Source organism: Cnephaeus nilssonii (genome assembly GCF_951640355.1).
Source record: "Cnephaeus nilssonii genome assembly, chromosome: 21".
NCBI classification, from domain to species: Eukaryota; Metazoa; Chordata; class Mammalia; order Chiroptera; family Vespertilionidae; genus Cnephaeus; species Cnephaeus nilssonii.
In genome coordinates this window covers 5,184,838-5,255,955 of record NC_137092.1, presented here as the reverse complement: position 1 = coordinate 5,255,955, position 71,118 = coordinate 5,184,838, and the positions used below count along the sequence as shown (strand labels likewise).

General features: G+C 45.5%; 2 protein-coding genes and 1 pseudogene across 4 annotated transcripts; 2 read left to right on the top strand and 1 right to left on the bottom strand.

Annotated features, from left to right (window-relative positions):
• Window positions 1-235: 235 nt before the first annotated feature.
• On the top strand, window positions 236-26,697 carry LOC307093728 (mitochondrial adenyl nucleotide antiporter SLC25A24-like; the record flags this gene model as incomplete). The annotated part of the gene is made up of 10 exons (XM_079762021.1): window positions 236-454; window positions 8,073-8,199; window positions 11,547-11,634; window positions 13,205-13,316; window positions 16,708-16,866; window positions 18,348-18,500; window positions 20,879-20,986; window positions 24,412-24,579; window positions 24,930-25,086; window positions 26,525-26,697. The coding sequence occupies 10 exons, from the start codon at window positions 236-238 to the stop codon at window positions 26,695-26,697; spliced, it is 1,464 nt and encodes a 487-aa protein (XP_079618147.1).
• LOC307093379 (large ribosomal subunit protein uL16-like) lies at window positions 14,129-14,762 on the bottom strand (annotated as a pseudogene). Its single transcript has one exon. The product of its transcript is annotated as a large ribosomal subunit protein uL16-like (transcript).
• A 4,090-nt stretch (window positions 26,698-30,787) lies between the features above and the next one.
• Window positions 30,788-51,886, top strand: SLC25A24 (solute carrier family 25 member 24). Of its 2 annotated transcripts, XM_079761404.1 has the most exons (11): window positions 31,106-31,215; window positions 39,413-39,682; window positions 41,006-41,132; window positions 42,122-42,209; window positions 43,104-43,215; window positions 44,498-44,656; window positions 45,375-45,527; window positions 46,564-46,671; window positions 47,301-47,468; window positions 48,287-48,437; window positions 49,788-51,886. In XM_079761404.1, exons 2-11 carry the CDS (start codon window positions 39,557-39,559, stop codon window positions 49,970-49,972), a joined length of 1,377 nt encoding a protein of 458 aa, XP_079617530.1. In that variant the 5' UTR covers window positions 31,106-31,215; window positions 39,413-39,556; the 3' UTR covers window positions 49,973-51,886. The 2 variants fall into 2 exon arrangements, with proteins under 2 accessions (XP_079617529.1, XP_079617530.1); XM_079761403.1 differs by lacking the exon at window positions 39,413-39,682 and having other exon boundaries at window positions 30,788-31,215.
• Window positions 51,887-71,118: the final 19,232 nt, after the last annotated feature.

The window sequence follows — 71,118 nt, the reverse complement described above, 5'->3', positions numbered from 1 at the left end:
CCCTGGCCCCGGGGGGCTCGGAACCCGGAACCCGGAACCACAGTGGCTCTGCCAGGCGGTTGCCATGGCCGCGCTGACGGCCTGGATCAGCCTCCTGGCGGCAGCAGCGTCGTCGTCGTCGTCGTGGTGGAGGCGGCGGCAGGTGGCACAGCCGGAGGGCGGGCCAGCCTCGCTGGGGCCCCGAGGCCAGGCGGCTCTGAGGGCCCTGCCACCGCCGGCCAGCCCCCGGGGGGCCATGCTGCGCCGGCTGCGGGGCTTCGTGCTGCCCACGGCCGCCTGCCAGGAGGAGGAGGAGGAGGACACCTTCCCCTACGAGATCCTCTTCCAAGACCTGGACCGCAACGGGGACGGGGTGGTGGACATCGCGGAGCTCCGCGAAGGGCTGAAAAACTGGAGCTCCACGTTTGGCATGGAGTCGGAGAAGGTGCTGGACCCCGAGGACGTGGCTCCGGCAGTCTGGGGGGACGCGGAGGAGAGGGGGAGGCCAAACCCGCCCTTTCTGCAGCTTCTTTCCGAGGCCCGGGCTGTGTGTGAGGGGTGGGCTTCTCGTCCGTGAGCCCCTCCCGCACAGTCATGCAGCCCAGCCAGACACAGTCTCACCCTTCCTGGGACAGTCGCTGCCCTCAGTGACCAAAGCCTTCTCCTGGGCATTTTGGGACATGCCGGGTGGGTTCCTGGAGACGCAGTCCCCAGGTGCTGATCCCGCACAGAATCCAGGAGCTGTGTTAGCCTTTGTGAATGCAGGAGTACAAGACCTCTTTGATCAGTACATGCCCACCTCCAGGCCGGCACCGATGGGGCCCCAGCGCTGCTGTGTCTTTCTGACACCCACAGGGTTTGGGGCGAGTCAGACCCTGATCCAGGGGTTGACAGCACAGTAGCTGATTGTTTAGGACATTGCCCTCATTCCTAGTAGGGGTGCCTGCCTTCTCTAGACGGGTCTTTGACTTGATTATTTAAAAATGGTTTAGATCAGCGGTTCTCAACCTGTGGGTTGCGACCCCTTTGGGGGTCGAACGACCCTTTCACAGGGGTCGCCTAAGACCATCGAAAACACAGATATTTACATTATGATTCATTAACAGTAGCAAAATCACAGTGATGACGTAGCAACGAAAATAATTTCATGGTTGGGGGTCCCCACAACATGAGGAGCTGTATTAAAGGGTTGCAGCATTAGGAAGGTTGAGACCCACTGGTTTAGATGGAAGGGACAGCGTATCCAGAGAAAACAATTGTTCTGTTTCCCCTCTCTCAATGCTGGACACTCTTCAGGTAGCACCCCACTTGTTGCACCAGTGAGAGGTGTGTGCGTGTGTGCATGAAGTCCAAACGTCCCTGTGGCTCAGGAAATTTCCTTCAGAGTTCTGTGCGCCCAAAACTCCTCCTCTGAATTAACTTTTACCTCATTGTCTCATACTTCTATCCTCCCACTCAGCGTAGTCCCTTCAGATTAATGACTTAATCATTAATATGTTATCTCTAGAATTTTTAAAAAAATGTTTTTATTGATTTTATTTTATTTTATTTTATTTTTTTTCCCAATTTTTTTATTAAGGTATTATATGTGTACATATCTTACCATTGCCCTCCCCACACCCCACTCCCATATATGCCCCCACCCCCCAGAGTTTTGCATCCATTGGTTATGCTTATATGCATGCATACAAGTCCTTTGATTGATCTCTTATCTCCCCCACCTCTCCCTAACCTTCCCCTTGTAATTTGACAGTCTGTTTGATGCTTTACTGTCTCTGTATCTATCTTTTTGTTCAAGTTTATAATGTTCTTTATTATCCATAAATGAGTGAGATCATGTGGTATTTTTCTTTCATTGACTGACTTATTTCACTTAACATAATGTTCTCCAATTCCTCCCAGGTTGCTGCAAATGATGAGAATTCCTTCTTTTTTATGGCAGCATAGTATTCCATTGTGTAGATGTACCACAGTTTTCTGATCCAGTCATCTGCTGACGGGCACCTAGGCTGTTTCCAAATCTTAGCTATGGTGAATTGCGCTGCTATGAACATAGGGGTGCATATATCCTTTCTAATTGGTGTTTCTAGTTTCTTCGGATATATTCCCAGGAGTGGGATTACTGGGTCAAATGGGAGTTCCATTTTCAGTTTTTTGAGGAAACTCCATACTGTTCTCCACAGTGGCTGCACCAGTCTGCAATCCCACCAGCAGTGCACGAGGGTTCCTTTTTCTCCGCATCCTCGCCAACACTTGTCGTTTGTTGATTTGTTGATGATAGCCATTCTGACAGGTGTGAGATGGTACCGCATTGTTGTTTTGATTTGCATCTCTCGGATAATTAGTGACGTTGAGCATGTTTTCATGTGTCTCTTGGCCTTCCTTCTGTCTTCTTTTGAAAAGATTCTATTTAGGTCTGTTGCCCATTTTTTTATTGGATCATTTATCTTCCTTTTATTAAGTTGTATAAGCTGCCTGTAGATGTTGGAGATTAAACCTTTATCAGTGATGCCATTTGCAAATATGTTCTCCCATGCAGTGGGCCTTCTTGTTGTTTTGTTGATGGTTTCTTTTGCTGTGAAAAAGCTTTTTATTTTGATGTAGTCCCATTTGTTAATTTTCTCTTTAGCTTCCATTGCCCTAGGGGCAGTGTCAGTGAAGAATTTCTTTTGGCATATGTCTGACATTTTGCTGCCTGTGGATTGCTCTAGTATTTTTATGGTTTCCCGTCTTATGTTTAAGTCCTGTATCCATTTTGAGTTTATTTTTGTGTATGGCGTAAGTTGGTGATCAAGCTTCATTTTTTTGCATGTATCTGTCCAATTTTCCCAACACCATTTATTGAAGAGACTGTCTTTATTCCATTGTATGTTCATGCCTCCTTTGTCAAATATTAATTGAGCATAGTGGTTTGGGTCAATATCTGGATTCTCTATTCTGTTCCATTGATCTATATGTCTGTTCTTGTGCCAGTACCAGGCTGTTTTGAGAACAGTGGCTTTGTAATACAGCTTGAAATCTGGTATTGAGATCCCTCCTACTTTATTCTTCTTTCTCAGGATTGCTGTGGCTATTCGGGGTCTTTTTTTATTCCAGATGAATTTTTGGAGAGTTCTTTCAAGGTCTGTGAAATATGCCGTTGGTATTTTAATGGGGAGTGCATTGAATCTATAGATTGCTTTGGGTAGTATGGACATTTTAATGATGTTGATTCTACCAATCCATGAACATGGTATGTTCTTCCATCTGTTTACGTCTTCCTCTATCTCTTTTTTCAGTGTCCTGTAGTTTTCCGTGTATAGGTCTTTTACCTCCTTAGTTAAGTTTATTCCTAGGTATCTTAATTTTTTTGGTGCGATGGTAAATGGGATTGCCTTTTTAGTCTCTCTGTCTGTAAGTTCACTATTGGTGTATAGAAAGGCCATAGATTTCTTGGCGTTAATTTTGTATCCTGCTACATTGCCGAATTCATTTATTAAGTCTATGAGTTTTTTGACGGAGTCTTTCGGATTTTTTATGTACAATATCATGTCGTCTGCAAATAAAGACAGCTTTACTTGTTCTTTTCCAATCTGGATGCCTTTTATTTCTTCTTCTTGTCTAATTGCAATGGCTAATACTTCCAGTACTATGTCAAACAGGAGTGGTGAGAGTGGGCATCCCTGTCTTGTTCCTGTTCTTAGGGGAAATGTCTTTAGTTTTTGTCCATTGAGTATGATGTTTGCTGTGGGTTTATCATATATAGCTTTTATTATGTTGAGGTATGAGCCATCTATTCCCACCTTGTTGAGAGCTTTTATCAAGAAAGGGTGTTGGATTTTGTCAAATGCTTTTTCTGCATCAATTGATATGACTATGTGATTTTTATCTTTCAATTTGTTTATGTGATGTATCACGTTTATTGATTTGCGGATATTGTACCATCCTTGCATTCCTGGGATAAATCCTACTTGGTCATGGTGTATGATCTTTCTGATGTACTGCTGGAGCCGATTTGCTAGAATTTTGTTGAGGATTTTGGCATCTATGTTCATGAGGGATATTGGTCTGTAATTCTCTTTCATTGTGTTGTCTTTATCTGGTTTTGGTATTAGGGTGATGCTGGCTTCATAGAAGGAGCTTGGAAGTGTTCCTTCCACTTGAATTTTTTGGAATAGTCTGAGGAGGATAGGTTTTAGTTCTTCCTTGAATGTTTGGTAAAACTCTCCTGTGAAGCCATCTGGCCCCGGGCTTTTGTTTGCTGGAAGCTTTTTGATGACTGCTTCAATTTCGTCCATAGTTATTGGCCTATTGAGCTGTTTAGATTCTTCTTGATTGATTTTTGGAAGGTTATATTTTTCTAGGAATATGTCCATTTCCTCCAGATTGTCCAGTTTGTTGGAATAGAGTTGTTCGTAGTATTTTGTAACAATCCTTTGTATCTCAGCGGGGTCTGTTGTTATTTCACCTCTTTCATTTCTGATTTTGTTTATTTGGGTCCTCTCTCTTTGCTTCTTGGTGAGCCTGGCTAGAGGTCCATCAATCTTGTTTATCCTTTCAAAGAACCAGCTCTTGGTTTTGTTGATCTTATGTATTGTTTCTTTGGTCTCTATGTCATTTATCTCCGCTCTGATCTTTGTTATTTCCTTCCTTCTGGTTACACTGGGCTTTTCTTGCTGCTCTTTTTCTAGCTCTTTGAGTTGTAGGTTTAAGTAATTTATTACCATTGTTTCTTGTTTTTTGCAATAGGCCTGTAGAGCTATGAACTTCCCTCTCAAGACTGCTTTCGCTGTGTCCCATAGATTTTGGATTGTTGTGTTTTCATTGTCATTTGTTGCCATGATGTTTTTTATTTCTTCCTTGATCTCTCTGGTGACCCAGTCCTTGTTTAATAGCATGCTGTTTAGTCTCCATGTGTTTGATTTCTTTGGATTGTATTTATTGTAGTTGATTTCCAGTTTTATGCCACTGTGATCTGAGAAGATGCTTGATATAATTTCTATCTTCTTGAATTTGAAGAGACTTTGCCTGTGACCCAGAATATGGTCTATCTTTGAAAATGACCCATGTGCACTTGAGAAGAATGTATATTCTGTGGCTTTGGGGTGAAATGTTCTGAAGATGTCAATTAATTCCATCTGGTCTAGTGAGTCATTTAGGATTGCTGTTTCTTTGCTGATTTTTTGTTTAGAGGATTTGTCCAGTGGTGATAGTGGGGTATTAAAGTCTCCTACTATGATTGTGTTGCTATTAATCTCTCCCTTGATATCCTCCAGGAGTTTTTTTATGTAATTGGGTGCTCCTATATTGGGAGCGTATATGTTTACCAGAATTATTTCTTCTTGTTGGATTTCTCCCTTTAGTATTATGAAGTGGCCTTCCTTATCTCTTGTTATGGCATTTACTTTGAGGTCTATTTTGTCAGATATAAGTATTGCTACCCCAGCTTTTTTTTCATTTCCATTTGCCTGAAAGATATTTTTCCATCCCTTCACTTTCAATCTGTGTGAGTCTCTTGTTCTGAGGTGGGTCTCTTGTAGACAGCATATATATGGGTCGTGTTTTTTTATCCATTCAGCTACTCGATGTCTTTTGATTGGAGCATTTAGTCCGTTTACATTTAAAGTTATTACTGAAAGGTATTTGTTTGCAGTCATATCTATTTTTGTGTCTGTATTCCTTCTTACCTGTTTATTTCTTCTTTTTACAGTATTCCCTTTAGCAATTCTTGCATTGCTGGTTTGGTGGTGATAAACTCCCTGAGGCTTTTTTTGTCTGCAAAGCTCCTGATTTCCCCTTCAATTTTGATTGATAGTCTTGCTGGATATAGTATTCTTGGATTCAGACCTTTGCTTTGCAACACTTTGTATACCTCCTTCCATTCACTTCTAGCTTGTTGTGTTTCTGATGAGTAATCATTTGACAATCTGATGGGTGTTCCTTTGTAGGTAACTCTCTGTCTCTCTCTTGCCGCCTTTAGGATTCTCTCTTTATCATTTATATTTGCCATTGAAATTATGACATGTCTTGGTGTGGGTCTTTTGGGGTTGATCCTGCTTGGGACTCTCTTTACTTGCGTAACTTTTATCTTTCCCATATCCGGGAAGTTTTCTGTCATTATTTCTTCAAATAGATTTTCTAATCCCTGCTGCTCTTCTTGTCCTTCTGGCAGCCCTATTATACGCATGTTACTTCGTTTCATGTTGTCCCGAAGCTCCCTTAGGCTTTCCTCCTGCTTTTTAATTTTTTTCTCCAATTGCTGTTCAGCTTGAGCTTGTTTCTGTACCTGATCTTCTAACTCACTAATTCGGTCCTCTGCTTCTTGTAATCTACTGTTGAAACTTTCCATGGTGTTTTTGATTGTAGCTATATCACTTTTCATTTCTTCCTGATTCTTGCATAAGTTGTTGATTTTCTCATCCATCCGATGTATAAATTCCATGACCATTACTCTGAACTCCTTTTCGGTCATGTTGCAAGCTTCATTTTCACTAATTTCCTTTCTTGGCGACTCCACATTTTCTTTCCTCTGTGAGTTATTTCGTTTCCCCATTCTGGCTATTACCAGAAAGCTCAAGCTTCTGTTTGCGTGGACCTGGGTCGTGTGCTGTGGGGACTTCGCTCCACCCTAGTTTCACTGAAGTGCTCTGACACTAGGACGTGTGACTGTCTTTGGTTGGTGGGAACCAAACTTGCCCAGGATCAGTGTCCCCAGTGTTCCGTGTGGTCTCGTGTGCACATTTAGAATCAGGGGCCCTGTCTGCACCACACTGTTGGTATGTGCCGAGAATGAGGTCCTTAGCATGTGCCAGGAGTCAGAGTTTCCCTGTGTCTGCACCAAGACTCGAGTGTCAAAGTCTCTGTTGCCTTGTGCGGTTTCTCGTTGAGAATCAGGGTCCCTGTGTGTGCACGCACCAACAATTGGGGTCGCTGGCTCTTAGTGTGAATGCGCTGTGAGTCAGGGATCCCAGGCAGCTGTGTCCGGCGTGCCAAATTCCCTGAAGTGGGGCTGCGTCCTGTGTGTGCTCTCTCTACTGAGCCAAACCGGCTAGAGCGCACATTCTTAAAAACCTGAAGGTGAGCCGGCTCAGTGCACTCTCCCAAAGTCCCAGAAGGGGGGCGGAGTCCGTCCTGCGCGCCAAATTCCCCAAAGGGAAGCCCCTCTGTGCACGCTTTTAAGAATCTCCGAAGGGGGAGCTGTGCCCCGCGAGCCAAATTCCCCCAAATTCCCCGAAGGGGAGCCCTCTGTGCGCACTGACAGATTTCCCCGACGGGGAGCTGCTTCTGTCCCGTGCGCGAGCGCGCGCCAAATTCTGTTTTTATTGATTTTAGAGAGAGGGGAAGGGAGAGGGAGAAACATCGATGAGAGAAAAACATCAATTGGCTGCCTCCTGTACACCCGCTAGTGGGGATTGAGCCAGCAACCCGGCGTGTACCCTGACCAGGAATTGAATCTGGTGACCTCTTGGTTGATGGGTCAGTGCTCAACCACTGAGCAACACCGGCCCGGCTAGAATTTCACATATTTTATCTCATTTAATTAATAGAGTATGAGTCTCTGATGGCAAGACCTATGTATCTTGGTATCTTTATGCTTTCAGAGTATTTGGCATTCATTAATAACCGCAGGTCAATTCTTCTAAGATTCATAATTATTTGGAATGACATGTGGCTATTGACTCTAGCATTGCACAGTTGTTGTTGTTTTTTTTTAAAAAAAGATAACTTACTTAGCTTTGTAGCTGTGACTGAAAAACTAGGCCAATGGCTGTGGATGGAAATCATAATTAGCATGATGAAATTCACCAGTGTTGTATGATGAAACTCACCAATGTTGTATGATGAAACTCACCAATGTTGTATGATGAAATTCACCAATGTTGTATGATGAAATTCACCAATGTTGTATGATGAAACTCACCAATGTTGTATGATGAAATTCACCAGTGTTGTATGATGAAATTCACCAATGTTGTATGATGAAACTCACCAATGTTGTATGATGAAATTCACCAGTGTTGTATGATGAAATTCACCAATGTTGTATGATGAAACTCACCAATGTTGGAATGGTACAGGGGCTTCACTTGCCAATGGTTTCTTCTTTCCTGCAGGAAATTTTTAAAGCTGGAGATACCAATGCTGATTCCAGATTGGACTTCCAAGAGTTTATGCAATACCTTAAAGACCATGAGAAAAAAATGAGGCTGGCATTTAATAGTCTGGACTTAAATAAGGATGGTGCGTATGTGTGTGTTTTATTCACAATTAGCTTAACATGAATAGCAGTACCAAAGGATATGTCTACTAGCCTTTAACTAACTCCTGCTATCAAAGATTCAATTCTGTTACTTGGTTAGCAGCAATTTTTTAATTTCTAAAAATAACATATAAACTGTATTTGTTGTTACAATTTCTGTGTGGTTACCATCTTTTAAAAAAATTAATTAGTTAATTTTGGTTACCATCTTTTAATGAAATAGTTTTTGCCCTCTGTTATGCTACTTGGCTGAGTGGGTAGGTCTTTCCAGTTGTTTGCAGTATATGTCATTGTAGTTTAAAAAATGATATTTGTTGTTTTCTTGTTTATTTTGAAAATATTTCAGTTACAGGTAAGTTAGGTAACACAGAAAACCTCCGGAAAGAAAGTAAAAGTTACTTGTAATGCTGCTGTCTAGAGATCAGATTTAGCATTTTTATTTATTTTTATATTTCCTTTTAGACTTTTTGTCTGTTCTTTTTCCTTTCGCTCTCTTTAGATGCAATTGCAGTCACACTGTGTGTGTAGTTAGGTATCCTGCTTTTTTAAAAAATATTCTTATATTTATTGATTTCAGAGCAGAAGGGAGAGGAAGAGAGAGATAGGAACATCAATGATGAGAGAGAATCACTGATCGGCTGCCTCCTGCATGCCCCACACTGGGGATTGAGCCCGCAACCTGGGCATGTGCCCTGACTGGGAATCGAACCGTGACCTCCTGGTTCATAGGTCAACGCTCAACCACTGAGCCACACTGGCTGGGCTTGCTTTTTTCTTTTAATGTTATCATGTAAGCATTTCTGCTTCATTTAATATTCTTCACAAACATATATTTTTTAAACATATTTTTATTGATTTTAGAGAGGGAGTGGGAGAGATGGAAACATCAGTGATGAGATAGAATCATTGATGGGCTGCCTCCTGCATGATTGGGGATCAAGCCTGCAACCTGTGCATGTGCCCCAACTGGGAATCGAATCTTGACCTCCTGATTCATAGGTCAACGCTGAACCACTGAGCCACCAGGGTTGGGCGACAAACATATTTTTTAATGATCCTAAAGTACTCCATTTGTGAGTAAACTTATCTAATCATTCCCATATTGTTAGATATTTAGGATGTTTCCAGCTTTTTGTTCTTATACATAATGGTGTGACCAATACCCATGCTGACTTGTCCTTTGTTACAAACCCTTAAATCAGAGAGACTGAATGTAGAGTAGAACACTTCTACATCCATATGTGGCTGACCCACCACGGGCATTCAGAACCTAATTATAATCTATTTAAGAAACATGTTAATTTTTAATTTTTGTGAAATCTCATTTTTGTTAATTAAAAAATTCTAAATGTACCAGGAAAGCGATTTAAAGCTGCGGTCGCCAGCTGGTGGTCTGCGGACCACTGGTGGTCCATGAGGTCCGAAAGGTTGGCGACCGCTGGTTTAAAGGATTCCACTGATGCATTCTTGGGTCAAAGAAAATGTAACCTGAATGTCAGAGGCTTTATGACCTGAGCACAAAAGTGGTTCCATCACCCTTAATCCCCAAAGCACAGTGCTTCCAGCTTCCGGGCACTTCCCAGAAGGAGGTGTAGGCTTTTCTGGACCCTCCTACTGAGTAGCACCCAGAGGCATGTCTAGAAATGAGACTGGGCTGTCATTTGCTGCCGCTCTAGGACCGAATGTTCTGCTCTTGTGCTGTTCTAAAATGTCACTATCTCGTGGATGAGTCCGTCATGTCAGCTACATCAGGGAAATTAGAATGCCATTGGTAAAAATATTACGCTCCTATTGTCCCTGGTAAAACTGCACACCAGCGCTTGTAGTTACTGGTAATAATAGAGAATAGTCTTTCTGAGGCAGGATGGAAGTCCCAAAGTAATATAGTGATTAGCAACATGGATCTTTGCACTTCTGCCTTGACTAGCCAAACTGGGACATCAGCGTTCCCAGAGTCTGGCCGAAGTCCACTCTGGCGGAGCGGGCGTCCCACTGGCTTCATTTTGTTTGAGCCCCTGAGCTGCGTCATAGGGAGGAAGCCCTGCTGTTGCCACAGGGCTGCTGCCCACCTGGACCTGTGGGCTCGGGCTCTTGCAGCCCTGCGGGGCCCCCTGACTGTGCACCTGCTCTCGGCGTCCTCATTGCTGCCGCCTCAGTGACCACTTTTGTGTAGCGCTTTCTTACGCAATGTTGAGTGGCTTTATTTTCATGCCCCTGAATCAGATCTTCAGAATGAGCTTGTTAATTCTTTCCAACTTGGTACAATAATCAAGATCTGTCTTAGATCTACAAACTTGGTATGGCAACCCTTGGGGCCAGATGTGTTTAGAAATTCAGAATTTTGCTTTTAGAAAACTGATACTGTGCATATATATTATTATTTAATAATCCAAGTGGGGTCTGGGGCACCACTGTGCAACTATACAGTTGATCTTGAACAACAGGGGCTTTAGGGTCACGGACCCCCCATACCGTAAAAAATCTGAGTACAACTTTTGAGTCCCTAAAATGATAACTCTAGCCGGCCCTTCACATCCGAGGATTCAACCAACTGCGTATTGAAAACAGTATTTAAAAATATATGTTTATTTTTTTCAGAGAGGAAGGGAGAGGGAGTTAGAGATAAAAACAATAATGAGAAAGAATCGTGGATCGGCTGCCTTCTGTAGATCGAGCCTGCAAGACCTGGGCATGTGCCCTTGGCTAGAATCGAACCCAGAACCCTTCAGCTGCAGGCCGACACTCTATCCACTGAGCCAAACCAGCTAGGGCAAAAAGAGTATTTTTAATTTGTAGTTATATATAACCATGGCTGGGAATTCGAAAATACTGTTTTGGTAATAGGTTGGTTGAACCCTTAGAGGTTGGTTGACCTTGGGGATGCAAAACCGTGGATGCAAATCCCCTATTGTATTTATTGTAAAAAATTCGTGTAAAAGTGGACCCGATCAGTTCAAACGTGTTGTTCAAATGTCAACTGTACATGAATATTCTATCAATGAAACAAATACATAACACTAAATTAGATAAATAATTGATTAACATTAACTTCATATCAGTTTAAGACATGTTTTGCCAACAAATATTTTAGTGCCACATTTACTAAACATTTTTTATTTTTTTAAATTCTGGAATGTAAAGCCCTTTTTAATTAAAGTATAGTTGACAAGATGTCTTTTACTTTTAGAGCATTTTAGTCTTTGGGTTGTGAATATGGGATGAGAGGCCTATAAAAGACATGGACTTTTTAAGACTGTTGTGTTCTAAGTATATTTTGCCTTGTTATCTTCTCAGAGACTTTAACTTGACCTTTTTTCACTTTTTAAAGGAGAAATAGAAACTTCAGAAATAATCACTGGTTTGAAGTCATTGGGTATAGATGTTTCTGAAGCTCAGGCAAAAAATATTCTCCGAAGGTCAGCCCTTCTTATTTTTAATAATTTTCATTTTTGTTTAATATTCTAAGTTAGAAACTAATTTCTATAAATATAGCCCATTCTTACCTTTCTTCCCTCCCTTCCTTTGTCCCTCCCTCCCTCCCTCCTTCCCTCCTTCTCTTCCTCTGTCCCTCCCTCCCTCCCTCTCTCCCTCTCTTTCTCCCTTCCTTTATTTCAACATTGCTCACCTTCAGGATTTCCATTAAGCTCACAGCCCTCTAGTAACTACGTTTGTTAGTCGGATGAAGTTATATAACTTAGCACTTGGCCATATATATGTTGTATTCAGTTTTGTAATGGTTCATAGTGAGAGGATAAATTCTACATCCATTATTTCATCTTGGCTGGGACTGGACATCATACTGATCTTTTTGTTGGTGGAGGGAATTCGCTTTTTAGAATTTCCATTGAGAAAAATGCAATTGAAAAAGCATTTCACTTAATTCCACCTTTAACTCAGACTTGAAAGAAACAACAGCTGTTGTATTTTTTTATTTTGAGATGCTTAAAAGTCGAGTAAACACTGACTTTCTCATGGTAAAAAGTGAGTCTTCTCTTTAAATTCATAAGTAAAAGGTTATTTTAAAATTGATTTAAAAGCTCTAAGTAGGGAAAAGAGGGTCAGAGGAAAAATGTTATTAGAAGACTCATAAGGTATAAGGTTCATCCTCAGTCAATTTTATTCATTTATTCATTCATTCAACAAACATTTATTGAGTGCTCAGTGCTAGCAATATAAAGGTGACTTTAAATAGCCTTTCCCTTTAAAAGAGCAAGGCACGTGTGAGAGAAATATAAGTAAATAGTTAAAATTCCATCAGCGGGGCATTCTACAAAATATCTCATCAATACTTTTCAAAACTGTCAAAGTTACCAAAAACAAGGAAAGTTTGAGAAACTCTCACAGCCAAGAGGAGCCTAAGGTGACATGACAACTACCTCAAAATCCTAAAACAAAAGAGGGACATGAGTTAAAAACGAAGGAACTCTGAGGATAGTGTGAACTGTAGTTAATGATGTGTTAATATTGGTTCATTAATTGTAACATGTACCATAATAATGTAAGATGATACCATTAGAGGAAAATGGGTGTAACTCTGTATTATATTCTCAATTAAAAAAAAATCCTCACCCAAGGATATGTTTTTATTGATTTTTAGAGAGAGAGAGAGGAAGGGAGGGAGGGAGGGGGGAGGAAGGGGGGAGAGAGAGAGAGAGAGAGAGAGAGAGAGAGAGACATTGATCAGTTGCTATCTGTATGTGCCCCGACTGGGGATCAAACCCCCAACCTAGGTATGTGCCCTGACTGGGAATTGAACCTGCAACCTTTTGGTGTACAGGACAATGCTCAACCAACTGAGCCACCCAGCCAGGGCTATATTCTCAATTTTTCTAAAAAATAAAGTCTATTAAAATATGAAAGTACAGCAATGTTCATGAAGTCCAAAGGAATGGCTTCTATCATAAATATGTAAGAAACAATTAATTTTTATCATGGTGCTATCTTTGTTATAAATGTTGTAAGCACTGTTTGTTTTTTAAATTCCAGCATGGACAGTGATGGAACAATGACAATAGACTGGGATGAATGGAAGTACTACTTTTTACTTCATCCCGCAAAAACTATCGATGAAATTGCTGGCTTCTGGAAGCGGTCTACTGTAAGATTAGTTTGTATTTTTTATCTGTCATAAGTGTCATAGCTGTTATTATGGTCAATCACACAATCCCTATAATACTTTCAGCCTCAGTGGCTAAAGAAACAGTAATCTCTCCTCATAGTGTTTTCTCCAGTTTCCCACCCACAAAAAATGCTTTTCTCAACTGCATCCTAAAGAATGTTACCTGGGTTTCTGAATCAGAAGGAATATGCATTTATAAAATTTTTAGGGTATTCAGTCTCCATTTTCCAAAATGCCATCTAGCCATGTTATTTCCCAGAATGGCTTGCTACGCCAGCTCACTCCCACCAGCAGTGCCGGAAGGTTCCTGCTTCTCTCTATATTACTGTTACTGGGTATTATCCAGTTTTCTGATATTTGCCATTTCGTTGGACATAAAGTGATATCTTGGTTTAATGTGCATTTCATTGATCCCCACTGCATTTATATCTTGGTCTGTTTTTTCAAATGTATTGAGATAGGATTGATATATAACATTTGTAAGTTAAGGTGTACAACATGATATTTGATACACTTCTATATTGTGAAATGACTACCACAGTAGGGTTAGCTAACACCTCCATCACCTCACATAAGTACTGTTTCTACTTTACATGGGATCCCCAGAACTTAGTCATCTCAGAACTGGAAGTTCATCCCCTTTGGCCAGCACCTCCCCATTTCCTCCACTCGCCAGCCCCTGGCAACCACCATTCTATCTCCGCTTCTATGAATTTGGCTTTTTATTTATTTTTATTGTGGATAGGAAGGAGGGTTTACTGGTGGTTGTAAGGAGCAGGCAGCACTGAGACTCATGAGTGCAGGGCCCACCATTTGTGCAGGGGACCACAAGGATGGATGTATTTGACCCATCTGGGATGAGCCGCTTTTCAGCCACCCTGTCTTCAAACTCATCCGCATTAATTTTAGTAAAACCCCACTTCTTGGAGATGTGGATCTTCTGGCGGCTAGGGTGCTTGAACTTGACTCTGCGTAGGGCCTCAATCACATGCTCCTTGGTCTGCAGCTTGGTGCGGATGGACACGATGACGTGGTCAGCGTGGACCCTGGCCACTGTGGCCTGGGGCTCTCCAAAGGCACCCGCATACCTGTCTGGAGCCTGCCAGCCCCAGCACAGGACAACATCTTGTTGGTGCAGATGGTGTGGAAGGGGTGGGGCTGCACTTGGAGGTGAAAGCCATCTTTGCCAAGCTTTTGACCTTGTACTTGTTGGGACAAATACGGGCAGCCTCCAGGGCTTCGGAGGAGAGCTGCTCGTATTCATCTGACACCATGTGGCCACAGAGTGGGAACTTGTCCACTTTTGCCTTCTTCCGCCCCAGGTCAAAGATGCGGATCTTGGCATCAGGGACACCTCAGCAGAAAGGAGACTTTGGGTACGCTGTTCTTACAATACCGGTGACCCTGGGAGGGGCTGCGGCCCATGGCAACACCAGGATCTTCAGTGGCACGCTGAAGGGAAAGACTGTGAATCTGGCTTGTTAGATTCCACGTATAAGTAATACCATACAGTATTTGTCTTCCTATGTCTGACTTATTTCACTCAGCATGATGTCCTCAAGGTCCATCCATATTATGGAAATGGCAGGATTTCCTTCTTTCTCATGACTGAAGACAATGACCATTGTTTATTATTGTATATAGATGTGTGTATATGTGGGTATGTGTGTGTATGTATGTATATATCTTGCCAATACTTGTTATTTCTTTTCCTTTTTTTTTTTTTTTTTAGGTAATAGCCATTCTAATAAGTGTGAGGTAGTAACTCATTTGGTTTTGTTTTTTTAATATTTATTATTATTGATTTCAGAGAGGAAGGGAGTGGGAGAAAGAGATAGAAACATCAATGATGAGGGAGAATCATTGATCAGCTGCCTCTGGCACGCCCCACACTGGGGATCAAGCCTGCACAAGCCTGCATGTGCCCTGACCGGGAATCAAACCATGACTTCCTGGTTCATAGGTCCATGCTCAACCACTGAGCCATGCCGGCTGGGCTCATTGAGGTTTTGATTTGCATTTTTCCAATTATTAGTGATATGGAACATCTTTTCATACATGTGGACATTTGTATGTCTCTTTAGTTCTTTTGCCCATTTTCAGTGGATTTGTTTGTTTGTTATTTAGTTGTATGAGTTTTTTATATATTTTGGATATTGACCCTTTATCAGCTATATGATTTGTAGATATTTTCTCGCACTTTGTAGGTTGCCTTTCATATTGCTGATTATTTCTTTTGCTGTGCAGAAGCTTTTCAGTTTGATGTAGTCCCACATATTAATTTTTTATTTTATTAATTATGCTTTTGGTGTCAAATCCAAAAAGTCATTGCCAACACCAATGTCAAGGAATTTTTTTGCTGTGTTTTCTTCTAGGAGTTTCACAGTTTAAGATCTTATGTTTAAGCCTTTACTCCATTTCAAGTTAATTCTTGTAAGTGGTGTGAGAGAGAGGTCCAGTTTCATTTTGCTGTATGTGATTATCCATTTCCCCCAGCACCCTTTATTGAAGACACTCTCCTTTTCCACTGAGTATTCTTGGCCCCCTTGTCAAATATTAGTTGACTGTATCTGTGAGGGTTTATTTCTGGGCTCTCGATTGTTCCATTAATTTATGTGTCTGTTTTTATGCCATTACTATACTGTTTTGATTACCATAGCTTTATAGTATAGTTTGAAAGCAGGAGTGTGATTCCTCCAGTTTTGTTCTTTTGTCTGAGGATTGCTTTGTCTATTCAAGGTTTTGTGGTTCCATGTGCATTTTAAGATTTCTTTTCTATTTCTATGAAAAATAACATTGGAATTTTGATGGGGATTGTATTGAATCTATTGGTGGTTCTGGGTAGAATGGACATTTTAACAATATTAACCCTTCCTACCCACGAGCACCATATATCTTTCTATTTATTTGTGTCTTCAATTTCTTTCATCAGTGGGCATTGATTTTATAGTAAACCTATATCTGAATGCATTATTAAAAATTACTTGGTCTAGTACAGTGGTCGGCAAACTGCGGCTCGTGAGCCACATGTGGCTCTTTGGCCCCTTGAGTGTGGCTCTTCCACAAAATACCACGGCCTGGGCAAGTCTATTTTGAAGAAGTGGCATTAGAAGAAGTTTAAGTTTAAAAAATTTGGCTCTCAAAAGAAATTTCAGTCATTGTACTGTTGATATTTGGCTCTGTTGACTAATGAGTTTGCCGACCACTGGTCTAGTACAAGTGCTAAGAACATTGTCAGTCTTCATTATCAGGAGATGAGAGATGAAAAAAAATCTTATGATATTTGATCTTTGTAAAAAAATTATCCTCTTAATTTATCTAGTGTTTCCACTGTTCTCTATCATCTAATTCTGTTTTTACATTTTATTAGGTAATTGACATAGGGGAGAGCATAGCTATTCCAGATGACTTTACTGAGCACGAAAAGAGTTCGGGACATTGGTGGCGGCGTTTGGTGGCAGGAGGAATAGCTAGCGCGATTTCAAGGACGTGCACGGCACCTTTTGACCGCTTGAGAGTCATGATGCAGGTGATGGCGCCCGTTTGGTGGCCCTTACGCGTTAAAGTCATTTGAAAAATCCTTGATAATTTTCAAAAGAAATGTTTTGGAACATCTCATACTAGTCATTAAAGTTGTACATTTTCTGAAAATGTAAAAGGTTATCCTCTTAATTTATCAAGTGTTTGTACTTTTCTCTATAAACTAGTTCTGTTTTTACATTTTATCAGATAATTGGCAGAGGAGACATCTTATTTTTCATACTAAAAGATTTCTTAACTTCTTAAAGATGCTTATATGCTGCTTAAATGAATTTTTATTTGAAATAATAATAGAACCACTCTATTAGGTGTGTTTTTTTTTTTCAGAAATGTAGCTAAATCTATTAAAGAAGTGATAAGACACCATTAGTCTAGTTTATTAGTTATTTCTAGCTTCTGACACTGCCCTGATAGCATGGTTCTACTCTACTACTTAAGTACTAAGAATCTTCCAAAAAAGGGAAATTAAGTTACTTGGAGTATATTATTAACTAATACCTCTTTAGAGTTAATGTTGTCTCATTACTTTTTATTTTACTGAGTAATGAATTGTTAACGGTAGTTATAAAATACTGCATGATTTGATCTGTTAAATAATTAAGATTTAATTTGCTGAATATTTTCTCTTCAAGGATACAAAAATTAATAACCCACAACCTAGTGAATTTAATTTGTAATTAAATTTACACACCTTGGTGTTTTATTGTCTTTGGGATTTTTGGTAACATCATGAAAATTGGTATTGGATTTTGAATAGGTTTTCTTTTGTTGTTTGTGGGTTTTTTTAAAAAATATTTTTATTGATTTCAGAGAGGAAGGGCAAGAGAGAGAGATAGAAACATCGATGATGAGAGAGAATCATTGATCTGCTGCCACCTACATGCCCCCTAATGGGGCTTGAGCCCGCAACCCGTGCATGTGCCCTTGACTGGAATCGAACCCAGGTCCTTTCAGTCTGCAGGCTGATGCTCTATCCACTGAGCCAAACCAGCTAGGGCTCTTTTGTTGTTGTGATGTCTGATCTTATTTTCTAAGATCTTAGAAAATCTTATTTTTGACCGACTCAGATTTAGAGGGAGGAGCTGAGCTGCCAAAAGGCACAGCCTCTGTCTCTTGGCGATCTGTCCCTGGTGTTTTTCTTTGTCTTCCTTCATTCTCCTGGCCCAATTCTGCAGCCTCTGGACTCTGCACTTCTGCCTTCGTTTTCTTACTGTGCTGCTGCTTCAGAAAAATAGCTGATGTGTGTGTTGCAGGACAGGTGGAGCAGCAAGGTGCTGAATCTTGGGGACTTCAGTCCTGGGTTTCACACCTTCTATGTGTTGGAGCTTTCTGACAACAGACTGCTGGACATCATCATCTTTAGAGAGATTGGGAAGTTTGCAGATTCTGCCTGCTCTTTTGGGCCCCACGCGATGAGGCACAGCCCTATTAGTTAGTCCAGGAATATCTTCCTTCTCTTTTTTGTTCCAGGTTCATAGTTCAGAGTCAACAAGAATGAAGATAATTGGTGGGTTTGAGCAGATGATAAAAGAAGGAGGAATTCGTTCTCTTTGGCGAGGAAATGGGACAAATGTTTTCAAAATTGCACCTGAGACGGTCATCAAGATCGGGGCCTATGAACAGGTAAAATGCTATCATCTGTGGAATTTTACAACAGAAATCAGATTAAAAATTTAATGTTTAAAACGTTCAGGTTTTTATGAGAGAAAACTGGAATGTTAAGCAATAGATGTTAATTTAAATGTAAGTGATTTTGTTCTCATTTGGTTACTTTTGTTTTTATATTGCTTTTGTTTATAAGAAATGTTTCATGGCCCTAGCCATTTGGCTCAGTGGACAGAGCATCAGCCAGCGGACCGAGGGGTCCTGGGTTCGATTCCAGTCAAGGGCATGTACCTCGGTTGCAGGCTTCTCCCCTACCTGGGCCTGGTCAAGGTTCGTGCAGGAGGCAACCAATTGATGTGTTTCTCTCACATCGATATTTCTCTCTTGTCTTTCCCTCTCCCTTCCACTCTCTCTAAAAATCAATGGAAAAATATCCTCGGGTGAGGATAAAAGAAAAGAAATGTTTTATAGATTATAGTATATTATTGTAACTGATGTGTATTATTAGTTCTTTTAATTTCAGTATCACAGTGAAGGAAGCCCTCTAAAACATTTCAATATTGGTTTTCCTTTGAGCAATTTGAATGTTTTATTTTAAATTTGTTTATCTGATTTAAGATTTTAGTTGTACTTAATCAATTAATGTTAAGATGAGCTATATTTGTTTTTAAATAGTGTAACCTATTAGCATCACATGAGTCCAAGAGTGCTCTCTGCACATCTCAAGGTTTCCATTTTCTGGGCTGGCCAGGCTCCGATAGCCTCAGAAAAGGCCCAGGAAAGAAAAGCAGAGAGAGATGCCTTAGCTCATGTCTCATAGATCTCACTAAAAGCAGCAAGGAGTGGGCAACAATGACCAAGTTTCTGAGATTTTACAATCCGTTTTCCTAGAACTTCAGGCTCAGAAAGCACATGGTCTCCCTTCCAAGTTATCACAGGAGGCAACATTTCCACAAAGCATTGGACTCAGATTGCAGTATCTGTGTCCTAACAGGGCCACATATTGTTGGTTTTAGTTATGACAGCACCCCACAGCTAGTAACCAATTTCAGTACTTGTTAGGGTTCATTCTAAGCTGTTGTATCAAAGAAATACCAAGATACAGTAGCTTAAATATGCTAGAGGCAAGTGGTCCAGGCCTAACGGTATAGCTCTGCCATCTTCAACACTCAGCTTCAAAAGTCACACCCCTCTGCCATTTCCCAAGTACAGGAAAGAGCAATCCAAAAATCTTTAAGGAGATGTCTCATAATTTGCATACTCAATTTCTCATTGGCCAAAATGAGTTTCTTAGCCACCCAACCTAGCTGCAAGGGAGACGAGGGAAATGTAGTTTATTGCTGAGTTGGCTGTTACTAAACAGAAGATGATAATGATACTAGGAACAGACAGCAGTGTCTGCCACATGAACTGAACCAATCATACTTTCTGATGGGAAGTCACTGATTTGAGAAGCAGATAGTTAATTCTTAAGAGGAACTGAATTGCTTTGATGTGAGACCACTAGAAAAGGCAAACAGGAAAGCATCTTGCCTGGGATAGATAATCTGTTTGCTAAGCTTATCTTGGATTCTAAATACGTTTCCAGTTTCAGTCTCATGAAACTTGACTTATTTAGTTCCTGTGAAGCCTGACCTTTAGGCTGGTATTTCTGATTTTCTTATTTCTTTTTTTTTTAAAATATATTTTTATTGATTTCAGAGAAGAAGAGAGAGGGAGAGAGAGATAGAAACATCAATGATGAGAGAGAATCATTGATTGGCTGCCTCTTGCACTCTCCCCGCCCCCCCCCCCCCCCCCCGCACTGGAGATCAAGCCTGCAACCCGGGCATATGTTCTTGACTGGAATTGAACCTGAGACCTTTCAGTCTGCAGTTCGATGCTCTATCCACTGAGCAAAACTAGCTAGGGTGCTTTCCTCATTTTCACATGTGCTGTTGCAGTAGCCTCCCTGTTTCTTGAGCTAATCAGAGTAAACTGTTGTTCCTTGTAACAAACGTAATTTACCTGGTTATGATTCCTGATTACCCAGTTACCAAGGAATATTTAGTACCTTCTACATGGAAGGTGAGAGGCTAAAAAGAGACAAAAGATAGATCCCCTGAACCCTTTGTGTCATTCGTATGCCTTTTATGAAAATGCTTACGTATAACATTCATGAAAATGCTTAAGTGATTTAATGTTGCTGACTTATTCTTCAGAAAAAAGGGGAAGCAGCTCTTATTATCTTAGACAATTGCATAAAAATTGAAGTCAAGTATTCTACTAGATGCTAATTCAGATATCTATAATACTTTTTCAAGTAATTTTATAGTACTAATTAATGTTATAAACTTAGAAACAATATATAATCCATTTCAGTAATATTGTACATTTCAATACTTTTATTTATACAGTATAAGAAATGGCTTAGTTTTGATGGTGCTAAAATAGGAATTATTCAGAGATTTATATCTGGTTCATTGGCTGGTGTAACTGCTCAGACCTGTATTTACCCCATAGAGGTATGTATTATTATAAAATTTTAATAAAGTAATACTTTTAAATTTTTTAAAGACATAAGTGAATCGCAGGTCAAGAATTTGTACAATAAACAATTTTATAGTTACTGGATTTAAATCTCATATCAAGTATCAATTGGCCTTAGTGCAGTGGTTCTACAGCAGTGGTTCCCACAGGTTGAGAACCGCTAGCAGGGTCGCCTAAGACCATCGGAAAACACAAATATTTACGTTACGATTCATAACAGTAGCAAAATTACAGTTATGAAGTAGCAACGAAAATAATTTTATGGTTGGGGGTCACCACAACATGAGGAACTGTATTAAAGGGTTGCGGCATTAGAAAGGTTGAGAACCATTGCCTTAGTGTATCCTATCTAATAAAAGAGTAATATGCAAATTAACCATCACTCTGCTGTACTCACAAGCCACGCCTACCAGCCAATCAGGAGTGAACATGCAAATAAACCCAACCAAGATGGCTACAGCCACGGAGAGCAGGAGGGAGGCTTGGGTTTCCCCAGCAATGGAGGAAGCCAAGCTTTCCGCCTGCCCTTGCCGGCCTAGGCCTCCACTCAAGGCTACAAAGTTTCAATTATAGAAGATACATAAATCCAAACAGAAATGGTGGCAGCCCCGGAGCTGGAAAGAGCAGGAGGCTAGGGTTTCCCCCAGCGATGGAGGAAGCCAAGCTTTCCGCACACCCTGGCTGGCCCAGGCCTCAGCTTAAGGCTACAAAGTTTCAATTATAGAAGATACATAAATTCCAACAGAAATGGCTGCCACCACGGAGCAAGCAGAAGGCTTGGCTCTGTTCCAGGCTACAAAGTTTCAATTGTAGAAGATAAATAAACCCCAGATACCAGGGCCTCCGCTTGGGTCGCCAGGGGGCAGGGCTGGCCTGCAAACCACCACAGGCCCCTCGCCCAGGCCGCCCCACGCCCCAAGGGAACCCCCACCCTGATCCGGGACATCCTTCAGGGCAAACCAGCTGGCCCCCACCCGTGCCCCAGGCCTCTATCCTATCTAATAAAAAGAGTAATATGCAGATTGACCATCATTCCAACACACAAGATGGCTGCCCCCATGTGGTCAAAGATCCTGCCCCTATGTGGATACAAGATGGCCACCACAAGATGGCCAGCAGGGGAGGGCAGTTGGGAGGGACCAGGCCTGCAAGGGAGGGCAGATGGGGGCAATCAAGCCTGCAGGGGAGGGCAGTTAGGGGTGAACCGGCCTGCAGGGGAGGACAGTTAGGGGTGACCAGGCCTGCAGGGGATGGCAGTTAGGGGCAAACAGGCTGGCAGGGGAGCAGTTAGGCATCAATCAGGCTGGCAGGGGAGTGGTTAGGGGGTGATCAGGCTGGCAGGCAGAAGCGGTTAGGGGCAATCAGGAAGACAGGCAGGCGAGCAGTTGGGAGCCAGCAGTCCTGGATTGAGAGGGATCCCAGATTGGAGAGGGTGCAGGCTGGGCTGAGGGACCCCTTCTTCCCCCACCCCCCCACCCCGTGCACGAATTTCGTGCATCGGGCCTCTAGTATATATATATTTTATTGTTGTTGTTATTTAGGATAAAGATAGTATTTGTAGATGTACCAAGAAGATAACAGTTTTGTTGTCTGCTGTTTAATTGACTCACTCATTAATACTGCACACCCACTACGTGTGAGGTACTTTTCTAGATCCAGAGATGAGTCAGACAGACATTGGTCTTATAGTCCAGAAGGGAGACAAAACATGCACATCAATGCTGATGGTCCAACGTATAAAATATAAATTCTAGAAGAGAGAGCATTAGGAAGCATTAATGGAAATTTAAAGGGGAGAAATGATTTCTAGTTAGGGATTTCATGAAAGGCACTAGTAGATGTGTGAGTTTGGGTTAGAATTTGGAAATTCAGAGATAATGGATAAGAAGAGAGGGCAGTGCCCTGGGGAGGGCAGTGCTTTCCGAATGGGGTCATCCAAAGTGTAGGGTGCTGCAGGAGGTCATAAAACAGGCCTTCCATCTGACTGCTCAGAGGCGGCTCAGGCATTTTGCCCAAACAAGGCAAAGTCGATACCTTTTATTTTTTTATAAATCTTTATTGTTGAAAGTATTACATATGCTCCTTCACCCCCCACCCCCCCATGAACCCCTCCAGCCCTCCCCCGCCCCAGGCCTTCACCACCCTATTGTCTGTGTCCATGGGTTATGCATATATGCAAACAAGGTCTTTGGTTGATTACCTCCCACCCACCCAATCCAGGCAAAGTAGATACTTTAAAAAAAAAAAAATCTTGGGTGCTTTGGAGAGATTTCTCCTACTACTGTGTAGAGTTCCCTAAATTAAATAAATGGAAGTTAAGAGGACAAGGAGTGAGGTTCTAGCAGAAGAATTACAGGGAGCATCGGAATACTGCTCAGCCGCCTCCTGGAGCCCGCTGGGGCCCTCTGTCCCTGCTGTGTTACTGCTTCATGAGCACAAAATGAGCCCAAGTCATATTAAATGACAGCTTGCAGGCCTCACTGTTGCAATAGTCCCCAGAGCATGCATTTAGGCATATACAGGCCCTCTTGTCATGTTGGTTCTTCACTTTGACATGACCATGCACTTCTTTCAAACTTGGAGTTTGGCTATAGTTTTTTTAAAAAAAATATACTTTATTGATTTTTTACAGAGAGGAAGGGAGAGGGATAGAGAGTTAGAAACATTGATGAAAGAGAAACAGCGATCAGCTGCCTCCTGCACACCTCCTGGGGATTTGCCCCCAACCAAGATACATGCCCTTGACCAGAATCAAACCTGGGACCTTTTAGTCCGCAGGTCATCCCTCTATCCACTGAGCCAAACTGGCCAAGTTCATTTAGCACTTAAAAAAACAACACTCTGGCGGAAACCGGTTTGGCTCAGTGGATAGAGCGTCGGTCTGCGGACTGAAGGGTCCCAGGTTCGATTCCGGTCAAGGGCATGTACATTGGTTGCGGGCACATCCCCGTTGGGGGGTGTGCAGGAGGCAGCTGGTCGATGTTTCTCTCTCATCGATGTTTCTAGCTCTCTATCCCTCTCCCTTCCTCTCTGTAAAAAATCAATAAAATATATTAAAAAAAAAACACAAAAAAACAAAAAAAACAACACTCTGAAGCAATAATGAATGTGTGTTAGAATATGTTGCCTTACAGCCCAGTAAGGGGGTTTGATTGGATATATCAATTAGAGCCACAGTGATGAGTTATATTCTCCTGTTTAATTTTTTTAAAAAAACCTCTATACTGTATCATTTCATGCTTGAGTCAGTTAATAAGGAATCAAAATTATGTTTAAGATTGCTTTCTTTTTTGATTTCTCTGATAATTAGTAAACATTGTGATACACTATAGCTTTCTAGATTGCTAGGTGAGCCGAGTGACTCTGGTAACATATTTTCAATATGTTCTTCCACATTTAGGTAATAAAGACCAGACTGACTGTAGGTAAAACTGGACAGTACTCAGGGATTATTGATTGTGGCAAGAAGCTTCTGAAACAACAAGGTGTTAGGACCTTTTACAAAGGCTATGTCCCTAACATGCTAAGCATTGTACCTTATGCAGGCACAGACCTCACTGTTTATGAGGTGAGTTTATCCTCAGAATGTGACATTATGTGTTACATTGGAAAACTTGGTACGATAATGGTTTTTATCCTAAAAATTGGTAATAATTGACTTTTCATGAAATAGCTTCTGACCTGAAAACGTAAGTCTCTCTGAATGAGTTCCCTCATTTATGAAATTTATAAAATGGAGGCAACTATACTGACTTGTCAGGTTTCTGAGGGATTAACTGAGGTAATCTGGAAATGCTCAATAATTCCAGAATCAAGAAGTTCCTCAGTAATGTTTCCTGCAGTTGTGTGAACAATGAATTTCTTCTGCTTCGACCTGCTCAGTAGTTAAAGGATGTTTCCTGCTTTCTTTTCCTCCAGCTTTTGAAGAACTATTGGCTCGACCATAATGCAGGAAGCTCTGTAGAACCTGACTTAATGATTTTGCTGGGATGTAGTACGTTGTCCCACACCAGTGGTCAGATAGCCAGCTTCCCTCTGACCCTTCTTAGAACACGCATGCAGGCTCAAGGTGAGTGTGTGGCTTTTTAAATGAAGTAAGAATCAATTTAAAAAGCTAATAAAATTGTCCTAGCTGATTTGGCTCAGTGGATAGAGCGTAGGCCTGCAGACTGAAGGGTTCCTGGTTTGATTCTTGTCAAGGCACATATCTAGGTTGCAGTTTGATCCTTGGCCCCTGGTTGGGGTGAGTGCAGGAGGCAGCAATCAATCTCCCTCTGTCATCGATGTTTCTCTCTCTCTGTCTCTCCCCCTCCCTTCCACTCTCTCTAAAAATCAATGGAAAAATATCCTCAGGTGAGGATTAATAGCAACAAAAAACAAATTTTAAAAAGCTAATAAAATAAAGAAGTAATAAAATTATTATTAATTCCATGAATTAAAAATAAACTAAATTAAAAAGTTAAAATAAGTTGTTTTAAATGAGTAGAAATTGATTTCAAAGTCAGAAAAACTGTAGAATGGCTAAATAAAAAGCTAATTTTCTGATTGTTAAAGCATGATCTTGAATTATTGTAGAGCCTTTAGTGGAGTTTAGATCTTCTTTCCTCTACAAAGTTCTCTGTGGAACTCTCCACATTTGTTTCCGTTCCGGATGGTCGTTTTCCAGAGCTTACGGCTAGGAAGCGCCAAGCAGAGCAATAGGAAAGGCTTTACTTTCCTCAGACTGAGTCAGCAGTAACTCAGCATGAACTTGAATTCCTTTGCCACATTCTGCAGCGGGAACTTCATACATTTGTGCAGTTGAATGCATTGTTTTGTTCTGTTTCACGCGAGGAGACGTGAAACAGAAGGGAGGGCATCTGCTTGTTCCTATTAGGTGCAAAGTCAGGAATTTAGGTTTTAAGAAAAGACCCTACAAACTGAAAAAAAAAAAAAACCCCACCTCTCACATAATCCTATTAGTATCTTCCTGAGTAAATTCCTTAAGGGGTCATGTGGTAAGCAATATTCTTTTATATTCTCCCCCCGCTTCTTTTTGGGATGATTTTGGGGTTTAATTTACATGGCACTCCGGGTGGGGAATCTCTCCATCCATCCCATCACCTGCCCACGCCCCAGCAGACTATTGACGTCGCACCCCATTCCCAGTGCTCCTGTGAGGTCCCTCACTGAAGACTTTCAATGCTGTTCAGCAGAGCCCTTGCATGACGGGAAGCGTTCTTGTCTGCTGCTCAGTACGGCAGCCGCAAGGCGCACTGGCTGTCGGGCACTTGAAGTGTCGTGCAACTGAGAAACTAAATTTTTAGTTTTACTTAATTTTAATGAATTTAGATTCAGATAGTCACATGTGTCTAGTGACTATGGTATTGGACCAGATGGGACTATTCTATAGGTAGGGAGCGAGGTGTACTCTGAAATAATTTCATCCCCTGTAAATTCTCGTTAATCACTGTACTGTCTTAATATATGAAGATTAAATATTGAATTACACTGATTTTTTTTTCAATTTATAGCAGAGAAGGAAAAAACAACCACCATGATTCGTCTCATTCAAGATATATATTACAAAGAAGGAAAAATGGGCTTTTTCAGGGGCCTCACCCCAAATATCATAAAAGTGCTTCCTGCAATAGTCATCAGCTGTGTGGCTTATGAACTAGTGAAAAGACCGTTGGAATTAACTTAGAAGTGAAATATGAAATTGTTGTCATTACTGTAATCACTTAATTATAAGATAATACCTGGGTTATAAAGAGAAATTGGTCTCTTCCTAAAAGGAAAGAAAGTATCAAATAATTGTTAAAACATTTTCTCTTTATTTTTTTTAGTATAAAATCTATAAATGAAATAATCATTTTGGTAAAGTGGACCCAGTTATTGCATCAGAGGTCAAAGTCCCATGCTGTCTTTCTTTTTTTAAAAATTAAAACATTAAAATTTATTAAGTGCCTGCTATGTGCCAGGTATTATTTCAAGGCACTTTAAAAGGTCCTCTTGCTTAATTCTAACAACCATATTAGAAGACTGAGGAAGAGAGGAAGGGAGAGGGAGAGAAACATTGATGTTAGAGAAACATCAATCAGCTGCCTCCTGCATGCCCTCTACTAGGGATGAGCCTGCAACCCGGGCAACCTTTTAGTGCCCAGGACGATGCCTAACCAACTGAGCCACACCGGCCAAGGTTATCCCAATTTTCAGTTGAGGAACTAAGTTTAGAGAGGTCAGTGCTTTGGAAAGATCTTTTAACATTCTCTCCCCCATTAAGGATTGCACTCAGCCCTCACTCTCAGGCCTCTGTTTCACACGAAGGCCTACTGTTTGCTATAACCTTGGGTATAGCTTGGATATTTTGTAAAATCTCTTAAAGTGATGATTGAGCCCATTGTCCTCAGTGTACAGCCTCTCAGTTCTCTTAGATTGAGTCTCTCATACCACTTTCCAATAAAGGCACCAGGATTCCTTATTGAAATAACCAATGGTAGGACTTGGGAAGGAAACATACATGAAGAGCCTGAGGACACATACGCACACATTGATGGGACATAGCAACTGAAAGCTTCCAGTCACCAACGCTGGACCCAGTGGAGCAACATTAATAAAGTAGAACTGGATTATAACCCGACATGTAAAATAAATATCCAGGAGTCCATACTGATGTAAAGGAATGATTAAATAAATAAATGGGGGAGAATAGACAAGTCTGTATGGAAAAATTCCAGATAATTGATGTAGATCCCTCCCTCCCCCCCCCCCCCCCCCAGCTCCACACACATTAGTGTGGTCCATGTGCAGTGACTTCTAAAGAGTACAATATGGAAATGGGAGACGAATACCCGTTCTTTGGACAAGTGTGACAAACATCACCACAGCCAGGGAATCAAAGTCGACATCACTAAGTTGTAGCAATAGGATGTGCTATTGATATGTGATGAAAATGGCACTTTACCTCCGTGTCTTCCTTCCAAAACCCATAATCATTAAAAAAAAAAAAAAATCAAAGAAATCCCATCTGACAGGATGTTCCAGTTTACAAAATACCTGGTCGTCACTCCTGAAAACTGCCAAGGTCATCAAACACCAGGGGAATCTGAGAAACTCACAGCTACGCCAGAAGGAGGGTAAGGAGGCGTGATGCCTAAGTGTAATGTGGTGTTATGGGTGGAATCCTGGCGAAGAAAAAGGGCCGTAGGTGAAAAACTAAGGAGAATGGAATCAAGTATGGACTTCCGTTAACAATAATATCAACACCGGCTCTTTAATTGTGACAGATGGACCATACTAATTTAAGATGTTAATAAGGGAAAAGTGGGCGTGGGGGTCTGGGAATTCTCTGTTATTTTCACAGGTTTCTTGTAAGTTGAAACTATTCTTACGTTAAATTTTAATTTAAAAATAATTATGAAAATGCCTCCAACAACGATAATTTCCAAGGTGCTCTCTAGGAGATGGCATTATGCTCATTGAGAACCTACATAGTTAGTCCTGCACTTTACGCCCCGAAGCCTTCCCTCTCCTGGCTCACCTAGAAAAACTGAAGGAAAGGGGGAATGCATACATTTTTTTAAAAAAGGAATAGCTAAGGACATTGTTTCATTTGTCATGGAGTTTGTGAACAATATTTTCACTAGTTTTATTTGCTGCCCAATTCATAATTGTTAGTGGTGGTGACATTCATTAAATAATATTGATGGTAACATCTATCTATATAAAAAGCCAGCAACTGTAATGGCCATAATGACCATAACAACGGGTCGCTATGATGCCTACTGTGGCCAGCTAACCAGCCCGATCAGGGGGTGGGGCCGGCTGGCCAACCTCGCGGCCCCTCCCCCCTGCCTACCCGCCCCTGATCGGACTCTCCCACCCCAATCAAGAGCTGGCTTATGGCCAAACACCCCCTCACTTCCCCTGGGCTAGCCCCATCCCTGATAAGCTCGCCCCACCACAATAGGCCCGCAGCCCCTCCCCCCGGCCAGCCTGCCCCTGATCGCACCCCACAACCCAAAAGGGTGTGGGGCTGGCCAGCCAACCTCCAGCCCCTCCCTCCAGCTGGCCCCGCCCCCAATGGGCCCCCACCATCCAGATCTGCCTGCAGCCCCTCCCCCCAGCTGGCCCTGCCCCTGATCGCCCCCCACTCCAATAGGGGGCGGGGTGGCCAGCCAACCTCCCGACAGGCCCAGCCGCAATCCACCCTGATTGGGGCCGAGCCAACTGGACCCCACTGGTGCACGAATTCGTGCACTGGGCCTCTAGTTAATAATAAACTTCAGAGAGAGGTGGGGAGAAAGTTGGGTTTCTTGTTAACTACTGTATGGCTGAGAGTAATAAAATCAGGATGGCATTCTCACATCTGTATTGGAAAGACAGAGAAAACTGGTATTGATGTGATTTTCCTATAAGCAATTAGCATAGCTGCTTGTATAAATTGAACTTTAAGAAAAGTGGTGTTATTCTATTGGAATACACAGTGCTGCCAGCCCCCGCAGAGTCTTTCTTAACGAAGGTAGTTGATCTGTATGAAACCTGAGAGCTAACAAGTTCAAGTTTGATTAAATGTTTGCTAAGGCGCAAAAGGAAAAGTCTCAGGAAGAGGGAATGAATTTTTTTTTTTGCTGTTTTTTTTTTTCTTCCTGATTTGTTTTGAAAATTTGACAAATTACTTATAATCGGATATACTGAAACCCATGTCCATTAAACTTAATAAGGAAAATCTACCTGTGCATCTATATCCCCTTCCGGAAAATGCCTTTCCCCTTTCCTTAACTTGGATTCACTGGGAACACAGTGCTTCGGGCCGAGAACAGTGTTAATTTCTCCGTCGTGAGCATCTAAGTAAGAAGTCCAGGAGCCCCTGAGGAGGATTTGGAGAACTTAGTACCAGGAAGAACTTAGTTAAGAAAGGTAATGTCTGCCGTATCCCGCATTATGTGGTAAGCTCTGTCTTCCCTGTGCAGTGGACCTCAAGCCTGTGTCTCCCCAGCTTGAGAGGGTGGGCCTGAGGCTTTCTGCAAGGTGCTGGCAGCCGCGGCCTACTGCCATTCAGGGCAGAGCCCACTCACCCAGCTGTGGAGCAAGGTAGACCCTCTTCTGGCCACTGCCCACCTGGATGGGCTTGCTGTTTTCAGCAGAAGACCAGAGTTTCTCCATTTTTGGTTATCTCCTCCCCCCCCCCCCCCCGCCCCAGTTTTATTAAGATATGATTGATATAACACTGTTACTTTTAGGTGCTACTTAAAAAAAATTGCTTTCCGATTTAATTCCTCTGCTTCTTAGGGCGGAATTCTGATAACAAGGTGTGCATTTTTGTGAATGGAAAACAGGCCCGACCCGCTGGTGTGGCTCAGTTGGTTGAGCTTCCTCCCATGCACCAAGAGGATGCCTGTTCCATCGGGATCAGGGCACATGCCAGGGTTGCCGGCAGGATCCCAGGGAGGGGGCGTGCAGGAGGCAGCTGATGGGTGCCTCACACCTCTCTCTCTCCCCCCCTCTCCCTTCCGCTCTCTCTAAAATCAATAAAAAGAAAACAGGCCCAGAGCTGTGCAGTGCCAGTGGAGTGGTAGGAAAAAGTCAGAGATCTGTGCGAGTTGAAGATCAGACAAAGCGCGATGGCCCCGTTTCCAGGCAGCCAGCCTCCTCCGGGCGGGGCGCCAGGCTCCGGCGGGAGGGCGGAGGTTTGAAGTGAAGGAACCTGCGCTCCGAACTGCCCCCTCTCCCCGCGCTTATTAGTTGACTCTGAGGTCCAGGACTTCCGGGCACTTGGTCCTGGTTCCTCGTACCCGCGCCTCTGGCAGCGGGGACCCCGCTGTACCGTCTCCGCGGGCCCACAGCCTCCGGAGACCCGCCGGCCCTTCCCCTTCCTGCTGGAGGCGGGCGCGGGGCGAGCTCCTCCCCGACTCCGGCCTCTCCCCGCGCGCCCCGCCCGGCTTGGGTGGGGTCCCCGGCTGCGACCGGCTCACGCCAGGCCCCGGCAGCCTGTGCGGGGTCCCCGGTGCTCTCGCTCGGCGCCCGCGCCTCCGGGACCATGCTGCGCTGGCTGCGGGGCTGGGTGCTGCCCGCGGCCGCCTGCCAGGACGCGGGGCCGCCGGGGCGCTACGAGACCCTGTTCCGGCAGCTGGACCGCAACGGGGACGGCGTGGTGGACATCGGCGAGCTGCACGAGGGGCTGCAGAACCTGGGCATCCCCCTGGGCCAGGACGCCGAGGAGGTGGGTGGCGGCTGGGCGGCCCGAGGGCCCGGAGGGCTGGGGGACTCGGGGCGCTGCCAGCTCGGAGGGCGGCGGCCCGGGCTCGGCCGGGAAGGAGGAGGAGCCGGGGTTCCCAGCCGCCGGGGGGTGAGACGCTCGGGAATGGGGCGCGGGCCGGGCACCCGCTCCAAAGAGGAGCTGCAGGCTCTGAAAGGCTCCAGTGTTTTTCCAGGTGAACTCAGTGCAGCGAACCCTCGCCCACTGGACCGCCTTTCTTTCGGTCTGAATGCATCCCAGGGCCTTCCCTGCCCCTCTGCGCCTTTGCAAACATTTACGCAAACTTGAACTTGTTAGCTCTCAGGTGTCAGTGGGCCCCCCGATCCGGTAAAAAGCTCACACTTTGTATCTCTTCCAAGTTGCTTCCATCACCAGCTAGTTTTGCCTACCGTTTCAGATCTGTTTGAAAACAAATTGCTAATGTGAAAACATTCCAACCTGTAAAGAATTGTTGTGAGTTTATTTGAGCCAAACTGTCGACAATTGCCGGGAAGCAGAATCTCAACAGATTGGGATAGTGCTTCAGAGAACGGCAGTCTCTCATCTATTCTTATACATAGCAGTCAAAGGAGGGGACGTAGGTGGGCTACATGAAATCCATTGGAGATAAACTAGAGAGGTGGGAGAAAGCAAAAGCGGGGAGGTGGGGGAACCCCTGGGATTGGATAAGAAATAAAATGATAGACACATACTTAGGTGGGTGCAGGAACAATTAACATGTTAACAAGGAAGGAATTTGTGGTCTCTGTCCTGGTGCCCAGGCACATTAGCTTGTGCCCCAAGGGGTCTGGAAAAAGGGAAGTTACAAGTTACCCAGACATTTCAAGGGTGTGTTATCATAGGTGCAAAAAGACAGGTGGGCTCAGTTCAGGTAAAGGTTGACCTCGTCAGTGAAGATACCGGCCTAGGAGGTGACTACCCACCATCACTGCGTTTAGTTAATTTCAGACCATCCTTTGTGGTGACTTTAGGTCTCTGAGTTTGCAAGCCCGCCATGCAGGCCTCCCCTGAGCCTGTCGGGTCAGCATGTGGCCCCTTCCGTCCACAAAGTCTTGGCCAAATATGGTGATGGAAGATGATTTGACTTCGGGTGGTGGGCACGCAATGCAATATACAGAGCATGTATCATAGAAATGTACACTTGAAACGTATATGATCTTATTAACCAATGTCACCCCAGTAAGTTTAATTTAAAAAAAGAAAAAGAAAACCAATCTTACGTTTTCCCCAACTTCCTGTTGAGGAGCGGAGGGACATTCCATTGATTGACATGGAGGGGTTGGCCTTCTCTGAGTCATTTTAATTGTGTGCTGAAGTTCATCCCGCCCTTTACCAGGAGGAGGTGTTTGGAACCTCTCCAACCCACTGCAACCTAAGAGGACACTTTGGCATCCCTGTCCCAAGGGGGAAAGTGATTCAACCACAAGAGCCGACAACTGTTGTATAGTTTTGTATTTTAAGCTACTCATTCAATGTCTGTAGTGACTGGCCTCTTCAGCTACTGTTTGGTCCTGAGTCAGATTCAGGAGGTTACATTTTTAGGAAACAGCCCTTTTGTCCAAGGTTCATAATATTCACTTATTCTTTTTAAAAAGTTCTGACTATTAGTAGTTTTGTTCCCAATGTCATTGCTGGTCCCTTTTGCTGATTGTCTGGTTTTTATTTTCTTCCCTTAATTTCTATTTATTTCCTTCTACTTTCTTTGGGTTTACTCATTTGCTCTTTTTCTTTTTGTTAATCCTCACCCGAGGGCATTTTTCCATTATTTATTTATTTTTTTAGAGTGAGTGGAAGGTTGGGGGAGAGACACAGAGAGAGAAGCACCTGTGTGAGAGAGACACATAGATTGGCTGCCTCCCACAAGGTGTCAGGGCTGGGACTGAACCTGCAATCGAGGTATGTGCCCTTGTTCAGAATTGAACTTGGGACCCTTTAGTCCCTGGGTCCACGCTCCATCCACTGAGCCAAACTGGCTAGGGCTCATTTGCTTTTTTTCTAATTTCTTGCATTAAATGCTGAATTTATTAATTTTGAGCTACAATATCCCTTTAGTCACTTTAGCTGCATTCCCCAAGTGCTTTTATTGTAGTTAGTTCCAAGCATTCTCTAGGTCAGTGATGGCGAACCTATGACACGAGTGTCAGCACTGACACGCGTAGCCATTTCTGATGACACGCGGCCGCATGCCGAGGATGAAACATTTGCTGCTCCTGAGGATGAAACTTTTGCGACTAGGGTCTTGGAGTTATTTTTTTCTTCAAAGTGACACACTACCCGAGTTATGCTCAGTTTTTTGGCGAAGTCTGACACACCAAGCTCAAAAGGTGCCATCACTGCTCTAGGTTCTAATATGATTTCACCTTTGACCCATGAGTTATTTAACCATGTGCTTTAAATTTTTAAATATATGCTTTTTTTGGCGGGGGGTGGTTGAAAATATGCATAAAATAGACAAACCTCTGGCTAGATAGACTAAGAAAGAGAAATTAAAAAATGTCTTCACTTTTTCAAAATTCATATAAGGGCAAGCGTAAAATAAGTTGTGTAAAACTGTATGTATGCAAACACATGGAACAGGATGGCATATGTTTATCACCATAACATAGGTATTTTATACATATACATAAAATATGCATTTATTATCCTAGCCAATTTGGCTCAGTGGATAGAGCGTCAGCCTGTGGACTGAAGGGTCCCGGGTTCAATTCTGGTCAAGGGCACATGCCTGGGTTGCGGGCTCGATCCCCAGTAAGGGGGTGTGCAGAAAGCAGCCTATCAATGATTTCCTCTCACTCTTGATGTTTCTAGTTCTCTCTCCCTCTCCCTTCCTCTCTGAAATCAATAAAATTATATTAAAAACACAACAAAAAAACCCCCACATTTATTTCCAGCATATGTATGAAAATATAACCAAAATTTCACCTGTTGCAAGGTACCTAGAAATGCTAGGTAAAATAAGATAAATCTCCTTTTTATTAAAAAAATAACCCAGACTATTTTTTAGAGCAGTTTTAGTTTTACTATACAATTGAGAGGAAGGCACAGAGATTCCCCATATACCCCTGGCCCTACACATGCATAGCCTCCCTTATTGTCAACGTCACTCACCAGATTGGTGCATTATTTACCAAGGATGAACCTACACTGACCTCATAATCACCAAAGTCCACAGCTCACCTTAGGTTCACTCTTGGTGCTGTACGTTCTGTGGGTTTGGACAAGCGATAATGACATCTCTCCATCACCAGGTGTCACGGAGCATTTTCCCTGCCCCAGCAATCCCCTGTGCTCTGCCTGCTCTTCCCTCCACCGCTGACCTTCTTATTGCCTCCATAGTTTTGCCAGATAATCACCTTTTTACATGCACAGATAAGCCTGTAAGAAAATAAGCAAAATCTGGCCTTACTGCCTGGGTTTAAATTTCGGTTCTGCTACTTGCTAGTTAATTTTGGAACATTTAAAAAAACCTCTCTAGCCCCAGTTTCCTCTCTGTGACAGAGGTAGCACTGGGGTTATTGCGAAGAATGAATGCATTCATGCCTGCTGCCTAATAAGCAGTCAGTTAACGATTAGCTTTTAAACGATCTAATACTGTTACTGCCATCACTACTGAAAGAGAGGTGTCAAACTCTCCCTCTAACCCTGGATCTGTTACCTTTTCTTTAGAACCCTGTCAATTTCCCCCTTTATATTCCCAGACTGTACTATCGATATATTCACAGGTAACATGGCTGGATCATCCTGGTGACTCGCTTCATTGATCATGCTGCTTGCCTGCCTACCCTCATAGCATAGTGCCACTCAGATTTTTCAAATGCCCAAATCATTGCAGTGGTCAGGGTGTTCCCCTAAACCTGGCCATCTTCCCAGGTCACCACCGGGACATCTTAGCGATGGGCTCCTGCCGTGTGGGAGGTATATCCTTACCCATAAGCCACTGTGGCTCTTTGCCTGCGGGGCGGTGAGTGAGCCAGTTCCCAAGCCCAATGTCCCCACCTGTTGTCTTGGGTCCCTCCTGGTAGTAACTGTCAGTTCTGGGCCTCCGAGGGGCAGAAAGCAAGATGGGGTTGGGTGTGCAAGAGATTTATTGGGGGGAAAGGCCTGGAGGGGTATGGGAGAGGGAGCAGGAGTGCGCCGAGGGGATCTTCAGACCAGGATGCAAGTTGAACCCCTGTGAGAAGAGTGCAAGAAGGGACCTAGCTGGTTTGGCTCAGTGGATAGAGCGTCGGCCTGGGGACTGAAGGGACCCAGGTTCGATTCCAGCCAAGGGCACATGCCCAAGTTGCAGGCTCGATCTCCAGGGGCGTGCAGGAGGCAGCCGATCAATGATTCTCTCTCATCATTGATGTTTCTATCTCTCTATCTCTCAGGAAGTCTCAACAAGGCTGGTGGGGAGTCTCCGAGGAAGTGCTGTCTGTTGGGGGGGTCCTGTGTTGGCCCTGGCTGCCCAAGGTGTGGTGGGGTAGGCAGCAGGTTCTCTCACAGGCGGCCTGGCCTGGCCACCACAGATCTGCTTCTCTGCCTCGTCCCAGCCCGTCTTCCTCAGGGAGGTCAGAGGGACAAACCACAGTCCCCAGGGCTTCCCTTGGTCACACCTGGGTCTCATGATCTCCCTTTTTGACCTTCTGTGTTCAGTTCCACTCACACCCAGCCATCATCTCTGCAGGTCTCGGTGACTTACCTGGCGGTGTGACACACACCTGCATTCCTGCGGGCTCTGAGTCACCGTTCACGTTGTGTATGTGGGTCACCGGTGTTGCCTGCATTGTTCTCCGTCTTCCTTGTGTAAAAGCTGCCCTGCCTCCTGCTGATCAGGGTCCATTTACGCCGCCTAGGATGGTGACTTCTCCTCTTGCCTGGTGGTCCCTGGACACAGAGAGTTCCCAATGTCCAGGTGGCGGCTGGAGCTTGCTCTAGTCCCTGGCAAGAGTATATCCTGTTTGGGGACCAGAAACTAACCCTGCAGAGCCCAGCATTGTGGGAACAGGAAGTAAAAAGTCCCCCCCGTGGGTCATTGGGAGTGACAGTCAGGGGACCACTCTTGCTTCCACTCTTGGTTCCTGGATTCTCGTCCTGTTGGGGGCCCAGAGCCAGACACAGCTCTCCGATTTACTGCATCCTGAAGGGTGGCATCCATCTCTGCCACATACTGTCTCCTCGGTGCTGCTTCAGCTACCCTGTGGGACTCTCTAGCACCCTGTGAGGGCGGCTCTTCTGGACGGAGTGGCATGGGATAAGGGCGGTGGACTTCTTGGTCATGGGCCCCCTCCCACACCTCTCTCACTACGAAGTGGGCCCCTGGTTAGATGCTGTGTATGTGGGATTTCATGCCTGTAGATCAGGCATCCATGAGCCTTTGAGGGCAGGAAAGGGAACCCCTCCCAGGAAGAGGTATCTAAAAGATAGTCCCAATGTTTGGATGCCATTGGAGGTACTCTCAGGAAAAAAATTTTTTCTTCAGGTCATTAAAGAAGAGAGGGAATAATCAGGATTCTAATATACCAAAATGGAAATGACGGTGAAGAGTCAGCAGTTTTGGCTGGAAATATGGTTATTTCATTTTAGTGTAGGCTTGGGAGACTTTGGAACAGTGTAGGGCCCCAAAAAGTCTGAATGTAGAATTACGGCAATAAAATGAAAAAAGGGAAGCTTGCCCAATAGGGTTTTACCAATATTTTCTCTTCCTTCTCGAAGAAAGACATCGTTTTAGTGGCAACTCTTTTATTAATACGCAGAGCAGAAGAGACAGGTTTTGTAGAGTATGAAGGTATTACTGTACCCAAGCTCAGGGCTAGCTGATGTAACAAGTTAGCCTGAGAGATTACAGGCAACTTTAACATGACGTTGTTTGCCATGTTCTCATGGGCACATCCTCTCATTGGAACTTTCTTCGGAAAGATGTAGGATCCTAAGGGGCACAGGACTGTTACGCGGAGAGGGGAGCATCTCAGAGTCCAGAGGCTCATATGAGGTGATGGGACCGTCCATTCTTGGTTCTACAAAGTGCTGTCCGTCTGTTCCTTACGACCCTGGCCGTGACGTCTGTCTTTTCGCCGTGGTCCTGTGCACTCACGGGCCCTGGCTGGATGCCCGACTTCTGTGACTCCCTGTGACTGCTTGCATGCTCTGCTGTGCACAAGCAAGGACCATTCTTCGAGGATTGCAAACGTCGCTTTTGTGGGAGGACTCATTCCCGATTGGGCCACAGCATCTCTTGTGAAACAGCGTTAGACACTTGCCACTGCCCAGCTACTCGGGTCGGGGGGCGGAACGTGGATTGCACAGCCTGCAGTAGTGCTTCTGACTAACCATGGCGCAACCTCCCCCTGCAGGCACACCCATGGGTATTTCAAGGACATGTCATGGCCCTCTTTATGTTGTCTGTCATGGCCCTCTTTATGTTGTCCGCACTTGATATGATGAGCCAGGAGAGCAAGAACTAACAGACATGGGCTTGATTCAATTGTCTTGATGGATTTAAAAAAAAAAAAATTCCTTTTTTTGGGAACAGTTTTAGGTTCACAGCAAAATTAAGAGGACGGCAGAGAGATTTCCCGTATCCCTCCTGCCCCCACATATACATAGACTCCCCCAGGATCAACATCTGGCACAAGAGCGGCACATTCGTTACAACGGATGAACCTCATTAACACATCATTATCACCCAAAGCCCATAGCTCAGTTATCTTAGGGTTCACTCCTGGTGGGGTGCATTCTGTGACGCTGGACACATGTGTAATGACATGCATTCACCTTTCCAGTATCATACAGAATATTGTCACTGGCCTAAAAAACCCTCCGTGCTCTGCCTGTTTACCTTCCCTCAAGCCCTGACCTCTGGCAACCACTTACTTTTTTGCTGTCTCCGTAGTGTTGCCAGAATGCCCTAGAGATGGAATCATACAGGAGATAGCCTTTTCAGATTGGCTTCTTTCACTGAGTGATAGGCATTTCAGGGTCCTCCATGTCTTTGTATGGTTTGGTAGCGCATTTTTTTTAGTGCTGAATAATATTCCATCCTCTGGATATTCCACAGATTATGTACCCATCACTTAAGAAGGACGTCTTGGTTGTCTCCAAGCTTTGCCCATTGTGAGTAAAGCCGCTACAAACCTATGTGTGTCGGTTTTGTGTAGACATATGTTATCTAAGTTTTCAACTCCTCTGGGTGGATACCAAGCACTGGGATTGCCGGATTGTACTGTGTGTGTTTAGTTTTGTAAGAAATGCCAGAATGTCTTCCTTTTTTTCCTTGTTTTTTTTCTTTTTCCTCCCAAAAAATTTCTTTCCAGAGTGGTTGTACCATTTTGCATTCCAGCCAGCCATGAATGTGTGTTCTGGTTGCTTTACATGAATTTTAATACAACTTTTTTAAAGAGTACGCCATATTCCGGAGGGTAGATGACCTAAAAGGCAGGGTGTTTATTGTGAAACCAGCTTCCCATATCCGGTGGAGCAGGATGAGGGCCCACAAGGATATGCATAGGGGAGAGTGGGGTTCAGGAGAGTCAGGGACATTGCTTCTGAGTATCTCCTGACTTCTCCCTGGGACCCCAGCTGCCTTGACTTCCGCCCACTTTGAGGTCTCCCTCCCAGGTGTGCCTCTGAGGCTAGAGCTGGGACCTGGCCTTAGGGCGGCCTTGCCCGGCAGCCACTGTGATGCGGGGTGAAGATGAGGACCTGGGTTTGGGGGTGACTTGGGGGGGTGAGAGGGTGAGGGAGCATCGCAGAAGGAAAGGCCCAGGTGGGCAGACTCTCATTAGGTCCCCAATTCCCAGTCTCCACGACAAGGATTCTTCAGCGTCTCAGCCTTCGAAGAAGGCTTCTCAGAAAGGGGTGACCAGACAACTTCCAGAAACTGCTGGCTCTCCCCACCCCCATCCTTGTGGCCCTGCGGCCAGGCCCCAGCCTCCGATCCCCCCTCTTCTGAGAAAAGATGCTCCACCTCTGGAGACAGCCCGTGCCCAGGTCTTGGAGTTGTAGGCTTCTCCAGGGAAACCGGGGTGTCTGATGGGCTGCCCCCGAGGCCACCGCTCCCAGCCCCCAGCGTGCCCCCCCCTCCAGGCCCCCAGCACCGCGTGCCTCCGCCCGGAGCCGTTGCGGGGCGCCCTCCCCTCCCTGCGCTGCCTCTCGCGGATGGGACTTGTCTTGGGCGTCCTAGCGGATGCTGCTGCCGTAGGTCTCTGCCGTCTGGACCGGACCGGACCGGACCGGACCGGGCAGAACCCCCCCTTCTCCCTCTCACGTCCACGTCTGCGAGGCTCGGAGGGGCCGGCGTGGACCCCCCTGCCCCCCTGCCGCCCCGATGGACTCGCTCTACCAAGACCTCTTCTGGTACCTGGACCACAATGCGGACGGGACCCTGGACGTCCTGGAGCTGGAGGAAACCCTGGGCGACATAGGGATCGGCTCCTCGCAGCAGCCGGGGAAGGTGGGCCTGGGCCCGTGGGCGGGAGATGTCGGGGCCGGTGTGCTTGTCTTCTGGATGATGACTTATTTACTCTTTATTCAACCTGAACGCTTGTCCCCTGGTTACTTGGGGTTGGGGTCAGCCTTTGGTTCTTCACGGGTTTCCCGCCGATCTTCGTTTCTCGTTCTGCACTCCAACCCGTCCGTTTCCCTCTAGGCTTCCGGCACCCCATGAGGCTCAGACCTCTTTCTCTCCGGGTCCAGAGCTGGAGGTCTGACCGTGATGCCGCCGCCACACCCAGGCAGCGTCTTCCCAGAAGAGCGAGAGTCTGTGGATGCCCTGGCCGGGGTGGCTCAGTGGATAGAGCCTCGGCCTGCGGACTCAAGGGTCCCAGGTTCGATTCCGGTCAAGGGCATGAACCTCGGTTGCGGGCACATCCCCAGTGGGGGGTGTGCAGGAGGCAGCTGGTCGATGTTTCTGGCTCTCTATCCCTCTCCCTTCCTCTCTGTAAAAAAATCAATAAAATATTTTTTTTTAATTAAAAGAGTCTGCGAGCCTCGGGTGGGTGACGGTGAGGGTCTTCACAGGCAGGAGGGGTACATTTTGGGTGACAGTGGAAGAGGGCTTACAGGTCATATTAAATACCATGCTTCTGATTGCTTCCTCTAACGCAGTGGTTTCTACTCCTAGAGAGAATTGGATATGACAGCTTCTTATAAGGGAAATATTATTTGATTTTGGAAATCCAAGGGGAAAAGACTATTTTATTTTTTTATTTTTATTTTTTTTACATTTTTTTATTGAGGTATTATATGTGTACATATCTTACCATTGCCCCCCCACCCCACACCCATACATGCCCTCACCCCCCAGAGTTTTGCGTCCATTGTTTATGCTTATATGCATGCATACAAGTCCTTCATTTGATTTCTTATCTCCCCCACCTCTCCCTAACTTTCCCCCTGTAATTTGAAAGTCTGTTTGATGCTTTACTGTCTCTGTATCTATCTTTTTGTTCATCAGTTTATAATGTTCTTTATTATCCATAAATGAGTGAGATCATGTGGTATTTTTCTTTCATTGACTGGCTTATTTCACTTAGCATAATGTTCTCCAATTCCATCCAGGTTGCTGCAAATGATTAGAATTCCTTCTTTTTTATGGCAGCATAGTAGGGAAAAGACTATTTTAGACATTTAAATCCCAAGTGTTTGTCTTCTCCCTGGGGATTTATGAAATACATGTCTTATAGGAAAACAGCCCATCTACTTGAAGTGTGTGGACAAGTAATTTAGTATTTTAACCCATGTTAAAAGACTTGTATTTTCTTTTCTTTTTTTGTAGAAAATTTTTATTACTGGTGATATCGACAAAGATGGGAAGCTGGATTTTGAAGAATTCATGAAGTACCTTAAAGACCATGAGAAAAAAATGAAATTGGCATTTAAGAGCCTGGACAAAAACAGTGATGGTGTGTTTTATTTTCTATTCATCATCAGCTATGAGGAAGCACTTATACTTCCAAGAGTCTAGAACAATGTGTATTTAGCCTTTTTTTCCCTTAGGTGATAATGATAACTATTATTTTTAATCCTCACCTGAGGGTATGTTTTTATTGATTTGAGAGAGAGCGAGAGCGAAAGAGAGAGAGACATTGATCAGTTGCCTCCCTTATGCACCCCTATTGGGGACCGAACCTGCAACCTAGGTGTGTGACCTGACCAGGAATTGAACCCTTTTGGTGTACGGGATGATGCTCCAACCAACTGAGCCACCTGGCTGGGGTTTTCATTATTACTAGTGTTAATACTTGTTTCTTAGTAATGTGATTTTTACATAGAATTCATGTTTTTCGTTAAGAAAACTCATTATTTGTCCAATGAGTTAAGAAACTGTAAGTTAGGGCTGTTTGTAAAATGTTAACTATGGAACAATATGCTGATTTGACTTAAAGCTATGGGTTAAAAATAATTATGTTTCCTTGTTCTCTGGGCAAGAGAGGTTTATTTTGCTTTCATATTTAGGCATAAAAATGACATAATCTAAATTTTAAAAACTTGTCGATTATGTTACATTTGACGGTCTTTTTGAAAGAATTCATTTAGAGCAGATACTCTCTGATTTTGAAAATGAGAAGAAAAAAACAGATAGACATTTAAATGTGTGTCTTTGGACTGGAATGATGGTTTCTCTATTTAGATTAATAGATAGAAGTGAGTCCCATTTGTGTCAAGCAAAAAGCAGGAGTGAAATAATGTGTGTACTTGTTTAATGTACTTATTAGTTTTTGAGTTGATATTGCACTATGCACTTAAGCAAATCTAACCCTCCCCTAAATTCTTAAGTTTACCTTAATCCAGCCAAGGCTTTCCCTGATAAAACGAGGGAATTGCAATTCATGATTTCTAAGGTCCTTACAGGTCTGACGCTGAGTTTATGCTGTTTTTATTTCTTTTAAAGGAAAAATCGAGGCTTCCGAAATTGTCCAGTCTCTCCAGATGTTAGGGATACATATTTCTGAAAAACAAGCAAAGTTGATTCTTCAAAGGTAAGCTCTCCAGTGGATTGAGAATTGTTTATTTTTCTTTGATGTTCACGTTCCTGTCCTGCTTCAGAGAGCCAATGTCCGTGTGGTTAAGACAAGTCCTTGCACCTCGCCATTCCTCACTGCAGCCATTCGATATCTTTCTCTCCTTTTCCTTCCTTTTCGTGTGTGTGCACACATATTTCTAAAGTGTAGAGAGGGGAGTGCAACCTCAGGCAGGACTCTTTCTTCTCTTTAAAATTTATCATTTTGTTTAAATGTAGTTGGTATACGATCCTATATTAGTTTTAGGTGTACATTAGAGTGGGGCAGTATTTTGAGGCCTCACAATGTGACCACCCCACTAATTTGAGTCCTTGTCTGCCCGCGTGCAAACTCAACACAGGAGGATTGACTGTATCCCCTTCACCTTTCCATCCACCCTCCGCCCCCTCCCTTCTGGGGACCATCCCTTTGGTCTCTGTTTCTATGGGTCTGTTTCTGTTTTGTGTTTTTTATTTGAGATTCCACATATAAGAGAAAGACAGGATTCTTTTTTTTTTTAAAAAAAACTTTTACTGTTTTCAGAGAGGAAGGGAGAGGGAGAGAGAGAGAAATATCAGTGATGAGAGAGAGTCATTGATTGGCTGTCTCCTGCACACCCCATCCTGGGGATGGAGCCCACAACTTCGGCCTCAGCCCTGACCAGGAATCCAACCAATGACTTCTTGGTGCATGGGACGGCGCTCAATCCACCGAGCCACACCGGCTGGGCTAGGATTTTAAAATATTTAATGAGAATATTAAGTTGGAAAAGAAATGGTCATTCTGTAAAAAAGCCAGCAATGGTAGTTTTATTTGTAAATTCTGTTTTGTTCCTTAGTTAGCGTCTTCTTCTTCCTTTTTTTTCCCCCCCAGCATTGATAGTGATGGAACGATGACAGTGGACTGGGATGAATGGAGGGACTACTTCTTACTTAATCCTGTTACCGACATCGAGGAGATTGTCCGTTTCTGGAAGCATTCCACCGTAAGTGCGCTGCGTGGATCAATTTGTACGGGTTTGGGGCTGTCAGCCATTGGGATGGTCACCGCCTGAGAACACGGACATTTACAGCGCAGGTGGCCAACCAGGTCCCAGGGGCTCCTTAAGCTGCGGAGCTCTGTTTACTGCATGTACATCACAGATTCTTACTGTGTCTTTGGAGATAGTTGGTGACAGCGCCCCTTTTACTCACAGGCAAAGGAAGAGAGCTACTACTATTGCATAGCTCCTTCCCCAGACACTCTTACCTATAAAATCTTTCACACCAAAATCATTTACATAATAAAGTTGTAAGACTATTACCATTAGAGAGCTGTGTTTCTCTCAAGCTACGTTGGTAATCTCCAGTAAAGTTTAGAATAGATTTAGAACTGCCTGTTAGCTGAATTTTATATAGAATCTTTTGCATGTTTTAAATGACAAGTCAGATTTATAAAAATATTTAGAGATGGTCTGTATAGGAAATAGGTTTAGGGATATTCACATACATAGTTTTTATTTACATACTAGAGGCCTGGTGCATGGATGGGGTCCCTCGGCCTGGCCGGCGATCAGGGCTGATTGGGGCCGCGGGAGGTTGGCCGGACAGGGTGGAGGGGCTGCGGGAGGTGGTCAGTCGGCCTGATTAGGCCCGATGAGGGCTGGCCAGCCAGGGGGCGGAATGGGGGGGGAGGGGAGGTTGGCTGGCTGCAGGAGGTTGGCTGTGGGAGTGCACTGACCACCAGGGGGCAGCTCCTGCGTTAAGCATCTACCCCCTGGTGGTCAATGTGCATCATAGCAACCGGTTGATAGGTCGTTTGGTCGTTCAGTAGCTTAGGCTTTTATATATATAGATTTGAAGCATATATCATGGTGCAAAGCATAACACAGATATAATTACGAGATAAAGGGTGCATTTTTGGAGAATTGACCAGCTAATTTCTTTCTTTAGTTAAAAAGAAATAAAATACTGCCCTTTCATTCTGACTTAGACACAGAGGAGAAAATTGACCCTGAATCCATTAAGAAAATAAAGTGTGACTGTTGGTTTTGTAAATCGGTGAACACTGTCAATTTCCATTTCTGGTGAACTGACACTCCACACACTCCACTTAGTGAGAAGGAGCCGTTGACCCTCATCTCTGCTCAGATTGGTTTGGTGACTTTCCAGGGAATGAAGCTGATCTTAACTATAAAATAACACCTGCTTCTTTAAAACAAAATTTCTGGAATGATCTATGTTTAGTTGAAGGAGCCTGTAATCTCTGCCCGTCCCCCGTCTTAACAGGGTATTGATATAGGCGATAGTTTAACTATCCCGGATGAATTCACGGAAGATGAGAAAATGTCGGGACAGTGGTGGAGGCAGCTTCTGGCGGGAGGCATTGCTGGCGCCGTCTCCCGAACAAGCACCGCGCCCTTGGACCGTCTCAAAGTCATGATGCAGGTGAACTTCGAGACCTTGTGTCTGTTTGTCCTAAATTCCCATCAAACAACAAGAAATAGGGTGCTTTGGAAAAAGTTATAAAACTCTCCATAGTAGTCTTTTATGCCTTTAAAAAAATACCTCTGCATTTTATTGCTATTAATCCTAAATTCTGTCCATGTAATGATTCCAGTGTTCTGCCAAACCTCAAATTGTTGATACATGTATGTGATGAGCTCTTAATCTTTGGTGTTCTACAACTATTCAAGTGTTTAAATATTCAGTCATTATTGTAGGGGTCTCCTTAAATTGTTTATATGTTATACATTTTCTTTCTTTTTTTAAAAATTAGTAATTATTCTTTCCCCCCCAAAAATATATTTTTATTGATTTCAGAGAGGAAGGGAGAGGGAGAGAGAGATAGAAATATCAATGATGAGAGAGAATCATTGATCAGCTGCCTCCTGCATGCTCCCTACTGGGGATCGAGCCTGCAACCCGGGCATGTGCCCTTGACCGGAATTGAATCTGAGTCGCTTCAGTCTGCAGGCCGACGCTCTATTCACTGAGCCAAACCAGCTAGGGCTGTATGTTATATATTTTCTAAGCCTCCGATCTTCTGTTTTCAAACACATCTTCTTGCAGTATTGGAGAAGAGAGAGGGGTTTGGACTGTTACTATAGAAATAGTAACAACAACACGTCACCAGTATTTTGTAGCGTTTTACTTTTATTTTCAGGTCCATGGTTCAAAATCCGACAAAATGAACATATATGGTGGCTTCCGGCAGATGGTGAAAGAAGGAGGGATCCGCTCCCTTTGGAGAGGAAACGGCACAAATGTTCTTAAAATTGCCCCGGAGACAGCTATCAAGTTCTCAGCCTATGAACAGGTCATTGTCAGTGCTGTCTTGTCAGTGACAGTATAATTCTAGGCATTGCCTACAAAAACTGATTTCTAGGTTGTTAATATTTGCCACTTATTTAACAGTTTTGTTTGTACTGGTGAAAATAAACCCACCTTCAAAACAGAAAAACTATGGGGTCACTATTCAAAAATAGTGAACACTATTAACCCTGCATTTTCTGTGCATCTGAGAAAGAATGCTGTTATTCTGTTTGAGCAAAGGAGCAGCTAGTTCCTCTCTGGGCAACATCTGTGTTCTGCGGGAATCTCACTTGAAAACTGCTGTCCAGCCAACGGAATGCATTACCATTTAAGCCTTGCTTTCCTGCTAAGTATGGTTAATGCAGTGTTTGCATTTTGAAAAACATAATCACATGGTCAGTTAACTGCCTTCTAGAAGCTGATTTGTGTTTGGTATTGTCTTATTCAGCTTGTGCTGCTGTAACGAAATTCCATATGGTGGGTGGGTCAAACAACAGGTATTTATTTCTCACAGTTCTGGAGCTGGGAGTCCAAGAGCAAGGCGCTGACCAGTTTGGGTTCTGGTGAAGGTGCTCTTCCTGGCTTGCAGATGACGATCCTCTTGCCATGTGCTCACATGGCCTTTTCTCAGTGCATGCATGTGGAGAGAGAGAGAAAGAGAGAGAGAGAGAGAGAGAGAGAGAGAGAGAGAGAGAGAGAGAGAGAGAGAGAGAGAAGAAGAAGGAGGAGGAGGAGGAGGAGGAGGAGGAGGAGGAGGAGGAGGAGGAGAGGAGGAGAAGGAGGATGAGAAGGAGGAGGAGGAAGAGGAGGAGGAGGAGGAGAAGAAAGAAAACTCTCTGGTGTCTCTTCTTATAAGGACACTAATCTTGCCATGAGGGCCCCACCCTCATGACCTTGTCTGACTCTAATGACCTCCCAAAGGTCCCATTTCCAAATACCATCCCATTGGGGGTTACAGCTCCCACACTGCATTTGTGGGTAGGGACACACAATTCTGTCTACAGCAGGTACTAATGTGCACTTACGATTGACTCACACAGTACAAGAAGATGCTTACCAGGGAAGGACAGAACATAGGGACCTTTGAGAGATTTGTTTCTGGTTCCATGGCTGGAGCAACTGCACAGACGTTTATTTATCCTATGGAGGTACGTGCCATCGTGAAGTCTGACAGCGTTAACGGTTTTCGTATTCACGATCCGTGGCTGTGTAGCAAGTAATCCCCAGATTTAACAGTTTCAAACAACAAGCATGCCTCACTCCCCGGCTTCTGTGGCTCAGGGATCTGGGAGTAGCTGGGCGGGGTGCCTGTGGCCCAGGGTTCCTTACAGGCTGCAGTCAGGGTGTTGCCGGGCTGCATTCAATGTGTTGGGGATGGATCTGCTTCCAGAATCTTCTGTTTGTGGTCAGGCCTTCCTGGCTGCTGGCTGGAGACATGGGTCCCTCATCCCCTCGGCCTCTGCACAGGCTGCGTTAATATCCACACAACGTGGCAGCTGGTTTCCCCAAATTGGTGATCTCAGGGGTGGCAGAGCCCCCAAGAAGGAAAGTGCATTCTTGGGTCACTTTGTAAACCGTTGGTCTCACAGACCGCCCCTGGTGGAGTGTGGGAGGGCACCACACCGGGTGTGAGTGTCAGGACGCAGGCCTAGGGGGCGCCGCCCGGGAGGCTCGCTGTCACGGTGTTGATGAGAATGAGAACACTGTTCCTCTCCAAAGAGTTTCATGGCGGTAGAGGTCACACGAACAACCGTTTTGTTTATTCCTTCGCTACCAGGTTCTGAAAACCAGGCTGGCCGTGGGCAAAACTGGGCAGTACGCTGGCCTGTTCGATTGTGCCAAGAAGATTCTGAAGCACGAAGGCATGGGAGCTTTCTTCAAAGGTTATATTCCCAACATACTAGGCATCATACCTTACGCAGGTATAGACCTTGCCGTGTATGAGGTGAGTTTGTAGCCATCTTTTGAATCTGAAAGTGTAGCTATATAGTTCTTATTGTTTGAATTTGACTGTGTATGGAGAAGTACACGTATACCAGGGAACAGTTTGTGACCCAAAAGTAGATTCAAGGGTGTTAATTTACATCTATGTCTATATCTATCTATATCTATATCTATATATCTATATATCTATATATCTATATATCTATATATCTATATATCTATATATCTATATATCTATATCTATATCTATATCTATATCTATATATCTATATCTATGTCTATATCTATAGATATATATATTTAGAGAGAGAGAAGAAGGAAGTGGAGAGAGAGATAGAAACATCAATGATGAGAGAGAATCATTGATCAGCTGCCTCCTGCATGCCCCTACTGGGGATCAACCCCACAACCCGGGCGTGTGCCTGACCGGGAATTGAATCGTGACCTTTGGGTCCATAGGTTGATGCTCAACCACTGAGCCACACTGGCTGGGCATCATTTTTCTTATTTATCAAATCAGAAGGATAACTCTGCCTCAGAGCTTTGCAAAAGGATTAAATGTGTCCAGTACAAACGTAGATGTAGTCGGTAGAATGACATTATTTTTATCAACACTCATGGTAGGAAATGTTCTTTAGGTCCTGCAGTTGGTGTGCTACTGACCTTCACCGTTATTTAGCAGACCGCCCAGGTCTGGGTCCGAATCCCTCCTGGGAGTGGATGGCCCGTCTCCTGCGGGACGAGAGCAGCTGTGAAAATGTTCATGTTGAGGGAATGAGTTGTTCACCGTCTCTCCGCTTTTTTCCGTGTCCCTTGCAGCTCTTGAAGTCCCATTGGCTGGAACATTTTGCCAAAGACACGGTGAACCCCGGAGTGGCGGTGTTGCTGGGGTGTGGCGCCTTGTCCAGCACCTGCGGGCAGCTGGCCAGCTATCCGCTGGCTTTGGTGAGAACACGCATGCAGGCTCAAGGTGGGTTTTTCAATGAAGAGAGTATACCTCCACCTTCCGTTCTTTATTGCCTCCCGAAGGAACCTTCTCACAAAGCCTTTTCCCCATCACTCCCTCTTCATGAAATTTTAACACCACAGACACGCTGCGCATGTACTGTATGTATATCAGTGCTTTATGCATCAACAGTAAGGGTTGTTTTTACTCATGTTGAGAACACATGTTTTAAGAATGTATAAGCTTTGCCCTAGCTGATTTGGCTCAGTGGATAAAGCATTGGCCTGTGGACCGAAGGGTCCTGGGTTCGATTCCGGTCAAGGGCACCTACCTTGATTGCAGGCTCCTCCCTGGCCGGGCCCTGGTCAGGGCGTGTACAGGAGGCAGCTAATGGATGTGTCTCTCTCACATCGATGTTTCTCTCTGTCTTTCCCTCTCTCTCCCACTCTCTGTAAAAATCAATGGAAAAATGTCCTCAGGTGAGGATTAAAAAAAAAAAAGGAATGTGTAAGCGTTAGTATCTAGAATCTAGATGGACGTGGGCTCAGGTCCTTGCACACGGCCTCTCTGGGGTTTCCTTTTCTCATCTGTAAATGGGAACGGAGACCGGCGGTGCTGTAAGCATTAGCAGCCATCTGTGTCACACACCGGGCGTTTGTCCGCTTCCTGGTCAGTGGTGGCTGCAATGGCTATGACTGTGGCCGCCACAACACGTGACACTGTCGCCTCCCTCGACTTGGAGCCCACTGTGCCCTCCTGGCTTTTCTGTCACCTCGTGGGTAATTCTCTTTTCTTTTTTAAAAAATTTATTTGATTTGATTTCAGGGAGGAAGGCAGAGAGAGAGAGAGAGAGAGAGAGAGAGAGAGAGAGAGAGAGAGACAGAGACAAACATCAATGAGGACAGAGAATCATTGATCAGCTGCCTCCTGCACGCTCCCTACTTGGGATGGAGCCTGCAATCTGGGCCTGTGCCCTGAACTGGAATTGAACCGTGACCTCCTGGTTCATAGGTCGACACTCAACCACTGAGCCACGCCAGTTGGGCTAATCCTCTTATGCTTCGCTGGCTTTTATTGCTCTGTTAGTAAGGTATGCTTTCTGTGCCTTTCTTTCCTCTTTTGCTCTTTCCCTGGCCAATCTCACCCTCTGTCATCTCTTTAAACAGTACACCCTGAGCATCTACAGCTCGATCCCCAACCTCTCTGCCACGTCTGGCCTCTGCTCCCCCTTTGTATAGAGGGTACTTTCTTGGACTCCCTGGAATAAATTTGACCCTTTCCTTCTGCATCATTCTGAAGCATAACGATGCATACTAATAAGAACAAAGCAGGCTTGAGGATTGAATTGGCCTCGTTTCCTTTTTTATTTTCTAGCCATGATAGAAGGAAGCCCACAGCTGAACATGGTTGGCCTCTTTCGACGAATCATTTCCAAAGAAGGGGTACCGGGACTTTACAGAGGCATCACCCCAAACTTCATGAAGGTGCTCCCGGCTGTAGGCATCAGCTATGTGGTTTATGAAAATATGAAACAAACTTTAGGAGTCACCCAGAAATGACATGTTGAACTTTTTTTTTTTTTTTTTTTGCTTTAGCTCGATTACACTGAAATTCTCAATAATCTCTAGAGGGACTTTTTCTCCTAGAATTGCACGTTGATGGCAAAATAAGTATTTTTTTCACAAAAGGGAAGAGCTTATCAATGATCATTTAAACATTTTATCTCAATTTTCTATATACAGAAATGTTTTTTAAAAATCATAGTTTTGATAAGCTCATCCAATTTTGAAAAAGCCAGAAAATGAATTTTATCTCTTCTTCTTAGTCCTTTCTACAAATCTCTGCCCCGAGTCCTCAGTCTGAAACATGAACCTGCTTGAACTAACTCTGTTTTGCGTGGTGGAATCATAAATCATCCGTCTTTGGTTTTGGGTGGTTCAAGTGTATGCCAGCTTCTTTATACTTGTCTTTTTCTTAAATGCCAAGATGATCAGAAAACCTCAACGTTTAAACTGGTTTATATATTTTGAATGTCTTTGTAGACTTCTTAACATTTCCTTGTAGACCTGTTAATAGAATGTCGTTGCATGAAAGACATACCTTCCGGCAGCCAAGTAAGTATAGGGTTTCTATCCTTGCCTCCCTTTAAGCTGAATGAGAATGAACATAAGTGGCTGGATTTCCAGGCGTGCGATTACCCTCGTCTATTGATATCGTTTTTGTAAAGGAGGAGTGATGAAATAATATTTATTCTGCGGGCCTTTTTCTCTTCCCCTTGCCCTGTAATTTGGTTCCTGAGAGGACACACTGACTGTCAGCATATTCCTGTTACGTTATCAACACAAGGCAACTTATTTGAATGGTTGTTTCTCTTCTGTCTTGGCTTTGAACAGCACCAGGAAACAAAACATTTTCATGGAGACCGGCTTTTGAAGAGCGTCTCTCTTTTTTGTCCTTTGTTTCCTACTTGAATCAGATTTAACTGGGAAGGTTTCTGAGGACCATTCTTGGTCATCTGAAATGTCTTCATTACATGAAGTGGGTTGATCCCGGGTGAGTGACATTCCCTGTCCTCCCTCCCTGTTGAATTTCTTTGAACCTGCACTTCTCCATTGGGCAGCACAAACCTGAGAGAGTAGTACATATTAGTAGTAGCAAATATCTTCTATATTAGGTACTTACAGTTAAACAAAAGGCCCAATTTATAAACATACACATTCATAATCTCTTGCCCCAAGTTTTAGAACATGTTATTATAGAAAATAATTTTTAATATTGATAGCATGTTTTTATTTTATTAGAGCTATTTTTTTTGTAGTTAACTATCTTTTCTGATTTATGTGATTAGGACTTAGAATAACATTTATTAGTTGAAGTTATTCTTACCATTTTTTAAAATTTAGTTTCTAAACTTGTTTGACTTCTAGTAATTGCTGTTATAAATTGTCAACATTTTAGTGAAAATCTAATGATGTAATGGCATTTACTTTCTTTGAATCTACCTCTTGTATTTTATGAACCAAAGAGAAATGTTGGACTTGTCTTTGTGAAACATATTCCAAAATATAGTTTTCATTGTATGAGTTATGACTGATACATGTGTCAGTATTTTTATACTACATATAAGCATGGGACTCTTTTATCTTTTGGGTGGTTTGTACTTTGGAGTAATACATAATGATAATATTAAGGTACATGATTAGCTCTTTCTTTTTTTACTCATAAAAAATTATGGAATGGACAACTGACATTTCAAGCTACTGAAAAATTATCATTGTTCATTATGAATTTAAATTGTGTGCTATTTAACATTTGTAAGGAGTGAATGTGATTTATCTGTGCATCTTGTATCTTTTGAAACAATGATCTTGTATCTTTTGAAAAGAGCCCGGAGTTGAAGATAGATTATTTCTGGCATTAGTGAATACTTACTTTCCATTTATATTAAAAAGTATATGTATTTGTTTTAAAAATGACTTGTTTCCTTATTTAAAAAAAAACACACCCAGTTTAACTGAAGCAAAAAACAATGGCAGTGTCTTTTCTGGCCCATGTGGCTCAGTTAGTTGAGTGTCCTCCCATACACCAAAGGGTTGCCGGTTAGATTCCAGGTCAGGGTTCGATTCCCGGTTGTGGGTTTGATCCAGGTGGGAGCATGCAGGAGGCAGCCGATCCGATGACTCACTCTCACATTGATGTTTCTCTCTCTCTCTCCCCCTCTACCCTCCTGTCTAAAAAAGAAATCAATAAAAAAATCTTAAAAAAAGGGCTGTGCCATACAGCTTGTATCACTGGCAGTGGTTTGAAAAATACTTTTCATATTCTTTCTGTAGTCTTAACAAATACTTAGGCCTTCCCCGAACAGCCACAGTAGTTACTGTCTCTAGCATACATTTTGATATGTTATGTTTTTCTTGATGTCCAAGTTCCACATTTACTGAGTAGGGTTCTACCCCTGTGGGTGCACAGTGCCACCTCTTGGTGGCATATCAGTTTGTTCTTTGATCTTCACATCAGGTCACATGTATAAACGTGTGGCATGTGCTGCACCGTATGGCTCAGCGGTTGAGCGTCTACCTACGGACCAGGAGGTCATGGTTGGATTCCCACTCAGGGCACATGCTCAGGTTGTGGGCTCAGTCCCCAGGAGGGGGCATGCAGGAGGCAGCCGATCAATGGTTCTCTCTCATCCTTGATGTTTCTCTCCCTCTCCCTTCTTTGAAATAAATTTTAAAAAATTATATATATATATATATATCATCTATCATCTATCTATCTATCTATCTATCTATCAATCAATCAATCAATCATGGTTACCTTTCCCTAAACAGAAATTTTGCTGTGGAATACCTTTATTCCCATGGAGTTTCTTTCTTTCTTATTTTTTAAAAAATATTTTATTGATTTTTTACAGAGAGGAAGGGAGAGGGATAGAGAGAAACATCGATCAGCTGCCTCTTGCACATCTCCCACTGGGAATGTGCTCGCAACCAAGGCATGTACCCTTGACCGGAATCGAACCCGGGACCCTTCAGCCCGCAGGCCTAAGCTCTATCCTCTGAGCCAAACCGGTTTCGGCGTCATGGAGTTTCTTGTTTGGAGGGAGCACCAAAGGAGTAATGGTATTTGCAGAGGGGAGCAACCAACCACAGGATTTGCTAAGTGAAACCGTGCTTTCTGTGGCACTGCTTCATGAGGAGGAATTTGTGGGTGCAGCTGCATGGTTTTCATTTCCGGGACGGCGCCGGCTGTGTCTGGGGTTTGGACACGGCGTGTTGGGTTTTCTCCTGGGAGCACACGGCGTCCGGAACGCAAGCCCGGGCCCAGGCCGCCTTTGCAGGATCAGGGCTGATGCCCGTGAGGCCGGGCCCCAAACCTCCAGGATGGCCGTCTCCCTTTATCTGCAGCTTCACGGCCCACGATTCCGTTACCCGCGGCCAATGGGGTAGGAAAATATTAAATGGAAAAGTCCCAGAAATAAGCCATAAATTTTAAATCCACTTGGTGCGGGCGAGTGTGATGCAATCTCGCGCTTTCTCCGCAGGACCGGAAGCAGCCCCTGGTCAGCACCTCCATGCTGCGTACGTGCCCCACGTTAGCTACCTGCTCCCACATTATTTGCGTCCTCCCACGTTAGTTGCGTGCTCATGTTCGTTACGTGCCCACGTTAGTTGCGTGCCCCCGTTAGTTACGTACCCACGTTAGTTGCGTGCCCCCGTTATTGCGTGCCCCCGTTAGTTACGTGCTCCCGTTAGTGCGTGCCCCCGTTAGTTACGTGCTCCCGTTAGTGCGTGCCCCCGTTAGTTACGTGCTCCCGTTAGTGCGTGCCCCCGTTAGTTACGTGCTCCCGTTAGTGCGTGCCCACGTTAGTTACGTGCTCCCGTTAGTGCGTGCCCCCGTTAGTTACGTGCTCCCGTTAGTGCGTGCCCACGTTAGTTACGTGCTCCCGTTAGTTGCGTGCCTCACGTTAGCTGCGTGGCTGTCTTGATGATAAGACTGGCATCACCAGTCCCCCTTGTTTTACTTAACAATGTCCCCAAAGTCCGAGCGGAGTGATGCTGGCCACGCGGAGACGCCAGAGAAGCTGCCCAGCGCTTCCTTCCAGCGGAAAGGGCAAAGTTCCCGACCTCGCGAGGCCTTTTGCCGTCTCGCGGCGTCGTGGTCCTCGGAAGGGTGAGTCCTACAACAGGCTCTCGGGAGAGGGAGACCCTGTGCCCAGAGCTGCGGCCCGGGATGCCGTTCTTCCTGCTCCGTGATCCGTCCTGGGCCGCCTCTCGCTGTGCTTGGTGGAGAAGCGGAACGCGATCCTGGGCGTGTGGGCGGGGGAACGCCCGCGTGTGCGGGGTATGCGGGTCCAGCCGGGGTTTCCCGCGTCCCCTGGGGGTCCTGGGCCGCGCCCCCTGCGCAGGGGGACGAGCGGGCCGTGGCTTCCACCTGCCACCAGGGGGCAGCCCTCCCCCGCGCTGCGGCTGCGGGCCCGGGGCGGACACCGGCCTCCGCCTGGAAAATCACCGGCCGCCGCGCCGGGCTCGGTTCCCGCACAAACCACCGCTGCCGGGTTCGAGGCGTGGAGCAGGGTGGCCGCCGCCCTCCAGGGGAGAGGTGACAGGCACACACGGTCCTTTATGCGTCGCACCGAAGAGAAAGGCGTGTTTTTATTTTGGGGGACAACCTTTCAAAAATAGAAAGGTTCCGTTATTTTACAAGTCAAAGTAGAAGCCAGTGGAGAAGCAAACATGACTGCCCCCACACGGAGCTGCCCTTAACGCTTCAGAGGCGAACAGGGGACCGGGAGACGCGGTGCGGTGTTTGTTTGCAGAGGGTCACTCACATTTTTCAGGCGCTGACGCTATTTTGAGACGTGTGCTCCGAATTCAAGCTTGAAGCCTGAGGGTGGGGAAATAAGTATAAAAATAAAATAAAACCCAACAAGTCAGATGCACCACAAAACTTGTTTGTGTCTTTCTGTTTTAGGAAATTTATATTTTTTTCCGAAGGTGTTTTCATTGATTTGTGTGGTGCTCTCCTTGACATGTTTGTTTTTCAAAAGAATCCAATGTAGGTTTCAGAGGAAGCGAGCTTGCCTGCTTTCTGGAGTAATAAACGTCGGAGGGAGGGTTTAACGGGAAAGTCGGCAGCTCAGTCTGTGTTTTTGAATTAAGCTGGAGCACCCTTTCGTACCAGCGAACAAGGTGGTTTTTTGTTTTGTTTTGTTTTTCATTGCTAAGTTTTTATTTCACGGTTATGCTGCCGCGTTAGGACAAATACTTTACCAGTGTGCAGGTATGATGTCTATAGGGAGTTACTTGAGAAATAAGACTGTAAGAGCTTCAATTGCACAGATCCTAACGAGCGAGTACATTCAGATCAGAGAGAGGTAGAAAGGGGGCGGGAGGGAGAAACGGGCTCCCTCCCCTCCTGCCTGCACCCCTGCTCCTGGGGTGTCTGTCCATCCGCTTTACTTCCCAGCCAACCGGCCACCTGCATACCAGTCCGCGTGCCTTCCAGAGAAAACAAAAAGAGAATCAGGGCGATAAAACTGGCCTTTAAAAATAGCTAAACTCCAACCCGGCCCCAAACGGAGACAAGCTTTCCGCTCACTTCCCTCCAAGATCACAGCAGAGCGTCTGCGCCCGAAAGGAAACGCAGAGGGCCCCGCGCTGAGATCCGGTGATGTCGGGGCCAGTTTTCAGCCAGCGTTAGTTTTAAAACAGCAATAATGAACATTTAGGACAAATGAAGGCAATTCTGATAAAAGCGAGAAAGAAAAGATTAGAAAAGTGAAGACTGGAGTTATAGGGCTCGTCCAAGGAGGCTAGAGCGTCTCTCTGCTGTTTCCCAGCTTTATTTTAACTGGGAGGATATCACTCTTTGTGTGTGATACTGAGGTTAGCTTACATTTTTATTTTTTTAAAATATATTTTATTGATTTTTTACAGAGAGGAAGGGAGAGGGATAGAGAGTTAGAAACATCGATGAGAGAGAAACATCGATCAGCTGCCTCCTGCACACCTCCTACTGGGCATGTGCCCACAACCAAGGTACATGCCCTTGACCGGAATCGAACCTGGGACCCTTGAGTCCGCAGGTCGACCCTCTATCCACTGAGCCAAACCAGTTAGGGCGATAACTTATGTTTTGACTCAAGACAGACACAAGGATGAATTTGTCTTTCATCGAGTTGGGAAGACGGCGTGATACCAAATGGTGGGGCTGAGTGGGGAGGCGGGCAGTTGGGTGTGGGACATGGCAATTGGAGATGCCAATGCGATGAGAAGGCAGATCTGGGGTTCGGGGGAGAGGTCCAGGTAGACATGTGCCCTTGGGAGCCATCAGCATGGAGGTGGGACTTAAAGCCTGACCGGATGCGATCTAAGGAGCGAGCGGAGACGATGAGAAGATTGGGGCGCACCCCTCTAGTGAGAAGTAGAAGAAGCTGGCACCCCGCTAGTAAGAGGTCAGAGAGACAGGGAGCAGCAGGGAGGTCGGGGACAACCTGAGAAATAATGTGGTTTCTGCTCCCGGGCTCACAGTCCTTTGGAACGACGGACACACGAGCAAGTTCAATAAGCGCTGGGACCGAGTGTGCCCAGTGACGGTGGGGACAGGGACGGGGTGTAGACCAGGTGTCATGGGGAGGGGACATCTGTGCTCAGTCTTGGCAGGACAAGGGAGATGAATAGGGGTGTTCTGGGGAGACCTGTCAATCTTTCCAGGAGGCGGGCAGGTGGGAGGGGCGCATGCTGGAGGTGGGCACAGCCCCAAGGCGGGGGCTGCCCAGGGTCCTGGACATTACTTGGCACGTGGTGCCCGGTAAATCCTGGTCGGAGGGAGCGAGGAGGGGAGCAGAGACAGGTCCTGAGTTGGGGTGGTGGACGCAGGATGTTGTAGGAGCCGGTCTGGGCAGGTTAGGCCTCTCTCCTGCCCCGGCCCCTGGGCCTGGTGAGGCTGAGTCATCTCAGTGCCCGTTAGGGAGCGGAGGAGGAAGGAAGCGCCAAAGCGCTGGCCTCACCAACGCTGAGGGCGTGAGTTTCAAAAGGGAAGGATGGCATCCAGTCAGGGGCATCCAGCGAGGACAACGCCCTCGGGCGTCACAGGTCTGAGATGGTGAGCACAGGCCCCTGGAGTGGCAGCGGGGCTCCAGACGCAGGGGTGAGGAGCAGAGGGGAAGACGCAGGAGGGCAGGCATGCCTTCAGAAAGCTGAGCTGCGCAGGGAAGAGGGGAGCAGGGAGAGCCTGGGGGCAGGCAGGGCCAAAGGCAGGCTGGGTGTTTTGTTTTTTGTTTTTAAGGGTGGTAGGTTTATTAAATTAAAAAAAATCAGCACAGGGGAGAAAGTAATGCCAGGAGGTAGGGGTAGAATAAGGAGGTGGGTGTGATTAGGGATAATTAAAATGGAGGTCTGGTTTTGTGTGTTTTTTTGAGAGTGTAAGGGAGGGAAGGAGAGAGAGAGAGAGAGAGAGAGAGAGAGAGAGAGAAGCATCAATGTGAGAGAGACACATCTATTGGTTGCCTTTCACTCCCCCCGATCTGGGCCAGAATTGAACTTGCAACCCAGGGACGTGCCCTTGACCGGAGTCAATCCTGAAACCCTTTGGTGCAGAGACCGACACTCTAACCACTGAGCGACACTGGCTGGGGCTGTAGGTCTGTTTTTTAGTTTTAAATTTGAAGCCTGAATTTACCGTGAATGACGAGATGTGGGTAAGGAGGGAGTGCGGGTGGAGGAGGGCGTGCTGGAGGGAGGATGGGTCCCCTTCGATCTTCGACTCCCCACCTGGCAGAGCTTCCTGATGGGCCCGGGCCTTCCTGCCTTCCTTTCACCTCTTTCAGCCGTAAAACTCCGTGACTCACAGCGCCACCAGTTTGGTGATGTAAACACACCCAATCAGACTTTTCCCCAAATCCAGTTTGCTTCAAGTATTACTTCGGCATTTTATTTTACATGATCATTACGGATAAGTGAGGCGGGATGTGAGAAAGAACTTTGGAGACTTAAGAAGTAAAACAGCTAAATTTTTATTTCTAAAAAATCATGCTCATATTCCTTATTATTATTATTATTTTTTGAAATCCTCACCCGAGGATATTTTTCCATTGATTCTTAGGGAGAGTGGAAGAGAGAGGGAAAGACAGAGAGAAACCGATGTGGGAGAGACACATCGATTGGTTGCCTCCTGCACAGGCCTGACCAGGGCCTGCAACCCAAGTCCCTGCCTTGGCTGGAATCGAACCCGGGACCCTCTGGTCTGTAGGCCAACGCCCTATCGACTGAGCTAAACTGGCTAGGACCATGCTAATATTCTTGACTTAGAGACCTCACATGTCCACTTTATTTTTTGTTTTTATTACCCCAGAGTATAAAATCTCAGCAGGAGGGGAAACACAATTAAATTAGCTCCTTATCAAAAGGTTTTGTTGCCCAGGTACAAACCTCTCAGGGATAATAAAGCAGTCATTTCCCTGCGGATGGGAAATTACGGTTCGCATAATCATTTCCTCATGACAATTGAAAATGGTAGCGGTTAAGCACACAGATACAAGGACTCTAATGCAGGTGGCACTCCTCTATCTTTTGTCTCTGCAGCAGGTGGCTGAGAAGGTTTAAATGAAAGTGGAGCCCTAGCCGGTGTGCTCAGTGGATAGAGCATCGGCCCGCAGGCTAAAGGGCACGTACCTCGGTTGCAGGCTCGATCCCGGCCCTGGTTGGGTGTGTGCGCGGGAGGCAACCGATCCATATGTCCCTCTCTCATCGATGTTTCTCTCTCTGTCTCTCCCCCTCCCTTCCACTCTCTCTAGAAATCAGTGGAAAACATCCTTGGGTGAGGATTAGAAATGAATAAATGAATGGAAGTGGAAATGCTTGAGAAAGACACGCTCAGCGTCCACGTGGAGGCGGGCCAAGAGCTTGGCCACTGGCCGGGGCGTGGCTGCCATTTCTCAGCGTTCTGTGGGGAGTAGAGGCCACCAGCTGCCTGTCCCCACCCTCTAACTTAGTCCTAATCCTGTGGCATCAGCCAAGCCCCCCTCCCCCCATCCCCATCCTCCGGCCTACCAGCACAGGAACGGGCTGGCTTTAGTCAGGTACAGCCATCCTCGGCTCCACCCTTTTTCTCCGCCCTCTCCCTTCCCCCCTCCCCCCTGCCTCTCTCTCCAACGAATCATCTATTACTTTGTTCTTTCTTTTTTAAAATATATTTTCATTGATTTCAGAGGGGAAAGGAGAGAGAGAGAAAGAGAGAGAGAGAAGCATCAATAATGAGAAAGAATCACTGACTGGCTGCCTCCTGCACGCCCCTCACAGGGGGTCGAGCCCACAACCGGGCATGTGCCCTGACCGGGAATCGAGCCATGACCTCCTGGTTCATAGGTCGGCGCTCAACCACTGAGCCACGCGCCCGGGCTCATCTGTTACTTTGGATTTTGTCACCTAAATAGCCTCTCTGGGCCTCATGACTATGCTCATTGCTCTAACGGCAGCCACAGCCCCTCCTGTTCTTCCTGCTTCGCTGACATGCCCCTTCCCGTCATCCTCCCTGTGCTGGCGGCTCTTCCCCGGGCATTCGCATTCGGGCATTCGGGGCCTCTGCAGTCTCCTCTCTCCCCTCCTACGGCTGGTGTGACATCCCCTTCCCTCTGAGGCCGCCCTGTCCCCAGCTCTGCCCTCACCACGGAGGACTGTGTCACTGTCCTGCTCCTGCTGGGAGAGCAGAGGTCTTCATGGACGTCAGAGGGCTGCTTGCATGTCTCCACGGTCAGACGCTGAGCTCCTTAAGGGCAGGAGACGAGGTCTGAACTCAGGCCTGTCTAGAGTTTGAATCGCACTTCAACAAGTCTCCCCTGTGGATAACCGGCTTCCCTAACAGCTTTTATGAAACGGGGTGGTTTTTATTTTATTTTGTGTGTGTGTGTGTGTGTGTGTGTGTGTGTGTCACCATGAGGATGGTTTTGCCTCCAAGTCACCAAAACTGTAACTGAAAGCAGCAGGACCAGGGCCAGGTGAGGGGACGGAGGGGCCCCATGGGTGCAGATCTGGGGAGAGGGCACCAAGAAACGTAGTAATAAAGATGGACGCCCTTTTAACAACGCAGTGTTTAAATCATTAATGCCAAAAAACCTACGATGAGCAAAACGTTGAAATTTCAAATCAAGGCAGAGTCTGATCCTGTACTTGCTACCTCCCTCCCTCCTCCCTACTCACCTGGCCCTGCGGGGGAAGAAATGACTGCTCCTAGCAAGGATCTAGGGGAGAGCAGGGCAGGCTCCGGGCATGTTCTAGTCATCCCCCTCAATTACTTCTTCCGCAGCTTCAGGCTCAGCTCCTGCCCAAGGCTAGTTCGGATGGGATGGTAATTTGCTGCAGCATTCCAGGAATTCCATGCAGAGGTGGTTCCTGTGGGCAAAGGGGAAATTCGGGGGAAACTCTCAGTTGCTGTTTGGGACAAAAAAGGACAGTCGTGTGAATTAATACAATGACATGTCCTTTTTCTTCCCCTAATGTCTGGTTTAGCTTTTCTGAGGGAGATTGAGTTTGGGGGATGGGAAGAACGATAGGAAAAATGAAGACTTAAGTTTGTGATTTGGGGGACACTCAGGAAGGGCAGGTCTGGGCGGGCTCTGGGAAGCCAGAGGAAGTGAGGACAAGCACACTGGGAACTGTGGGTGGGTTGACCAGGTGCCAGAAGGAAGGGAGGGGAGAGAGGTGCTGTGGCCTGCCCTGCTCCCTCCCCACCCTCCAGGGGCCTTTGATAGGAGCCCCATTTCCAGACAAGACTAAGCTGCCATTTGACCTTCAGGATGTGGCCATTCTCTCACCGGCTCCTGAGCGGCTCCATTACCATTCATCCTGGCCGGGCAGGGTCCCAGGAGCTGTGTTAGAGAGTGTGTGTGTGTGTGTGCGCGCGTACATGCACACACACACATACCTTTCTGTCTCTGATGGCACTGGGAAGGCCATCAGCCGGGTCCACGACATGAAAACCTCATCCTCTGGAGGGCCCTCTCTGGGTCACCTGTCACACTGAGTTGGGCTGGTCCTTTCGTAGGCTCAGCATCATGACCTCATTCTGGGGCTCCCCAGACCCTGGCTGAGCATTGATCTGATGGAGGTGGGTCTTTCCAGCACGAAATGATGCATCTGGCCTTGTTCTTAATCCATCACTCAACTCATTCCTTCCCATGCATGGGGGTGGGGTGGGAGGAGCGGAACTCAGTCGCGCCTGCCCACTTCTTCCTCTCTTTTGGAGCCACCTGAAGGCAGATCTGCTTGCTGCCATACACCACTCGGGGCTTGAAGCAGGTGGGGATGGGAGGTAGGTGTGGTTAAGTCTCCTCACTCGGGGGTATGAGGACATCCATCGCAGTTACCCTTCTAGGCCACGTGCTGCAGTCCAGTTGTGTCCGTGATAAACTGTCTGATTCCTTTTCTCCCCTTTTCTCAATGGTTCTAACTACTGGCCCCTGAAATCCTAACCCAACAATGGAATCTATTCCGAGGAAAGAGGACATAAAGAATCTCCTTCCAGGGGAAACTCTCAATTTGCTCATTTCTTCAACAGATCTGTATTAAGTGTGTGCTAGGTGGACAGACTGGGCTGTGCTGGACATGTGGTGGTGACCAAATACGGCATCAGGAAGGTATAATACCCAGTGTGTGTGTGTGTGTGTGTGTGTGTGTGTGTGTGTGTGTGTGTGGTGGTGACCAAATACGGCATCAGGAAGGTATAATACCCAGTGTGTGTGTGTGTGTGTGTGTGTGTGTGTGTGTGTGTGTGTGTAGGTGGTGTGGGGAGGGGGGAGGAGTCAGTAAAGAGATGACGTCCAGTTCGTTTATTACAAAAGTGAAGGAATTTTCCTGTGGAAGGAGAGTGCCGTCAGAGTCCCTGCTCAGCCAGGTCAGCCCGCCCTCAGCCTCAGAGCTGCCCTCCCACCAGGCACAGGGGCGCGGGCACGGGGAGCCCTGGCAGTGCCCCGCACGTCTAGATACGCCAGTTACACTTACAGTGGTTCTGGGTTACACAGTATCTTTAATTAGACGTGTTACGTTGCCAAATTAAGAGAAAAGGGAACAATTGCCAAAAAAAAAAAAAGTAGAAGAGAGGATTACATCAAGGAAATAATTGCTTAATCACCCCATGCTGTTCTACTCTTTTAAGAATAAGCATAAGAACACTCTTAAAAAAATTTTTTTTTATTGATTTCAGAGAAGAAAGGAGACGGAGAGAGGGAAACATCAACAAGGAGAGGGAATCATTGATTGGCTGCCTCCTACGTGCCCCACACCGGGGATGGGACCTGAAACCGGGGCACGTGCCCTGACCAGGAGTCGAACTGCAGCCTCCTGGTTCATAGGTCGACGCTCGGGCCAGGCAGGGACACTTGTTGAGGATTCGGAGCAGGCGTGGTCGCTCCTCTCTGAAGTCAGGGCAGGTCTTAGGCTGAGGCATGTGGTTACGGAGAGAAGGACCCGAGAGGCAGGGCGATGGCCCTCCATCCAGAAGTTTCTTTCCAATGTTCCCACGGATTAGAAACTATTCTTGGTGAACAGATAACCTATTCTTAGGGTTAATTTATTTCTTAATTAAGATATTCTGTATTGGGACTCCGGGAGTGTGAGTGGAGGAATTGAGGAAGTAATAATAATGGCTATTGTTTGCTGAGAACTGAACTGACTGGTTTCCATGAATTATCCCATAAGGAGCTTTTGACCATCGGGACTATTATTCCCAATGGGTGTCCAAAAGGTGACTTGCTCAAGGTTGTAACCCTTAATGGGCTGAATCCCGATTGGAACCCAGGACCCTTGACTTCAGAGCCAAGGCTTTAGTCTCCTTGAGCACTTCCGGGAAGGGGGTGGCGGGGGAAGAGCGTCTGGAAGGCCAGAGGGCATGTGAGAAGGAAAGGGAATAATGCCGGTGATGATGACACAGGTAGCTGGTTTACTGGGTGCCTACTCTGTACGACCCATCATATATGTCACATCACTGACCCTCTCAACAAGCCTGCAAGGAGGGCCGGGGATCCCCATTTCACAGATGGGCAAAGGGAGGCAGAGGGAGGTTACTTTGGATCCAAGTTGCACGTCTTCAGGGTCCAGAAAGCCGCTCGGAATTCCAGGAAACCGATCCCACCTGAACTCAGTCACTGGGGCCGTGAAATGCTGGGGATGCTTAGGGAAGGGCGTGCTGTCAGAGGCAGGGCGTGGCCTCAACGTCATGATTCTGCCCTAAACCGCCTTGGGAAGCAACCGGGACCCAGGAGCCAGAATTCTATACAGTTCCTTGTTCTACTCTGACTTGGTTGTATTTCTGTATCTAATTAGCCCAGAGTCACACTTAGAGTCGAATCTGCATATTGCAGGAACCCTGCTGCAGAGGGAGCCCTGGGCCCTGGAGGGGTGGTGGAGGAGTGAGCACAGGAGGAGCCCCTGGTCGTGGCAGGTGGTCTCTGTGGCTGCAGGAGCATGGGCTAGTCCAGATGCCTGACAACGTTGCCTCATCTTCCTCAGCCCCCCAGTTTCTCCCGAAATCCCCAGGTTGCTTGGTGTTACTCTGTCTGGGTCATTGGAAGGCACCCCGTCCCAAAGCCTCATACGCACTAGCTCCTGGGAAGCACGGAGGGTGCCATCGTCTCTCCTAAAATTCAATAACCTCCCTGGAGAGAAAGAATCTGTGCAGCGCAGCGTTTGTGGGGACTGAGCGCAGAGCCCGAGTCTCAGGGGCTTGTTGCAGGGGCTGCAGCAAATGGGCTCCTCCCGTGGTGGCTGAGGCTGGCTCAGCCCACTCTGGCACAGCACTCCGGCGGCCACCGCCAGTCCTTCCTTCGGGTCCCCGAGAAAGCCCCAGGTGCTCTTGCTGTGCTCCTCAAGTCTCAGGAAAGGGGTCGGGTTCCCCGGTTTCCCTTGGCATGGAAATGCACACTCAAAGCCAAGAGCGGTGCCAGGCCACACTCGCAGATTCGGTCGTTTAATTAAATGTGTTTTCTGGAAATAAAATTAGGCATGCTAATCAGGCCTTCAGTGAAACCCAAGCCAGGCTGTCTGATGAGAAGGACTCTGCTGACAACTTCATTAAACATGGATGAGGAAGTGAGTCAAGCCTCGCAGGGAGAGGAAATCCAGGAGACGGTGGGCAGGAAATAATAGAAATACCAGCAGGGCTTAGAGCTACGTGAGCGCGCAGCCTAGTTCTGAGGATGCGAGTAATTGGCTTTGGCCTGGATGCATGCCATTATAGAGAGTTAACGAGGCCTTTTCAATTCGCTCATTAAAAAAATATTTATGGAGCGATTTTTCCATCCCAGGTACTGCACCAGACAATGATGGGATGGAAAACAAGATCTAGCGTTGACCCTCTTGGGACTTACAGAGTCTAGTGGGTTAACATTATCAGGAATTTTTTACAGAGCTATAAGTTAGTGGACAATTTGGACAAATTACTTGCTAATATTATTTTTTTAAAAAAAAATATATTTTATTGATTTTTTACAGAGAGGAAGAGAGAGGGATAGAGAGTTAGAAACATCGATGATAGAGAAACATCGATCAGCTGCCTCTTGCACACCCCCTACTGGGGATGTGCCCGCAACCAAGGTACATGCCCTTGACCGGAATCGAACCTGGGACCTTTCAGTCCGCAGGCCGACGCTCTATCCACTGAGCCAAACCGGTTTCGGCTACTTGCTAATATTCTTATTTGTAAAATCTGTATTTTGAAACACAAAGGCATAAAATGCAAATGTACAGTTTAGGGAAAATCCTATGTAATAAAAGCCTAATATGCTAAGTATCTGACTGTTTGTTCGACCTTTCAACTGGGCAGGACTGGCCGGACACGCCCTGGAGTCCCCCCGCCCCCCGCCCCGAAGTCCTCCCCGGCCCTGATGGTGCACTGGTGGGGTCCCTTGGCCTGGCCTGTGGGGATCAGGCCAAAATAAGCTCTCTGACATCCCCCGAGGGATCCCAGATTGCAAGAGGGCTCAGGCTAGGCCAAGGAATTGAACCGTGACCTCCTGGTTCATAGGTTGACACTCAACTGCTAAGCCATGCCAGCTGGGCAGTGTAAGAACTTGTTGGTTGTCTCTACTGCGAATGCAGTCTCTGCTGCCAGCCGCCTTTATAATTTTGAACGTGCTGATTTCTGAATTCAGGAGGTCCATCACTTGACCATACGCTTGCCCCATAGCTGAATTGTAATTGACCTTTGCTGTGCCAAACTCCCTCCGCGTTTCCTGCCCTTCATCCTCACTTCGGAACAACCCCATCCACATGGCCTCTCTGTTCCTCTGGTGGCAGTTCGTGTGTCCTTAGACAGTGACTGTCTTTGGCCCTTTCCAGCTCCCCAACATTATTGATGGCAGCATTTCTTAAGAGAGAGTAAACGATTTGATGTTCATTTTCCCTGGGAAAATATCAGCAGTTTAAGTTACTCTGGGTCTTGCAGGTACATGTCTGAAGGAAAGCCGCACAACGGGGCGTGGTGGGGGGGCTGGGCAGCTCTCTGGGGAAAGGGTTGGGTTTCTTGGCTAAGAAAGCCCTTGTAGTCTGAGCCTGGGAGTGAATGACCTTAAGCAGGTGGAGGGGAAAAGATCCAATCGTCATTGCCCAGTTATGTTGACCATTTAATTAATGGGTGAGACTTCTTCCCCTTTTAAAAAGATCAATAGTGCAATGAAATATTGAAGATAGAACAATTCAGATCCAGCCACAAGGAAATCATCAATAGCTACAGAATAATGGCATGTTGAGTTGAAAGAGACCTCAGAAGTAGTTTCATCTAACGTCCCACTCAGTGGAAAAATCTCCTTTTACATCATCCTCAAGGCGGCCGATCTCTCAAGAAACATGCCTGCGAAGGGGGGATCACGGCTTCAGTAGAAAATTCAACCCCTGCTTGTTGCTACCCTTGAATGTACATACTTTTAATTTTTGGTCTTCTCACTGTAACGATGAATTCTTAACTTCCCCCACGGTCCTTTCTTACATTGGTGGGAGTATCATGCAGGGAGTGGGGAGGAAGCAGGAGAGAGACTGCAGATAGAGAGGTGGCTTACCATTAATCTACACTAATAAAAGAGAAACATGCAAATTGACCATCACTCCGCTACGCCCACCAGCCAATCAGGAGTGAATATGCAAATTAGAAGGACAAAGATGGCGGCCGCCCAGCTGCTCCAGGTGTGAAGTGGCCGGCCGTGGGCAGGACACCTGCTATGAGAGGGAGGGAGGGCGGGGGAGGGGGGTGTGAAGGGATCTATAGGAGCGATACTCTGGCCGCGGCGAAGATGAAGACTGCAGACTCCAGAGTCTGCAGCGAAGACGAAGATAGGAGTCTGCAGTGAAGTAGCAAAGATGAAGATGGCAGACTCAGGCCAGAGTCCGCAGGGAAGACAGCAGACTCTGGCCAGAGTCTGCAGCGAAGATGAAGATGGCAGACTCTGGCCAGAGTCTGCAGCAAAGACGAAGAAGGCAGACTATGGCCGGAGTCTGTGCAGCAAAGGCAGCAGACTCTGGCCGGAACAAAGGCCTGGATCCCGGGTGCCGGAGGAAAACCAGTGCTGGAAGCCAAGGGAAGAAAGGCCTATTGCACGAATCTCTTCGTGCAATGGGCCTCTAGTTTATACATAAACACAAAACATTTGGGTTCCTCCATCCTCCCAGCTGCCCCTCTGGGTCACTGTTCATCTAGCCGATGAGCAGAGGGTGCCCCTTGCCACTCACTATCCCTGAAAATGGCTTTGATTTCATTCCAGTCTTGCATTCTTTCCCCCAAAGGAACGCACTCTCATTCCCTCAAGGTCAAATGTGTGTGTGCCAGGCATTGAACACAGTCAAATGCAATTCATTTTTCTGTTGATTTATTTCGACGTAAATTTTTTGAAACTTCCTGAATAGGAGGTTCAAACGGATGCAGAAGGACCCAGACTAGCAGGGAAGGGGATGCTCTCTGCAAGGGGACTGGGACTGGTGCTGGCTGACACGCTGGACTTCCAGGAGCAACATCCAGATGATGGCCTGTGGTGTGGCTTCGGGCCCGGGCCTTGCACGACTCAACGCAATTCCTTGGAGTCCCATTTGTTGACCCAACCTTTGGACCTTGCTATTTGCTAAAGCGAGAGATGGTGTAAGTTGTTTCTCATGAGGTCAGTGCCCTGGGTGCCTAATATCACAAGCAGATGTGTTTCCTAGGAAAGTTCCAGCCCGTTCACCTTCTCCAGAGGGTTCCCAGACATCTCAGTGGGCTGATACCCAGAACTGTCCGTTCATTCTTGGTTGAGTTTGTCTACGAGGCTTTGAACTCTCCTCCAGAAACAGTAAAAGCAGTGTCGCCGTTCCACAGCCAGAGAAGGCCCTGCAGCTTCAGACGCTTTCATAGAAATAGAGCATATGGGCTGATTAAAGTAACAGTCCCCTCACACTCTGCGAGTCTTCGTTCTGCAAACCTTTCCTGTGCATTATGCATTGGATACTGGGCCCAGTGTGGAGGTTCGGGGCTGAAAAGAGGCCCCACACTTAAGGAACTCAGAAGAAGGGAGACCGATGTTGCAACAAACAGTTGTCTTACAATGACATAATTATTTTAATGGGAATGTGTTCCAAGGGCAGGAGGTGTGTAAGGAAATAGAACACCTGCGGCAAATAACCAGTGAGCTCTTGGAGGAAAAATGGATGTGTGCCCAGCAGGTGAGTGGGGAGGGAATTCCAGTCAAGGGAACAGCGTGTGTAAAGTCAAGAAACTAGAGTAGTTCAGGAGTGTTGGGTAAAATATCAAGTATTCTAGTTTTACAGTTAAAATATGGAGGAGTAAATGGATAGAAAATGAGGTTAGAAGAGTGGGCAGGGGCAGGTGATATGTAACATGTGGGAGAGACGGTTAATTGTTCTTTAATATTTGTTTTCCCCCTCCTTCAATTAGCAGTAGACATGTTAGCGGGGCACGTAGCTGCTCAGATTAAGGACTACATTTCCCAAGCTCCCTTGAAGCTAGGTGTGGCCAGGTGACTTAAGTTTTGTAAACAAAGTGTCACGTGGCAGCTCAGTTAGGCCCTGGAGACTGAGCATCCTTTTTGTTGGTTTGTTTTGTCTTTGTCCCTTTCTCCATCTCAATTCTGAAAAGCAAAACGCTGTCATCTTCGAGGAGCAAGAGAGGAAGCTGGGTCCCAAGGCTACCCACCCAGATTTCCATCTGAGAAATACACTTATAATTGGGTTAAGCAACGATTATTTTGAGTTTTCGGTCTCTTGCACACATACCTGATCTTAACTAGTATTTTGTGCAAAGGAGTGTAGCTTGGATGCTGTTGCTGATGGAGAGGCAGAGGGGAATTTGAGTGGGGATGGTGGCAGTTGGAGCACAACAAGGTTGGAATTGCATGTGAGAACCCTCTTCTGATGACACTGTCCAGGGTTGATTTGAATGGACAGGTGAGAGGTGGGTAGAGCCACACGGTTATGAGGTCGTGGCTGTGTGCCAGGTCAGCTTAGCTAAACTGGAATTTGACTTCCCAGAATCCCCTTCCCTGTGAGGTTGTGCACAGTCAGGAATCTGCTGGCTCACCTTCTTGACACAAGGCATCAGCTGGTCTGGAACTACTCCAACTACTGACGAGCAAGGAGCCCTTGGGCATAAAGAGGGTTCAGTGCTACCCTGGCTGGTGTGGCTCAGTTGGTTGGGTGTCATACTGTGCACCGAAAGGTCCCAAGTTCAGTTCCTGGTCAGGGTACATACCCAGGTTTCAGGCTTGATGCCCAGTAGGGGGAGTACAGGAGGCAGCCGATCGATGTTTCTCTCTCTCTCCCTCTTCTTTCCCTGTCTAGAAATCAATAATACACACACACACACACACACACACACACACACACACACACATCTCCCAAAAAAATGTATATATTCAATGTTAAAGCAGATGCAGCCTCCCAGAGTGGCGGGGGAGGAGGTAGGTCTGAGTGGCAGCTGCATTTATGTTTATTCCAAGTTTTTTGTCTGTGTCTATCCTTTTTGCCCCCCTTTCTAAGGTTTACTTTTAAGTCAGAGCGAATCAGAGAGCTTTTATGGAATCTTACTGATTTCTTTAAATATACCTCCACTTTTCTCCCACAAAGGACAGGATATTCAGGACTGTATATCTAGAATTTCATACTTTAAAAATATCTGAGCCCTCTTGTTCCAATTTGGATCTTTGGTCCTATCTCTCTTTACTCTAAAATAATCCTGTGTCCCAACTTCTCAATTCAATGGTACATTGTGCACAGTTTGAAGCTTTCCTTTCCTTTATAAAAGACTCCACGATGACATGTCACTTCCTGTCATCTCCAATCACCAACTGCATTTCCCTCCTTTCTCAGAATTAGGTCTGGGACACCAGTTCCCCCTGTGGCTTCCTGTGGCCTCCAAGAGATGAAGTTACCAGCAAGGCAGGTCAGGACTGAGTCTGATACTTGATTTTCAGCAGAAGGGGACTTTTATTTTTTACTTAAAACATTTTTATTTATTTCAGAGAGGAGGGGAGAGGGAGAGAGAGAAACATCAGTGATGAGAGAATCATTGACCAGCTTCCTTCTGCACACCCCCTACTGGGGATTGGGAATCCAACGGAGACCTCCTGGTTCATAGGTCGATGCTCAACCATTGAGCCACATCAGCCAGGCAGAAGGGGACTTTTAGAAGCTCTCAACATCATTAGTACCATTGAACTTGACCCTGAATGTTTCCTCTCTGTTAGGAAAGTAGTGACTTTCATCCAGCGTGGTCTCCCTGGAGCATGCCCACAGCCATTTAATTTGTGTTCTTTCTCTTTTCAACCTCAGCTAAATGCGTTCTAATTTGCATGTATTATCAGAAACCTGGATTCCCAGCCAGGGCTTTCCTGATTTACTCTGGAGTGTTGCCACGTCTCTGCCTCATTTGCTTTTTATTAGTAAGATAAGCCCTTCCAATATTGTGTTATGAGTTCCATCTTTGCACGTCTGAGATTGTGTTTACTGCACTGTATTCAAACTCCCTGTTTACTTGGCCTGTCTCCACTCCCTCGTGCTTTGAAATGTAACATCCCACCACTTTTCTTTGCTTAGGATATTACCAATCATTAGGCTTGAAGTGGCACAGTTGTATTCTGTAGGGTAAGAAGTGCTAGCTGTCAAGCAAACCGCCCAACCTCAGTGGCTTCATATAATAAAGATTCAGTTCTCGCTTCCACCAAGTTCTTAGCAGGTGGTTCTACTTAGTGGGTAGCTTTCCCCTGGCCGTTTGGAGATCTAGTCTCCTTCACTTTGTGGCTCTGGCCTCCCCTCTGTCCTGGGAATCCTGTCCATTCAGCTGGTAGATAAGGAAAGACAGAAGGAGGACAGAGAATCCCGCAGGAAGTTTTTAAGGGCCAGATCTGGAAGTGGAGTTGCGTTGCTTTTGCCCTTGTTACACTGGCCAGAACTCAGTCACATAGCTCCACCGAACTGCAAGGGAGTCTGGGAAATGTGGACTAGCTGTGGGTCCAGGACGAAAGTGCAACAGAATGGGTAAACAACCACCGGTCTCTGCTATGATTAGTTACATTTATAGCATCATATAAACTATAAGATTGGTTAAGAGTTTTGCCTTTTGCTTTAATTTTCTAGTGGCCTTTTATGTTTCCCCTTCATGCCTGAATTGTAGCAAAAATGTCACAATGATCTCCCTGTTTTCAGTTTATATTTCTGTTACTACATCCCCCAGTAGATTTATCTTCTTAAAATACTGTTTCTTCATGCCCTTTCCTGTCTTTCCTCAGTGCTCGTCTCTTTTTTCACCATAATTTGGTGAAAGTCAAATTTCACTGTATTTTGGCTCCATTTTACTTATCTAGTATTTTCTCTTATTAACTCATAATTATAAGTTTATTTGGCCTGAGAGCCAGACACCTAAGTACTGGGATGTTGAATCCAAGGAAAGTAGTGTATCAGTTTTTGCTGCATAACAAGCAATTCCAAAACTTAGTTAAAGCAATTAGCATTTATTATTCCTCAGGATTCTGTGGGTTGGCTGGTCAGTTCTTTTGGTCTCAGCTGGCTAAGCTGGAGTGAATGGTCTAGAATAGCCTTGCTCACATATCAGGGGATTCAGCCAGGATGGCTGGGAATAGATCAGGCTCCTCTCTACATTGATTTTAGAGAGAGGAAGGGAGAGGACAGAGAGAAACACCGATGAGAGAAACATTGATTGGCTGCTTGCTGCACAC

Bases quoted from the DNA above. Each gene is read 5' to 3' on its own strand.
- SLC25A24 (XM_079761403.1), top strand. From the start codon at position 31,033: ATGCTGCGCTGGCTGCGGGGCTGGGTGCTGCCCGCGGCCGCCTGCCAG. The intron at 31,216-41,005 runs GTGGGTGGCGGC...CTTTTTTTGTAG, and splicing joins TGGGCCAGGACGCCGAGGAG to AAAATTTTTATTACTGGTGA. The intron at 44,657-45,374 runs GTGAACTTCGAG...TTTTATTTTCAG, and splicing joins GTCTCAAAGTCATGATGCAG to GTCCATGGTTCAAAATCCGA.